Genomic DNA, 54,970 nt, shown 5'->3' with positions numbered 1-54,970 from the left:
TGGGAGAAGAAGAGAGATGTGCGACTTTTGAAGGATGGCTGATTCGGTTAGCGCATTGTTTTAGAAAGCGCTGCTTTCTCCCTGATCCTTAACTAAAGGTTGGAAACTGCCCCCTTCTGATCAGTGAGGGCCTTCTAGATAGGCCTTTGGGGCTGATCTCCCCAAACTTAAGGAGAAATAAGCAACATGTGTCTAGAGTTTGGTTACCATATTTTTTCCAATGAATCCGGGGACACTTTTTTTGGGGGGGGGGGGACTGAGTAGCAACAGGGAGTCCAGTAGTGGGGTTGGTGAGGCAAAAGACCATGGGCCCAAGCACACATGCATATTGTATAAAGGTGCAAAGCCCTTCTTTTGCCCGCTGTGAAACATAAATAGGAGTATCTGCATCAATAGGAGTATAGCATCTAGATCAAGGGAAGTAATAGTGCCACTGTATTCTGCTCTGGTCAGACCTCACCTGGAGTACTGTGTCCAGTTCTGGGCACCACAGTTCAAGAAGGACACTGACAAACTGGAACGTGTCCAGAGGAGGGCAACCAAAATGGTCAAAGGCCTGGAAACGATGCCTTATGAGGAACGGCTAAGGGAGCTGGGCATGTTTAGCCTGGAGAAGAGGAGGTTAAGGGGTGATATGATAGCCATGTTCAAATATATAAAAGGATGTCACATAGAGGAAGGAGGAAGGTTGTTTTCTGCTGCTCCAGAGAAGCGGACACGGAGCAATGGATCCAAACTACTAGAAAGAAGATTCCACCTAAACATTAGGAAGAACTTCCTGACAGTAAGAGCTGTTCGACAGTGGAATTTGCTGCCAAGGAGTGTGGTGGAGTCTCCTTATTTGGAGGTCTTTAAGCAGAGGCTTGACAACCATATGTCAGGAGTGCTCTGATGGTGTTTCCTGCTTGGCAGGGGGTTGGACTCGATGGCCCTTGTGGTCTATTCCAACTGTGATAAATGCACAGTTTTTTAAAAACTGGGCAACAGCCGCCCGTCCACGACTCCCCTGATCTGTCAAAACAAAGGGGGAAGGGGACAGGAGATCGCACAAGACACATCCTATGCGCACAATACACATCATATGGGGACTTCTGGCGAGTGTTACCGGAAAAATCCGAGGGCTCCCTTGGACAAAAACAAAGACACCAACCAGGACAACTTGGAGCAAAACAGCAGCCTGTAGGCTTGGCCTTTATTGAACTGTTGCAACAGGGTGTTCCCCTCACTTGCAGAAAGAGAGGAAAGACCCAGAAAATGGTGTGCAAGACCTTATAAAAACTTTTGAAATTCCCATCCTCTAGGTCAAGCCCACCCCCAGAAACATCATGCATACATTACAGAAAGGAGGGGTTGAGGGAGGAGTTGTGGTGGTAACCTGAGTGTCCTGTCACCTGGCTGGTTCCCTTCTACCCCTCCCCATGAGTCATTTTCTGAAGACAAAAGGTTGTCGCAGTTTCCTGCCCCCTGAGGGATGATCTGATCATTGTCCTTTGTTCCAGTCCGTGCTGAATCCACTCCCATATGCAAGTTCTTTGTGATCTTGATTGTCTTCTGTCTGGGATCATCAGGGTTGGCATAGCAACTGGGCAGGGCTCCTGTGGATGTGCTGGTGTGGCGAAGGGATTATGGCGCCCTGTATCAAACCTTCCCCATTCTGTAGTCTTTCCTTCATGGAGTAAAATAAAAGTGGAACAGTGCAAATCCGATGTATGGTTGATTTTCTATGAATTTATAACAGAAGTGTAGCGTATGTAGTATGTGAGTGTGTGTGAAGTTTGTACAAACTGAATGATTGGGGGGGGTGTTCCTGCTACACGAGGAAGAATAGCGGGCGCCAGAGCAGCGAGCAGCTCCTGAAGCCAGCCAGAGCCAACTGCGCTACCAGTCTGGCTCTGGGCTGCTGAGGCTGCCGCTGCCAAATTTCCCGGGGACAGATTTGCAAATCGGGGAACATTCTGGGGACGGAATTTGTCTGGGGACAGATTTGAAAATCTGGGGACTGTCCCCGGGGACGTCTGGTAACCCTAGTCTGGAGCCCATCTGCCTCCTTGCCACAAGACCACGAAGTTCAGAGTCTAAGATTACGGCCTCAGTGCTTGTTGTCTTCGCAGAGGAGTCAACAAGTTTGTCTGGGCTTTGCATCAGCAGCGTCTTATTTACAGCAGCCCTGGGGCTGTCGCAACCTGACCGCTTTGCTGTGTCTCTCCCCCCCCCCCCTTATCTCGCTTCTCAGATGATTTATTGCTGGTCCTACCTAAACACAGCCAAGGGCTTTGGGATTGGCAGACAAGATGTCTTGCCTCAGGGCTGGGGCCGGGGCAAACCCAAAGCAGACAGGCTCTCCTATTGACACCAAGAAAGCTAGAGGCAGATCAAGGAGATGGAGCAACTTCGCAGTGAGGAAAGGTTGCAACATTCGGGCCTTTTTAGTTTAGAGAAATGGCAAGTAAAGGGGAGGCATGGTAAGTGCCTGAAATCATGCAGTGCGGAGAAAATAGAAAGCAGGAGGGGGGCATTGTTTTGTTTTATTATGTATTTATTATGTATTTTGTCAGCTACCGCAACGGCTCGCCTCTCCAAAACAGTATGGGAGAACGTGATGCAAACATCCAGTACCAAGATGTTGAGCACACCGTTTTATGGAAGTGAGTCATGGGCAACATATAAGAATTCTGAGGTCTCAGAAATAGAATAAATATTCATAAATGCACACACTTCTAAATACCCGTATTTTTCGCTCTATAAGACGCACCAGACCACATGACACACCTAGTTTTTGGAGGAGGAAAACAAGAAAAAAAATATTCTGAATCTCAGAAGCCAGAACAGCAAGAGGGATCGCTGCGCAGTGAAAGCAGCAATCCCTCTTGCTGTTCTGGCTTCTGGGATAGCTGTGCAGCCTGCATTCGCTCCATAAGACGCGCACACATTTCCCCTTACTTTTTAGGAGGGAAAAAGTGAGTCTTATAGAGCAAAAAATACGGTAGATGAACCATGTGTCTGGAGGAGCAATCCTGAAGCCATTTTGACTCTCCCAGTGACTTCAAATATTCCTCCGCAGTAAGGGAGGCAAATGGGGAAAGCCTTCCCATTGTCTTTTTGCTTGCAAATCCTGTCTTGAGAGCATATTTGGGTACGAATAGGGTGAGCCTGTGACCTGGATTCAGGAACTAAACCATCACAAAAGAATGGCCAGGCTGCACAGGTCATGCAATCAGTGACCATTATTAGGTATCCTGGAAGGCAGGATATCTGCTGTAGACTGCGTCCTTCTGTGATGTATGTATGATTTTTTTGGGGGGGGGCGTCTTGGCTACAGGGTGGGCAATTTCAAGAGTCTATATAGGGGCTTGCGCACCATTGTTCAGGGTTCTCCTCCCTCCTGCGTGTGGTGAGTGGGGACCCTGTTACAACAGTTCCTTTAATAAAGATAAGGCTTATTAGCCACTTTGCTTCTCAGTATATTCTGGTTGGCCTGTTATTTTATCCTACCAATAGGGGACCCACTTAAGGACTCTATATGGGCTCTGGAAAACCCCATAAAGGAAAGGGAGCAGTTTTTCTTACAACAAACTCTTAGAAGTGACATCTCAACACCTTCCACATGGTGTTGCGTCAGGAGAAATTGGGGTATTACAGGGCAGGGCAGAATTTCTAACCAAGGTGTGCTCTCCCAAGCCTACATTCCCAGCATGTTTGCACTCCTGTCTCAGCGATCTCTACGCTGGCTTGGTGATGTCCGCAGAATGAAAGATGGCAGTATCCCCAAGAATGTAGGAATCCCTTGCAAAGGACCACTGTGCCTTGAGACAGACAGTCAGGTCTTGTATCCATTGCAGTGACCAGAGGACAAATGACTTGCTGGGAGGAGCACAGAGAGACGAAACGCCACGGTGCATCTGCAGCAGCACAACCGGGTGCCTTCATCTGCCCCGGATGCAACAAAACATGTCTCTCCCGCATCGGTCCCTACGGAAACAGCAGGAGCTGCAACTGGCCAAAGGTGAGGCAGACACCTGCCAACAACATTCTCCTTTTGTATTTCTCTGTTGCGAACCGTCCTGGGATGTTTGGATGAAGGGCCGTATACAGCGGTACCTCGGTTTTCGAACGTAATCCGTTCCGAAAGTCCGTTCAAGTTCCGAAACGTTCGAAAACTGAAGGCAGAAGCCTCATTTCCTGTTCGATTTCCAAGGTGCATTCGAAACCTGAGGCATTTACTTCTGGGCTTTCGGCATCCGAGTTCCGAAATGTTCAACTACGGAGGCATTCGAAAACCGAGGTACCACTGTACAAATGTAATAAATATTATTAATAGTATTTTTTCTCCTTTTCCTAATGCTCATTGGCTACATTCAAATGAAGGAAAGCTACTGCATATAGAATCATAGAGTTGGAAGAGACCACAAGGGCCATCGAGTCCAACCCCCTGCCAAGCAGGAAACACCATCAGAGCACTCCTGACATATGGTTGTCAAGCCTCTGCTTAAAGACCTCCAAAGAAGGAGACTCCACCACACTCCTTGGCAGCAAATTCCACTGTCAAACAGCTCTTACTGTCAGGAAGTTCTTCCTAATGTTTAGGTGGAATCTTCTTTCTTGTAGTTTGGATCCATTGCTCCGTGTCCGCTTCTCTGGAGCAGCAGAAAACAACCTTTCTCCCTCCTCTATGTGACATCCTTTGATATATTTGAACATGGCTATCATATCCCCCCTTGCTTATCAACCTAAGCAAGTCGTGGTTCCTTTTTCTGATTACTTGGCTATAGCTTTTGATAGAATACAGATAACTGAACAAAGCTTGTTGCATTACATTCTTCATGAAATTATCTTTCCACTGATATGTAATTTTACGGTATTACTCTCAAAAAAGTAGTGTTACGAGCCATCAAACCTCAGAAAGACACTTTTTCCCAAAAGGTTTCTGCAATTTTGACCACTAGTGTAGACCTGGCCTTGTGCAGGTTAATGGAACGGGGGGAAACTGAGTGCAAACTGCAAATGGCAGAAATCCATTTATTGGTTAACGTTCCTGTTCCGCCTTTCTACCACGAGGGAACTCGAGTCTACCTGGAAGCCACAGATGGTTTCCGTGTGTGTCCAGCCGCTGAATGGACGCAAATGTGGACACCTTCAGACCACCCCTGTGACTTGCAGGGCGTCATAATCCATTCCAACGATAATAGCAAGTGTGTGTGTGTTTCTGTCTGTTGATATGCACAGCCAGACACGTTACAGGCATTCCAGTCTGTTAGGTATTTGTATTAATTACGGGCTTAATGTCCAAGCTATGGCTGCTAAGAGGTTGCTGGAACTCTGTCATAAGGCACAGCTTGCCTGTGATTTCACAAACACGGCCTCCCTTGCCTGCAAACAGCTAATCCCATTGATACAGACGCTTCATTGTTCTCCAGCACACATTCCTATTTTTAAGTCAGCCGCCAGCAAAGCAAACTTTTAAGGAAAGGCACCCAGGAGGCTTTGTCCTGGTCGGCCAACCTAAAGCTGGTCTCTTGGCAGGGCAGGATTAAATTTGATCACGGTGACCTTCCTGATCTTAAGGCGGCTAACAAAGACAGAAGTGTTTTATTTATTTTAAGGTTTCAACAGATGCCCTCCACTGGCTTAGAAAGGGCAGATATTATAGCCCATATTATTTAGACCAAGGGTGGCCGACCAATTCCCACAGGCCATAACTACCAACTCAATTATTTTTTTTAAAAAAACATAGTATTTGCCCCTCCAAAGATTCCCTGCTGAAATGCCATGGTACCAAAAGCTTTTTAAAATGTGTGTCTCAAGGCTTCCCACTATTTCCCCTATTTTTAAATTTAAAAATATATATTCTTAATTATTATTTTTTTAAAAAAGAATGACTCCAGAAAATTCCCTCCTGGGAATCCACAAGGTTTTTTGTACAATCTCCCATGAAGTTGTCCATTATAAAATATCTACCCGACTTAAAACTTTACTATGAGGCATCCTGTTTCACCTGGCTAAAAGATTGGTCAACGTTGCAGGATCCAGACCTCCTGGACCTGGAAGGTTTTGACAACCGTTGGGGATGGCACGCCTACCTGATATATGGAAAAGTGAAAATTCATAAAAAAATTTACCAACCATATAATAACAAAATCACTCTTTGCTGTATGGGAAAAATATAAAGACCTGATGGAGCCTAAAGTCCCGTGGTGGACTTCTCCAATAGAAGCCGTAGCAGTAAAACGGAAAAATACTCAGGAAAGCTGGCCAACATATAAAACACTTCTAAAAAATGAAGATAACCAAATAAAATTTAAAAACTTTGAGGAAATAAGAGGACACATCTCAGACTGGTTCCAATACCATCAGTTATTTGAAAAATTTAAATCTGACAAACAAAAGGGGTTCTCAACAGAAATTTCCCAATTCAAATCTGATCTTGTAAATTCTAAAAGAAAAACTCTTTCCAAAACTTATCGACTCCTCCTTGACTGGACAGTCAAGTTTTTTAAGGCATTTCTCCCCCTGCTTGGTTTTATTGTACGTACAGTGGGACCTCGAGCTGCAGACATAATCCGTCCCGAAGGCACGTCCGCAACTTGAAGTGTTCGCATCCAGAAGTGCAGTGTTTGCGCATGCTCACGCCGTGATTTAGCGCTTCTGCACGCGCGGCGAAACCCGGAAGTAACCCGTTCTGGTAGTTCCGGGTTGCCACAGAACATAACGCAAAAGGACGCGACATGAGGTATGACTGTATGCGGGATTGCTTGTTTGTTTGTAAGTCACTTTGGGTTGCCCTGGGAAAGGTAAAGCGACTGACGTATTGAATAATAGTAGTGATAATAATAATAATAATAATAATAATAATAATAATGAAATCTTGCATTTCTGTTTGCAGGTAGGGAGGTAGTGACAGATGAAAGAGGCCCTGACAATCAAAAAACAGGAGAGAAATACAGATGGCTCAACTCCTTTCAGGATAACCAACCATTTGCATTTGGTATACATGTTTATTCTGTTCCCCTACACCTGACAGTCACACATAAGATTGAGAAAATTTGGAGGGGGGGAGGGAGGGAGGACCTGGCACAACCGTGAGGAATGTAAAAGTAGTCACTGCACAATGTTTTTGAGTGGGGGGAGGCACTACTCAGCCCGTTACGCCTGCCCAGCGGTCGCCGCCACCTCTTGGTAAAACCGGGAGGCCAGATCCGGCACGGCCTCCTCCAGCTGCCTGACGAATTCGTTCCGCTCGGCCTCCGACCAGCTGCGGAACCACTGGTCCCACAGCCTCATCTGGCACTCAAAGATGGAGGGGGGCTTCCCGGGTGCCACGCTGAGCCCCGCCAGCCCTTCCAGCAGGGGGAGCACCTTCCACGGCACGGCCTTGTCCACCAGGTCACGAAGGAACTGCTCTCGTTGCGCCGGGGCCCAGCCAGACAGCCAGTGCAGGAGGCAGCGCATCTCTTGCGCGGTCACGTACGACAGGGGCAGCGGTTCGGACATCCTGCGGGGCAGGGGAAGAGCGATGAAGAAACACAGGCAAGGGGAATTATGCGGCCTTGGGAGAAGCGAAGGAGACTTCAGGAGACAGGGAGAGAGAAACAGGGCTTTGGGGAAGGGTGGGATTCAAACTCAAGAGTGGGAATAATAATAATAATAATAATAATAATTTTTTATTATTTATATCCCGCCCTCCCCAGCCGAAGCCGGGCTCAGAGCGGCTAACAACAATAAAAGCAACACAGCATTGTAAATTAAATCCATTTTAAAATCAATTCAAAATCAAATTAAATTAATGGCAACCATTGGGCTAGAGTACTATGAGGATTTCCAGGGACCCAGGTGGCGCTGTGGGTAAAAGCCTAGGGCTTGCCGATCAAAAGGTCGGCGGTTTGAATCCCTGCGGCGGGGTGCGCTCCTGTCATTCGGTCCCAGCGCCTGCCAACCTAGCAGTTCGAAAGCACCCTCGGGTGCAAGTAGATAAATAGGGACCGCTTACTGGCGGGAAGGTAAACGGCGTTTCCGTGTGCTGCGCTGGCTCGCCAGATGCAGCTTTGTCACGCTGGCCACGTGACCCGGAAGTGTCTCCGGACAACGCTGGCCCTTGGCCTCTTAAGTGAGATGGGCGCACAACCCTAGAGTCTGTCAAGACTGGCCCGTACGGGCAGGGGTACCTTTACCTTTACCTTTTTACTATGAGGATTACCAAAAGAGGGGGTCAGGCTGTGGCCTGGTGGAACAGCTCTGTCTTGCAGGCCCTGTGGAAAGATGCCAAGTCCCGCAGGGTCCTAGTCTCTTGTGACAGAGCGTCCCACCAGATTGGGGCCACAGCCGAAGAGGCCCTGGCTCTGGTTGAGGCCAGCCTAGCCTCCCTGTGGCTTGGGACCTCCAAGATGCTTTTGTTTGAAGACCGTAAGGTCCTCTGTGGGATATACCAGGAGAGGTGGTCCCATTGGTACGAGGGTCCTAGGCCTCATAGCATAACTTTTGCCAAGCCCAGTAATGTCAGTCCTTGATGTTTCCAGACAAGCAAAGTACCCTCAATAGCTAACTTGCAACATGGGTGTAGTGGTTCAGGGCCTGTGGAGTGTGGAGCGTTGAAGACCCCTTATACTATGTCTGCCGCAGGGCCCTGGCCTCCAGCGTCTTAAGAGTCACCCCAGCTGCATGAAAGAGGAGCTTTTTAGCCACCGAGGATTGGCTCCTAGGGTCACTCTGGAGAAAGTGCGTGCGAAGAAAACCATTCAGAAATCACTGAAGTGTTGAGTTGAAAGGGACCCAAACCCGTTGCAAAGCAGTTGTTCTGTATGCTCCAAATCTAAGCATTTAGGGGCACATTTCCAAGAGAAATGTGTGCACGTTCTGTTACGAATAATGGAACTTCAGAGGAAACTTAGATGGTTGTAATATCTTAGAAGGGGCGTGTCTGTGACTGTGTCTCTCTTTTACTCTCCCTTTCCCTGATCCTGGTCTCTCCTCCTCCTCCTCACTCGATATCAATTCTTCTCCTTTTTAGAAATACAGCAAAATGTGGTTCCCATCAAAGGAATGGACAAAGGATACCAGCCAAAAGTATTATTTCCACTTCCACAGGAACAGTTGCCAAAATTCGTCCCCTGGAGGTGCCACGAATTGAACCTGGCGTTTTGCTCCACGTGTTCCACCTACGGCTATGAAAGCGACACAGCCTATACAAATGAGGGGACCAAGGCATGCCTTGAAGGCAGAGTATTGGCAAATGGGTGTTGATGGTGCAATAGGAACTTACAGGAAATGGTGCTGCTCCAAGTGCCTGCATGTAACAATCACTTTAGAAGGCTGCAACACCACAGTGAGCTGTGCAAAACTGTGGCAGGCTCTCGTGAAGAGCAGCAGAAGTAAACAAGAGATGGAAAAGACCCTGCGAATGCTGGAGATGAAGAACTGCACAACACAAATGACCAACTGAAAGTGAGCAGAGTGTGAATTATGTCCTGGGATCCCATATGCTGGCAGCAGGGGAGGTTATGAAGGCTGCTTCTTCAAACTACCAGGGACCTTACAAGAGAAGATTTGAAACAGAGAATTCTGGAAGAAGGCGGAGAGAGGAAGCTGAATATATGAGTGTCCAGTCAGGAATGCCCAGATGGTGCATGGGAATGAGGATAGGGGGTGGGCTAGGGATGTTTACATGTGAAACCTGGGTTCAAACTTTCTATCAGCTAAGGATGTAAAATGAGATTATTGTATATATTTTATTTCCCTTGATGGAAATCAAGGCAACTTTTAGGATCTGAGAAGAACCTGAATGTCGGATCAAACACAGGGTGACATTCTTATCATTTATTAAGCAATGAAACTAGGATCCACTAATACCCTATGAATACACCGCCAGGAAACATCCCAGTAACTAATTTAAAATGTTGCAGCAAATAGCTTGCTGGTTTTTTTACACCAGGGGGCATAATCTAAATCACCTCTTAGCTCCTGAGGGGAGGGGGGTGCCCGTTGCTGATCTGAGGACTCCCGCAATCGTCCACCCCACCCCACCTTCCGAAAACGGGAAAGATCAGCCCTAAACATAGTTCTGATTTAAGTGCTAATATAGCCCCGAGATTTCAGAAGGTGGCGGTGAAGAGGGAGGATCAAGTTTCGTCACTAACCCTCTCCCCACCACCACCCACCCATTCATTTGTGCAAATGCCACAACGGGAGGGGCTGCCATTGCAATTCCACGATTCCCTCCCCTCCTATAACATGACGGGGTGGGGGTGGGGGGGTGACGCTCCCAAGAAAGATTCCCCGGAAAGCCGGCGCCGAGTTCTCACCTGAGTCCGCTCCCTGCTCAACACGCGCCTCCTCCCGTCCCGACATCCAACGTTGTCGCTTCCATTTTTCACCTCGGGGAGGAGACTCGGGAGGAGGGACGGAAAGAGCCGAGCGCGTCCGGAAATGCCCGAACGTCAGTCCAATGATTTGCGCGGGGAGGAGGAGGAAAGAACGATCGCCTTCCTCTCGGCGGAAATTGCCGAGGGGGTTTCGCCCGACACGGCCGGGGGTTCCGGCGATCGCCGGAAGTTACCGAGGACTTTGCCGGAACTTGCTTCCGGATTGGAGCGCTCTTCGGGAGACCCGGAAACACCCGAAATAGCCCGGAAAGAATCGCCGGGCGAGGGTAGCACCCGCGCAACTCCCCCCTTTGCCCTCCCTCCCTCCCCTCATTTGGGGTTCTGGATACTGAGCGGAAGTGGCCGGAAACGCACGACTGCGAACGAAGCGCGGGCGGAGATTCGCGAGCGAAGTCGAAGGCGGTGTCGGAGGTCGCCTCAGAGCGCCGAAGCCCCCTCCGGAAGTTTCCGAACGCCCCCGAAGCTCCGGGGAGGGCAGGCAGCGGCGCCACACAAGATGGCGGACGGGGAGGAGGTTACTCTGGACGGGAGGCCGCTCCAGGCGTTGAGGGTCGCCGACCTGAAGGCGGCTCTGGAGCAGCGCGGCCTGGCGAAGAGCGGGCAGAAGAGCGCGTTGATCAAGCGCCTCCGCGGGGTGAGAGAAAGGGCCCGGCGGAAGGGGGCCCTGGGGCCCTGGGGCCCGGGCCGCTCCGCGCATGCGCAGACCCAGACAGGCAGTTTTTTGGCCTCAGCGACGGGGCTCGTGGCCCCGGGGTGCAGATCGTTAGTACGCATGTGCAGGGCAGTATCCCACTACTGCCACCAAGTGGCGGGGCGAGGCTGTGCGGGGCGCCACCGGTTGCACAAGTTGGGGGGGGGGAGGACGGTGCCCACACCACCGAAGGGAGAGGGCCCCCCACTTCTGACATCACTTTGGGGTCACCCAGCAGGAGGAGGGAGTGGAGGTCCTCCTTTAAAAAAATAGGGGGGGTAGATCTCGTGAAAACTGGATCTCTTGTTACTAAATCAAAGCGGGATTGGGATCCAGTGTTGGAGGGAAAGTGGTAGGTTTTATAACCTATTACATTACAACCATATCCCTTTTCAGTTTCACCTTTCACCCTTGCAAAATTATTTTTTGAGGGAGGATGTCCCCCTGGTTAATTCTCTGTGTTTTATACCTTCATTGAGCTTCCCTGGCAAATGTTACAGGCGGTTAGGACGAGCCAGGTGAGCTTTGCAAGAGCTGAGCTGCTTGTGTTGGAGCTCTCGCCTTGCATTTTTATTTTACGTAAAGTTTCTGCAAAATGTCAAAGTGTGCAGAGGGTTTTGCGAGTATCTCCCTTGAGCATGTTGAGAACTTTGCACAAGGTCGGCTCCAAGTCTTTCAACTTCAGAACTGTGCCCCGCTGAAAGCAGGCATTTCTCTATTCTGTCCATGTACAACGGTGCAAAGGAGTATTGTGTTTGGAATGTAATATAAGTAAATGGAAGCAGAATCTGTGAATGTATCAGAAGTATAGGGAGTCCAGAGTGAGGGATTGGGAACCTGCGCATTTTACCCTGTGTGGACTTTCATTCTTGATGCCATGGGGCAGGGAGTGAGCAATTGAAAAGGAAGACAAGTTGTGGTGCCCTGTCCTGGGCAAAAGTTCGTTATGCTCTGATTTTGGGGTCAAATGGATGTATGGGATAAATGGATATCGCTTGTTCTTATATCATGTTATTGGAACTGTTCCCAGACTGTACGTGTGTGCATGTGGGGTGTTATCCTTCCCCCCCCCTTCCTTGACTTAAATACTGTGATAGTAACACCTGCTGAGTTCATGGCAGAGGTAAGATTGGAACCCAGGGCTTTCCTGCTTCACTGTTGAATCTCTTGCGTTATACTAGCTGTCAGTCCTATAGGTGTCAGCGCTTTTCTGGCTGCTTATAGTGTAGTACTATGCCAGTTTTCCAATTTATGAATAAGCCCTGCTGTGCTTGGTGCACCTTTGTGCCACGTAAATTAATCAAAGCCTTTGGCGTGTAGCTGAAAATTTGGATTATAGAAGCATATGAAGAACCTAGCTGCTGGATCAGGGCACAGGCCCATTTAGTTTTAACGTCCTCTTCTCGCTCGTCTGGTGTCCTGTTCTCCAGCAGATGCCCAAGGGAAGCCTGCAGGCAAGACCTGGGCGCAAGAACACTCTTGAGTCATACCGCCTCTTGACAGTGGAGCTAGACCATAGCCATATCCTTCATTATAAGGCAGTGTGATGTAACACATAGAATTGTAGAGTTGGAAGGGACCACAAGGATCATATAGTCTAACCCTTTTGCCCAACCTGGGACTCAAACCCACAACCCGGAGAGTAAGAGACTCTTGCTCTCAAATGGGCCCTCAAATGCAGGTTTGAGTTGAAAGTGGGTCCAGTGTCCGGAAGGGTTGAAGACTATTGGTGTAACAGGTTACTGTGTTGTACAGTGATACCTCGGGTTACATATGCTTCAGGTTACATACGCTTCAGGTTACAGACTCCACTAACCCAGAAATATTACCTTGGGTTAAGAACTTTGCTTCAGGATGAGAACAGAAATCGTGCTCTGGCGGCACGGCAGCAGCAGGAGGCCCCATTAGCTAAAGTGGTGCTTCAGGTTAAAAACAGTTTCAGGTTAAGAGCGGACCTCTGGAACGAATTAAGTACTTAACCCGAGGTACCACTGTACTAGAACTGGGAGACTTGGGTTCTAATTGCCATGCACCCGTGAAGCACATTTGGGGTCAGTATCTCAGCCTCACCTACCTCGCAGGGTTGTTGTGAGGTTAAAACAGGTGGCGTACGAGTTCCCTGAAGGAAGGGCAAGACAGAAATGTAACAGGCAACATGGGGCTGTGTGTGGTGAGTCAGTTACGTGTTACATGAATCCTATTTGCACTTACTTCATTGCACATGCGTGATTCTTTCTGCGTTAATAGACTCTGTTTGGGCGGGAGTCAGATCTTAATTTGAGCTGCAACTTGTTAGGATTCGGGGCTGGAAGTACTGAGAGAGCCCACCCTGGAACCTGCAGGGTGCTCATAAAGAAGAGTCGCTCTTCCATCAGTGACTATAACTCAGAGAGGCTGCCAGGTGGGCTTGAGCCCCAGTAACTCTCTTTGTAAAAATTTCCCATTGGTGGAAGCACTGAATTAGGCAAGGCTTGCGCTACAGAATCGGTAACTTCTCTTGAGAATTACTTGTGCTTAGATTCAATGCCGTTGCATTTTTTGAGTGTCAGTATGTTTCTGGCTGGCACTGTAAATTCCCCCATCTGTGTAAAGAACTCGCTTCCTCCTGCATTCTGCATGTTTTCTGTTGATTTGTTCTTCTGGCTGGAGTAATTTGGCCCCCAAGAGATTTGGTCAATTGACCAAATGAAAGTATCTTTAAAGATAGTTAAAATAGTGACCAACAGGTTGTATGTGAAATTCAAAACATTAATTAGACGGCTGTCATTTGTTGAAGAATATATATATTTATTAGATGCACGTTTCCCTCAAGGAACTCAGTGTGGCGTACATGGTTATCCTGCCATTATATCTGCACAACAACCCTGTGAGGTTGTTGTGCAGATATAATGGGCATTTAATAGGCCCAGCATCACTTAGCTTCATGGCTAAGTGGGGATTTCAACCTAGATCTCCCTGGCCCTAGTCATGAGATCATACAATAGTAGAGTTGGAAGGGATCCTGAGGGTCATCTAGTCCAACCCCCTGCCAAATCTCCAAACTCTACTCACTAGGCATTAGCTTTTGTTGCCGATTACTTCTTGTGCCCCTGTTTGAAGATGCCTGCAGTTCATAGGAAGTGTTCACTATAAGAAGCATTGCTTTTTTGCAGTTGGGTTTTGCAGGCGTAACATGACAGTGTACTGAAATTTTAAAAAGTAAACACCTTTACATTGGCATTTAGAGCCTCATGGACTATTTGACCATGGTCAAATAATGAGCCAACTAACAATTGACCAGTGCACCAACGCTCCTTCTTCCCTGTTTTAGTCTGACTTGATGTTCTGAGTTTCAGGCAAGAGTGGAAATTTGTCCTTGTTTTCATCACTGAATGACACGGATACCTGATTTCAACTTTCTTATTATAGTAGACCTCATTCTGTGTGTGCAGAAGGGGTTGTCATTGCTTCTGATTAGGCAATTTTTGGGGGGTGGGGGAAGATGGCCCTTTTGCATTTAGGCTGGCTGGGTTGGAGTGTAGCCTCTTCCTAGCTGGACTCTTCTACAGTCTGGCTTTAAATCAAGTTTAGTAACCATTAGATCAACCCTAGTCGCTCCAGAGATTTTGGACTAAAACTCCCATCTACCACGGTTAGCACAGTCACGCTGGCCAAGGTGAATGGGAGATGGGGTCCAAAAAGTTGGAGGGCGCTGGGGTGGGGAAGACCACATTAGCTGCTGTAGGAAACCAGGATTTATCTGAAAAGCACACAGAATATTAAATGAGCCTCAACGTCATGACTTTGATTTTTCTTCTTTAAAAGCCAGTTATTATGACCTACCTGAATGGATTGTTGTGCAGACAGAGGATAAAATTTTGTATCGTCTTTTGCAAATGAAGAAGCGTGTTGCAAATGATTAGCTGTCGCAGAAACTTCCATGCTGCTGTGTGATGAGAGATGACTTGGATGGTGTGTGCATGTTTGGTGCTGCACTGATGTGCTGTTTCAGTGAGATGTTGACAAGTTAGTAGCTAAATATCTCACAGAGAATCGCACGTGATATCTGATGATGGTTGGATGCGTAAAAGAGTTCCGGACTGGTGGCACGGGTGGTTTCTGACTTGGGGTAATTGAACGGAAGAGTCCATTTCTGATCAAGCTGACATCTGTGGATTCAGCTGGATTCTACTAAAACCTAGTGAGATTAATTACATTTCAGTAAGAGGCGCAAAAGAAGTGGTGCAAAATTATTAAGTAATGACTTCTGATTCACCGTTGTGTGTTGGTGGAAAGGCATGCAGTGATTTGGAGGTGCCGTTGTGTTAGGACTTGGAGGACCTGGGCTTATTGGGGGGTATGAAGGAGAAGTTGTCCTTGGACAGGTCACAGGAGCTGGGATAGGTAGGGTGGTTTGGATTTCTTGAGTCAGGTTGCTGAGTGAGGGTTGGGGTGAGTTTAGGAAATGCAGGGTTGGGTTAAAGGCTAATCGAATGCTGGGTTTAACTCACGGAACTGAGAATGGATTGGGTGGTTGGTTACTGGATGTCTTGAGAAACTGGTGTAACTCTGGTTGTATCCTTTATGGCTTAGCATATGGAAGATGGTTCTTGATGGACTTTGGGGTAGGGTGTGTTTTTTTAAAAAAAGAGAGATGGTGATTAGTATGTTTGGGGCATGGGCCAGCCTTGGGTGCCACCAAAGTTCTGGGTAGTGTTGAGATTATCTGACCTGATATCTCCTTTTTTTTTTTTTCATTTCAGGCCCTGATGCTCGAAAACCTCCAGAAGCACTCAACCCCCCACACCACCTTCCAACCCAATTCCCAGGTGAGAGATGCCCTGTGTGGTTGTGCTACATGTGCAACAGGGAGCATCCCGTTCCCTTTGTCTCTCTGCAGTTGGCCCTGAAAGTCCCGCGATAATTGTGTGTGCCCAGTTCCATTCCTGCCCCCACAGCTGCAGCGTGAACTTAGGGGCTCCTCAGCTTTCCACCTAGGCTTACTTGCCTGGAGTTTGTGCCTTCCCATTCTAGCTTGCTAGATCCACCATAACTGCCTAAGGTTGGGGTCGAAACTCTTGCCTTCCTTGTAAGGCCCGGTTTCTCTATTGTGTCCTGTCAGATTGGCGAGGAGATGAGTCAAAACAGCTTCATCAAACAGTACCTGGAAAAGCAGCAGGAGTTGCTGAGGCAACGTCTGGAACGGGAAGCTCGGGAAGCTGCGGATTCGGAGAGTGAGTATAATGAGCCCCGTTCTCTCTCTCCTCTGATTCTCCACCCCAGTAGACCTGGGAGGCAGACTGCCTTTCAGAACCAAAGAATTAAGGCACATTCTTGTATTGCTGTTGTTGGCTTTTAATTCTGTAACCAAAGAGCCGGAACGGAGCCCACATCTCTGGCTAACGGGAACTCTTCAGTCTAATTGGTAGCCAGCATATCTTTTGCCTGCTGCGGATGTTTGGAATGAAACCAAAATGGATGTCTTGGAACGGTTTGTGTTCTGAGCAGCCGTATTACCCACCCTGGAGCTCCTGTGGCATTCGGAAGCTTGCGCCGCTTTTGAAAATACTGATTTCATTCATTCCCAGTTAGTGGCACTTTCCACAATATTTGTATTACACAAGAGTCTGTGGTCACTTTAGGTGGAAAAGAAGAATGGTACAAATGTTTCATCCTATTCCATAAAAAATTGGAGACTCTGACAATTTGAAACATACAAAGAGAAGTCTCTGAGGTTACAGGCAGCTTCCTTCTTTTCTTTCCTCCTCCTCCTCCTTTATATATTTATTTATACCCTGCCTTTTTACCGGGCGGGACTCAAGGCAGCTTACAGATGAAAACAAGAACCACTAAAATCATAGAAAAGGCAGTTGTTATAATACAGTGGTACCTCGACGCTTCAGGTTACAGACTCCACTAACCCAGAAATATTACCTCGGGTTAAGAACTTTTCTTCAGGATGAGAACAGAAATCATGCTCTGGTGGCACGGTGCCAGCAGGAGGCCCCATTAGCTAAAGTGATGCTTCAGATTAAGAACATTTTCAGGTTAAGAACGGACCTCAAGAACAAATTAAGTTCTTAACCTGAGGCACCACTGTACAATTAAACACTGATAGAATTAAAGCTATACAGTGGTACCTCTGGATGCGAACGGGGTCCGTTCTGAAGCCCTGTTCGCATCCTGAAGCGAACGCAACCCACGTCTGTGCAGGTCACGATTTGCCGCTTCCGCACATGTGCGTGGCGTCATTTTGAGCGCAAGCGGCGAAACCCGGACATGATGCACTCCATTACTTCTGGGTCGCCGCGGAGCGCAACCCGAAAAGGCTTAACCTGAAGCGACTTCAACCTGAGGTATGACTGTATAATCTAAAAAAATATGTTTAAAACATACCAATGATTGCAATGAAAAGAGCATGATACAAGCAGTAAATACCCAAAAGCCTGTTGGAAGAATAAAGTCTTCACCTGCCAGCAGGACAGCAAGGAAGGAACCTGTCTAACCTCTCTAGGGAGGGAGATCCAAAGTCTGGGAGCCACCACTGAGAAGGCCCTCTCCTGCGTCCCCACCAAGCATGCCTGTGAAAGTAGGATGCTCCCTCTCTTTCTCTCTTCCTTCAGTTTATATGCCACCCTTCCCTCCCAAAGGAGCTCAGGGCAGCAAGCACATCAGTAATAAAAACATTTGAAAACACATTTTAAAAATAGTTGAAAACATTATCTAAGCCTGTGACTGTCAGGAACAGTGTTTTTCAGTCATCAAACGCCTAGGTAAGCAGGGTTGTTCTCAAGTTCCTCCTGAAAGTTAATAATGATGGATCCAGGTGCAACTCACCTGCAAGGGATTGTAGGGGCCAAAGTACAGTGGTACCTCGGGTTACATACACTTCAGGTTACATACGCTTCAGGTTACAGACTCCGCTAACCCAGAAATATTACCTCGGGTTAAGAACTTTGCTTCAGGATGAGAACAGAAATCGTGCTCTGGCGGCGCGGCGGCGGCAGGAGGCCCCATTAGCTAAAGTGGTGCTTCAGGTTAAGAACAGTTTCAGGTTAAGAACGGACCTCCAGAACGAATTAGGTACTTAACCCGAGGTACCACTGTAGTTGATATTAAGGAAGGCACTCTTTTAGTTACTGACAAGGCTGCAATTCTAACCTCCAAAGAGTGACCAAAAAATTCAGAAAAATTGTGTTAAGTTCCAAATTAAGGAATTGGATAAGAACACTGAAAGATCGAGAAATATTTTGCCTGTGGAAAGAAAAATTGATAAGAGGATTGAAATGATGGGCAAAAAGGTGGAGGAAAGGATTTTTGCCTGCTGACTGTTCTGTTTTTATCCTTATGGGTGTCTCTGTCGAAAGGCAGGTTATAAATTCCGTATAGAAAACAAGTAGATATGTAACTTGGAACACAAACTTTGATGACCTGGCAAGTTAAATGGGTCCTTTGTAAAAAAGCCCCTAGTAAAAAAGCAAAGGGAATGTTAAAATGAAGTTGATGAGTTGGAAAACGTTTTGAGGAGAAACAACTTGATCTTGTGGAGTGTTTCTGATGAAACAGAACAGCTGGTACTCTCTAGTAAATGATGGGTTCATATTCTGCACATTTACTGATGGACAAGATAGCATGGAAGTTTTAGATCAGGTATCAGAATACTGTTGACCGACCATGACAGTTATTAATAAAACTTTCAAGATAGCGATATAAAACCATTAAGTAGTTTATGTTACTTAAAACCGGAGGTTGTGATTAACGAAGGTCATGTTTAAGTCTTCCTTCCTCAGGGATGCTGCAAGAAGAAACATGTTGAAATGTGTGGTTGTGCGACAGGCTAGGCATCAATAATTGGTTCGTTTCTCCCTCTAAATGAATTGCTTCTTCGTGCCCCATTAGGATCGGCAGTGTATGTTTGTTCTTGAGAAGAAGGTCAGTTATTTATTGACCGCTTTAAGAAATTTGGAAATAACATTAAGGGACAGTTTATTTTTTTACTTTTTTAAAAAACCCTTTGTTGCTATAAAAACCCAATCATCTTGTGAAGCTTAGGTGGCCATCCTATCTTGTTGAGCAGTGCAAAGAGCCCTTTTCGGCTGATGAGGTCAAAGGCCCTTGTCAGGTCTATGAAGGCGATAAAGAAGGGCGCCTCTTCTCTCGACAATACTCCTGCAGCTGGAACAGTGAGAAAATCACATTGGCTGCTGACCTCTGCGTTCTAAAGCTGTACAGTGGTGCCTCGCAAGACGAAATTAATTCGTTCTGCAAGTTCTTTCGTCTTGTGAATTTTTCGTCTTGCGAAGCACGGTTTCCCATAGGAAATGCATTGACGGTTTCCCATAGGAATGCATTGACGGTTTTAAGAAAAAGGCGCAAGACATTTTCGTCTTGCGAAGCAACTCAAAAAATGAAAAACTCTTTCGTCTTGCGAGTTTTTCGTCTTGTGAGGCATTCGTCTTGCGAGGTACCACTGTATTGTGACATGGGGTAGACTCTGTCAGTGAATGACTGTAATCTGTTGAGAACCACACGGACGAAGGTTTTCCCCACAATACTCCACAGGGAGATCAAAATATATCAATGCAGTTTACAGTAATGCCTATATGCAGTCCTTTTTTTCTTTAAAATAATGTTTAGGGGTACTCTCGTTTTGACTCAAGAAAATCACCATTTTATAGTTCAGATCGGGGGAAATAAATACAGTAAATGGACAAAAGTACAGAGATTCACAAAATGTTTAGGGGTATGCGTACCCCTGCCTCTCCTCTCTCTATATATTTATTTACTTTTCCAAATTTTGAAATTTACAAACCATCGTCAAACAACCAAAACAAAAAGAGAATTCCATAAATTCCCATGGACTTCCCTCCTCCCCTTTGTGGGTCCTAGTGTTAACCTTTTTCCTCCTGCATCTTCTCTACTAATACAATTCTATTAAATCTCCATTACAACCGTAGTCCAACGTTAACGACAAGTATCATTCCGATTCTACTACTAATTTTAATTGTTTACAATGATTTTTAAGATAAATGATATATTTTCCCCGTTTCTTGCTAAAATGTTGGTCTTCCTGATTCCTAATTTTTCCGGTCATTTTTGCCGTTTCAGCATAGCCCATCAATTTAATGTGCCATTCCAAAATAGCCAAGTTTTCAGCAGGCGTTTATAGGTTGAAACAGAAGGCACCTGCTGAATCCCTGGTGGCAAAGCATTGCTCAGGACTGGGCCAATGACACTAAAGGCTCTTTTTCATGTTGATGTCACGTGAGCCTCACCAACTCTGGGGCAACCTAGGTTTGCACATAACCCAGATTTTAGAATTCGGGGGATGAGTGCAGCAAACCTTGCCCTCACACCCTCCCTCCCTCCTTTCTCCTCCAAAATAGCCATGGGAAAATTAGAGCCTTCTGCTTCCATTTCAGACATTACATCGGAACCCTAAACCATGTTTTATCTTAACCATGGTTTGTTGAAATAAGTCACTTTCTTAAATGCCGGGTTGTATCTAACTAGGTTCTACTCATGGTAGACCTACTGGAATTACATAAGCCATCTCCACAAATTTCAACTTCCTACATGGCTGACTTTGGATGCATTTGCAGTTTCAACAAACCATGGTCAAGATCGGCTTCGGCTTCTCAGGTTTGGGTGACACAGCAAGGTGTGGTTGATCTAAAACGGAAGTGATGCTTCCAAACTCCTCCCTGCAGCCTTGATTGATTGATTGAATTTGTTGTTGTTGTTTAGTCGTTTAGTCGTGTCCGCCTCTTCGTGACCCCATGGACCAGAGCACGCCAGGCACTCCTGTCTTCCACTGCCTCTCGCAGTTTGGTCAAACTCATTTTAGCAGCTTCGAGAACACTGTCCCACCATCTCGTCCTCTGTCGTCCCCTTCTCCTTGTGCCCTCCGTATTTCCCAACATCAGGGTCTTTTCCAGGGAGTCTTCTCTTCTCATGAGGTGGCCAAAGTACTGGAGCCTCAGCTTCACGATCTGTCCTTCCAGTGAGCACTCAGGGCTGATTTCCTTCAGAATGGATGTGTTTGATCTTCTCGCAGTCCATGGGACTCTCAAGAGTCTCCTCCAGCACCATAATTCAAAAGCATCCATTCTTCGGCGATCAGCCTTCTTTATGGTCCAGCTCTCACTTCCATACATCACTACTGGGAAAACCATAGCTTTAACTATACGAACCTTTGTTGGCAAGGTGATGTCTCTACTTCTCATAGTGTACATAGTGTACATATATATTGAATTTATATACCGCTATATACCCGGAGGGCTCATAGTTGCGGGAGGGGAACACGTGGACCCAAGATCCTCTGTTTCTCATTCTGATAATGCTGAACTGCTATTTAGCATCACATCTGAATCGACCCTGCAGCTCTAGGTCAGTGGTGGGGGAATTTGGGTCCAGGTGCTAAACGTGGCCTGCCGCCCCTCTGCATTTAGCCCTGAGAATCCTCCCCAGGCCATGTTCCTTGCTGACCTTGCTTCTCACTCTGAGCATTTTTGCCTGCCTGGAATGTGTCCTTGAGCTCTGATAATGCCTCTCGCTTGTTTGGGTGGAGGATAGAGAGGTATGTGTGTGGAAGCTAAACTCCTGTGCAAAGGAAAATTTTCCACTCCTTGCTGCACCAGTTTTTTGTCTCTGGTATGTTGTCCTCAAAAGGTTGCTTAGAAGGGAATGGGGCCACCCCTGCTGTAGACAATTCTGCTTTAACACCAGATATAACCATGTAAAAGGTCTGATGGAATGATTTTAAGCCAGATTTTCATAGCTCTGAAATACAGACATCTTAGTAGACGGTCAGATTCGGACATGATGCAGCAAGATTGCATTAGTTAATTATGGAAATGGATGGACTATGACAAATGGCATTTGGAAAACATGAACCGCTCGGAGCTGGTTACAATATTCTGATGCCATTATTGAGAGTCTGGGTTGTTACGGGCGTGATAGATTTTACAGTACTTGTTCTGTAGGGTCGGCTGCAATTTTGAAAAGTCTTTAAGTAAAGAAAAAGGGGGAAAAGATGTACACTATGTATGCTCCATGTTGTTTTCCTTGTTATAGCACAGCTATGCAACTGCAGGGTTAATGTGCTTTTGCCTCACCTCTAAATTGCTAAGAAACATACTCATGCAGTTGATTCCAGAGTGTGGATTTGAGTGTCTAGCTCAGGGGTAGGCAAACTAAGGCCCGGGGGCTGGATCCGGCCCAATCGCCTTCTAAATCCGGCCCGCAGACGGTCCAGGAATCAGCGTGTTTTTACATGAGTAGAATGTGTTCTTTTATTTAAAATGCATCTCTGGGTTATTTGTGGGGCATAGGGATTTGTTCATTCCCCCCCCCCCAAAAAAATTATAGTCCAGCCCCCCACAAGGTCTGAGGGACAGTGGACCGGCCCCCTGCTGAAAAATTTTGCTGACCCCTGGTCTAGCTTTTTAAAAGGTGTGTGCTCTTGACCCGCTCAGAACATGACTCCTGTGTACCTGGCTTCCAGAGAAAAAGAGGCATTTGCAAACCTCTTGGCACTCATCCAGTTTCTCTGTTTGGAAGATGTGTTTGCACCCGCTTCTGCTGCAGAGGGATTTGGGTGACCAGGGGGACGAGGTGGTGGTGTTGCTCCCTCAAAACAGCTGGGCAACATTCCACACCTTGAGGCTTAAGGCGATGCCCTGTTAGATGCCCTGTTAGCACATCCGTTTCTTCCATGCCTGCTGATCGTCAAGGTTGATCAAAGCTTTTGTTCAGAATGTGGATTATCAGCAACTATTGTTCCACTAGATGTACATAGATCAGAGGCAAGCCAGTGTAAGAGTGTTTATACACCCACCAGGGAGAAGAGCGACTTCTGGCTATGCTTCCACATCTGCTCTCACATCAGCCAAAATGGAGAGGCATGGCAGAGGGGAATGTTTGCTCCTTGCCCTGTGTGTGTGTGTGTGTACACACACACACTGCTTGTGTATGTCATTGCTTGAGTATTATGAGAGGCTTCTGGTAGTACTCATGTTGACAGTAATCAGGAGGAAGACCCATGTCTTGGGGGTGGGCAGACTTATCCGCTTACCATGAAGAAGGTTCAGTCCCCAGTGAAATCTCTAGGTAGGGCTAGTCTGTGTACTATTATAATTACTTCTTCTACTGTTATTGGTAGTGTAGCATCATCATTGTTCAATTTATTGCCCACCCTTCGTCAGCAGATCTCTGGGCTGGTTACAGCAACTGAAAACTCAGCCATCACAACCAATTAGAATTCAATTTTTAAAGCAGATAAAACCAGCGACGGTCACAGGCATAGGGTAGGTCATACTGAGATTGATGGACCAATGTTCTGAGATGTTACCAGGCAGCCTCCTCTGCTCCTACTGTCAAAAATGAAGGTACTGGGGTGGGGTTGGAGCCCTTTGGGGGGCAAACGGATCGGCAGCCGATCTGTTTGCTTTGTGAAGATGCAATCGAGCCGGCTAAACGAAAGAATGTCCTTCCTCACGGAACTCCCCCCCCCCACACACACACACAGGAGGCGTGATGGCTTGAAGGGAAGAGGAAATCACGGCATGCCTCCAGCATGGCCGTCCACTTGGATGGCTTTATAAGAGGAGTGGACAAATTCATGAAGAATAAGATGGCTACTAGCCATTATGGCTGTGCTTTGACTCCATGGTCAGGGAGAGCAATGCTTCTGAGTACCATTTGCTGGAAACCAGAGGAGGAGAGAGGAATCTTGTGTTCGAATCCCGCTGGCAGGTTTCCAACATGCCTCTGGTTGGCCACTGCGAGAACACAATGCTGGACCTTGTGCCTCTCCCAGCTGCCACCCGAGCTTCCCTTGGGGTGGCCTACCTTGTGTGAGAAGCCATTTCTGGCCTGACCAGCTGACGGTTCTCCCCTTCCTTTGCTAGGCAAAAGCTGCATTGTGTCACGGGAGAGGGAAGAGTCTGATGAAGAAGGGCCAAGAAGACTGGAGCAGCACCCGACCCGGGTCAGGCAGGTAAGTGGCTGTGATACGGGTTGAGGGGGTCAGCGTGGGGAGGTGCCTGCGAGGCATTTGCCCCCGGAGGGGCTGGTGCAAAGCTGCTGGAGGCATGCTGTGATTTCCTCTTCCCTTCAGGCCAGAGCTGTAAAGACCCCGGGAGCCGCCCACGCCCCAAGCAGCGAAGAGCGAGAGACGCCTCTCAGGAGTCGGAGGGCAGCCCAGAGGGCTCCTGTGAAAGAGGAGGAGGAAGAGGAGGAGGAGGACGACGAAGAGGACGACGACGAGGATGACGACGAGGAGGAAGAAGAAGCTGCCGCGTTGCCGGCCAAACAGACGCCGAAGGGGCAGGCTGAGCCCGGCGCCCCAGCTCCCCAGGAGAAGGGCGCATGCCAGTCTTCCCTGCCCATTGCCCCACAGGCCCAGCCAAAAGAGGCCACGGCCCAAACCCCGGACGCCCCAGTTTGCGGAGCGGCCATGCCACTTCTCCCACCCTCAACGGGCCTCGCAGAGGCTGAACCCGCAGCCCCAGAGTGCAGGGAAGAGCAGCCAGCAACTGTGACGCAGGAGGGGCCCCGGGAGGAAGAGAGGGGCCCCGAGATGCCAGGGCCTCCAGAAGAGGCAGAGCCCGTCGAGGCCGCAGCCCAGCTACCCGAAGCCTTAAAGGCGGAGGTGGCCAAAGAAGCAGGGCCTTGCCCAGAGGAAAGAGGGGCGACTGCCCCCCGCGAGGCACAAGGGGAGCAGGGGGTGGGCCTGCTGGGCTGGGGGGCCCCTGTGGCCCCTCTGCAGCCCCAGCAGGTGGGGGCAGAGGAGATCCAGAGAGATGAGGATCAGGAGGAAGCAGCCGAGGCCCTGAAGACTCTGGAGGAAGAGACAGCAGCTGCCGCCGCCGCCCTGGTCCAGGACTCCCCTTCCCCTCCGCAGCTGACAGAAGCACAACACGCCCAGCAGGATGACGGGGGCGAGGAGCCCCCTCCCCCTCTCTTGACCAAGGAGGCCCCCGGGCCCAGCCCTGCAGAAGACGAAGAGGCCCCCCCTCAGCTCTCTCAGCCATCTCCCCCTGCTCAGGAAGTCCCAGCCGCTGCCAGCCCCGGCCCCCCGGAGGAACGGCCCGGCCACCCGCCATCTCCCCCGCAGCGCCCGCGGGAAAGGCCCGCAGGCTCCAGCTCCTCCCGCTCTTCCTCCTCCGCGTCCAGCTCCTCCAGGTCCCGCTCTCGCGGCAGCTCGCAGCCTCGCTCCCGCGCCAGGAGGCCCCGCTCCGGCTCCTCCGAGTCGCCCGCCAGGAAGCGGCGGGCCTCGGGGTCCCCGTCCCGCTCCGGCTCCGAGCGGCACAGCAGCTCCTGCTCCAGGTCTCGCTCCAGGTCCCGGTCCCGGTCGCCTTCCAGCAGCGGCAGCAGCAGAAAGGTGAGTGCCGGGTTTCATCCTTGAAGGCGGAGGCAAAAAAGCTGGGCTTCCCACACTGGATTATTGTGTCTGTTCAGGATCACAGGTTCAGTCCTGGTTGGATAGTCCCATTGTGTAAATTTTCCAGAGAGTCAGAGTGGTTTCTTGAACACCTGCCGCCCCCTCTTCCTCTGCCTAGTACTTTCCCCTTTTCCTGTAGGATTTGCGTCTTACTTTATTACCACTTCAACCTGTTGAGGGCACCTTTCCCAGCAGGAAGGATTTGAATCCAGCTCTTCTCCACCTCAGCCCAGTCTTTTTATCCATGGGGGCCACCAGGGTTTTCGTGTGTGGTTCCCCGCCCCCTTCTTCTTCTTGTTGTTGTTTTAATTAGGGAAATGTGAATCAATACATTTGGCAGGTGTTTCAAAGCACCTTGCAATTAGCCAGCCCTTTGGTCATCAGTGGTGCGTATAAGTGCCCTTTCTCTGTTATGGCGGCTTCCCCTAGGCCAGTGACCCCAGGTGTTGTTGGACTACAACTCCCATCCTACCCCCCAGCTCTGCCTTATGGGAGTTGTAGTTCAACAACATCTGGGCACCCCAAGTTGAAGAACGCTGCTCACTTACCAGGCTACAAGCAGCGTTCCCGTACTTGAGATTATCCACTGTCTGCTGCTGCTGCTGCTTAGCAGCCTTTGGGTTTCAAACAGTAGCTGAAGTTTCCAGAGCAGCAGGGCAATGTTTTTCTCCCCTGGAAACGTGCTCAATTCTGGTCCTTCCCCGACTTCTGGGCAACGAATGTGCTCCGGCGGGGTGAAAAAGGCCCATGGCTAGCAGCTCAACATTTGATCTCTGTGTCTAGATGCTGCCCCCTGCTTGAATCACCAGAGCCTTGTTTGAAGCTGCTGTGAGACTGGGCATTTGGAGAGTGTCTGGCTCAAAGCAAGATGCTGCTTAAGAACAAACAGGCATTCCTAGCTCAGGGCAAGCTAATCCATGGGAGATCATGGGCGGAGCTTGGCCAACTAGAAGCTGCCAAGCTTCAGACGCCTAACACTTGCCTCTGGCCAAATTTTTCAGTCCCTGGTGTAAGGCAGAGCTTGCCTTGAACAACTTAAAAATATGCATTGTAAGTCTTGCATGAAAACTGAATTTGCACCGGGCGTTTGAAACCCAGGGGGTGTGTGGAAGAGGGATTTCTTTTTCTTCCAAAAAGGAAAGCAACAGTCCTGTCTCAGTGCATTATTTGTTTTCTTGTCCATATTTAAGGATTCATAACTTTAGATGCTAGGCTATTTTGTCTACACAACCATTCTCAGTAGCTGTTAGCTATAAAGCATATTCAAGGGCGCTGAGAGCTATGAGCCTCTTGTGAGCACTGCCGTATTGATAGTCGTTTTATTTGGAGCGATCTAAAACTTGCTTTGTGCTAGTAAAAATAAATAAATAAACCCACCTTGCTGGCAAGCAGCTTTAAAAATCAAATAAAATACATGTGCAAATGGCAAACATCTTAAGAGGTGTTCCCTCTTTAATGGGAGAGCCAGGGCTTTTCTGAAATTATACCGGCTGTGACACATTGGTGAATCATCATCTAAAAGCAAAGAAAGCATGTTCCCCCAAACTATTATGCTTTCTCAGGTTGCGGATTTAATCAATTAATTGACTGGCTCAGTTTACTTTCCTTTAATCCAGTCACAAGCTTGCTTCATGATTGTGTCTTCCCCTGCTTGTGAGCAGCAGGGGAGATGTGTCTGTGGATTATGTCTCATTTCAATGCAGCCTTCCTCAGGTGGGCAGGCTGGAGCCGGCCATCTAAAAAAACCAAACCACCTGTTTTTCTGCTTTCAGTCCCGTAGCCCTGAAGCCTCAAGGGACGGCAGCAGCTACCCCCACACCAAAGAGACCTCCCCGACAGGGGAGAGCCCCCCACGCCACAGCCCCCAGACCCAGCAAGATGGGTCATCAAGCCCAAGGGAAAAGCGAAGAAACACCCTTCCCCTGCCTTCGGAGCCCCAGAGACACCCCAGCCATGGCCAGGAGCAGGAGCAGCAGGAAGAGGAGGAGGAGATGGAGATGACAGTTCCAGAGCGAGTACGGAATGGGGGAGAGGAAGGGTTGCAGGGCGGGGTGTGCATCATTTTTGGAGGGGGAGGCACATACAGGGCGGGGGAGGTCTTGAGACCCTCACCGTGTGGCCTCTTCCTGCTAAACTCAGCCTTTCCCCACAGGGCAGCCCAGAGCCCCCCACTCCAATGGAGGCCAGTGGCCTCGACAGCGGGGTCCCTGCCTCGGAGCCACACCGCCCGTCCGAACAGCGGCACAGCGAAAAGTAAGTATCTGAGGCCGAGCGACCCGGGCAGCGGAGGGCGGAGGCTGAGCAGGCCCCACATGCACCGCTGGGGAAGGGGGCGCGTAGGGAAGGGAGCCTCCAGGGGCGGCGGCAGGCCCAGGAGTTCAGGTTTGGCTTGAGGCCACGACGCAGCAGTGCCACACAACACAATATGTGACACAGGGCTTTGTTTGGCCCACCTTTGAGCCCCAGAACACGTGGGTGGTCAGAGGCATCCGCAGAGCGGGCTGTGGGAGGGTTCCTGGGGGAAGAGGTGATTTCATAGAATCATAGAGTTGCAGTGGCGTAGCGTGGGTTGTCAGCACCCGGGGCAAGGCAAGTAATTTGCCCCCCCCCCCCCGCTGCACTGTCCCTCCCCCAGATAGTCCCTCGCTCTCTCTCCGCACCGCACGCCTGGCACCCTCCCCTCCACAGTGGGCGGCGACCCGGCGGCTCAGATCGGATTCGCACAGCCAGCACTGCAGTGAGAGAGAGTGAGTGAGCCAGGTAGGGGCAGAGAGCTGCGAGTGTGAGCATGCCCCCCCCCAGATGTTGCGCCCGGTGCGGCCAGCCCCCCCTGCACCCCCCACGCTATGCCACTGTAGAGTTGGCCATCTGTCTCAACCCCCTGCAATGCAGGAATTTCCAGACGAATTTACTTGTTTTAGAAATTCAGGACTGATACACTACATATTTCTAGCTGAACTTGGTTATTTCCCTGGCAGTACTTGTTAAGCTCAGCATGATCAGGGGGTCTCTGTCTAAACCAGCCCCTGTGCGCTCCTAAGGGACATCTACCTTGCTCAGTGCTGTCAGAGGGGAGCCTCTCAGCCCTGCACAAAATGCCATCAGGGAATTAACCTGGGACCTTCTAAAGACCGCTCAGTTCTTCTCTCCCCTTCCACATGCACCTCACTTCTGCACATACAAGGATACTTGATTTCTGGTAGAGGGATTGTGCTGTTACAGGTTTTATGTTGATTCAAAAGTTTTGATTTTGTTAAAGTGGTCTGTATGGTCCAAGGCTGAGGGGTGGACGGAAACAGCTGGCATGCCTTGTTAGTGTCAAGGTGTCCTGGCTTCTGGATCTTGCTGGTGCAGATCAACCATGGTCAGGTAGATGCTTCTGGTATCAGCAGAGCTGCTCCTCATCACCCTGGGCTGCTTGGCTAGGCCGGTAGTGTACACATGTACAGCGTTTAAGCAGTTCCCATTCTGTGCTAGGTGCTGTGCTCTATCTAAAGGCTCTCCAACCCCCCCAAAAAGCAGCTGCAGCCTCTGCAGCAACATGCTCCAACGAATCTCACTTCTGCTTGGGACTGGACCCGTCCACTGGGGCCAAACGGATGGTGATGGAGTTGCTTTTCAAGGGATGGCGAGGAGGAGAACCTCCTTTGACTGATATTGCACCATTGGGGTGGTGCCAGTTAATGTCTCACTGGAACAAACACAGGAAACGAATTAACCTGGGGTGGGGGGGACGACAATGCAACTGGTTTGTAGGGCTCAGGTGGTCCAAAAGCCAGTGCTGCCGCCCAGTTTTGTTACCTGATAGTGGCCAGGATTGGGATCTGGGGAGTCCCCCTGACGTTGCTGGACTAGGTCACAGTAAGCAGAGCTGGCTGGATAAGGTCATTGGATCATTTCTTCACCACCCTGTTCTCACAGTGGCCAACCAGACACCCCTAAGAAGCCCAGGAACCTCCCATCATTATCCCTGAATAGTGGCCATTGCTGGCAGCGCACAGTTCCCTGTTCCTGCTGTAGTGGGCAGCTCATGACCCACTGCTGTGCTGCAGACAGGGCAGTGGAAGCTGTTCCTGTTGAACTCGTGCCTGTTGACCCCGCTGTCAAAGGCACAGACTCTTTCCCAGGCAGTGAGGAGGTGGCCCAAGATGCCAAGGACCAGACCTGGCTGGGCTGCATCCTTGACAGCCAAGAAGTGTGGAAGGCTTTGCCCGTTCCCCAAATGTTGCCATTCCTCCCTTCGTCAAGAGAGCAGCCCACATCCCAAAAAAGTCTCTGCAGACTGGTGGTGTTCACCCCCTTTGGGGGTGACATGGAAGTGGGGTGTTGTGCAGGGATTGGGGGAAGAAGCTGCGATGCCGAGGCCAAAGCGTGGGTCGGGCGTGTGTGTGTCAAGGGGTGCGCGCCTTGCTTTGCTGCTTGCGCTCCCCTGCAGCCTCCCCTCGCCTCTCCTCCGGTCTCCTCGCGTCTCCTCCGGCGCCCACCCCCACCCCTGCCCTTTCCTCCTCCGCTACTTCTCCCCTCTCCGTCTCCTCCTCCTCCTCCTCCCCCCTCCTCCCCAAACCCTCCCGGGGGCTGCTGGGAAAGACGGCGGCGGCAAGATGGCTCCGCCGCCTGTCCGCGGCCCCGGTGCGCTCCTGACGCTGCTTGCGCCGCTCCTGCCGCCGCCCCCGCCCGGCCCCGCGTCGCTGCGGCGCCTGCTGGACTAGAGGCGGAGCGGAGGAAGCGCCGGCCGGGCCATGCTGCTCTCCGAGAGCAAGGGAGGGTGAGACGGGGCGCCCGGCCTGGCGCAGCGCGGCCGCTGCCTCCATCCATCCATCCTTCCCATCCACCCATTCATTCATTCATTCGCCCGTCCCCTCCTCTGGCCGCCCGCTCCCCGCAGTCCCGCCCGGGCCCCGCCGCGTCCTTCCCGGCCGGGTCGCCCCGCTCTCGCTTTCCCGTTCCTCGCCTCCTTCCCCCGCCCCGCGCGCCTTGCTCTCCCTGCGCCATTCCCATCTCGCTCGCCTCCCCTTCCCTCCCCGCTCCCAGATCTGTCCCCATCTCCTTCCCGAGCCCTCTCCTCTCTCTCCCTTCGCCGGCCGCATCCTGCTCCAAGCTCGCTGCAAGCCCACCCCACCCCGCGCGCAAATCCCTTTTTCTCCCCTCCATTCATTCTCCCCCCATTCATTCACTCGCCTCCTGCCCCTCCCCCTCTTCCTTTCTCTGCCTCGCTGCTCCCTTCCCCCTCTCCTCCTCCTCCTCCTCCGGGCCCCTCTGCCATCCATTTTCTCTTCCATTCCCTTCTTGGCTTTAGTCCCCCTCCTTCCCTCCGTCCCTCTGCTTTGTCATGCCCCCACCCTTTCCCCAATTCTTCCCTTTATTTGACAGGGTCACTCTCCTCCTCCAGCAATCCCTTGCTTCTCCCCTTTCTGAAGGGCCCTCATTTTGCTGCATATCTCTCTTCATCTCTCTCTCTCCTCTCATTTTCTCCTTTCCCTGGACTCTGCCTCTACTCCCTTCCAGCTGGTCTCATCAACACCTCCCCACCACTCCCTTTGCTGTTTCTGCAAATATTTCTCCCGCCTGCCCTCCTCTTTCTTCCATTTCTTTCCTCCTCCTCTTTGCCTTCCAACTGCACACTGGCTCTTTCCCTCCATCCCCTTCAAACTGCACATGTCTTTCTTCCCCAGACTTCCTATTTCCCATCTCCTTTCCCTCTCTTGTCTGTCCCTCTCTCCCTGGTCCATTCTCCCCCCTCCCCTTCCTCCCCACAGGCCTCAGTGGGGCAGGCGGTTCCCTGGTCTCTTATTAAGAACAGGCCTCTGAGGACCCATGGGGATGTTGTGATACTTTGGGGGAGGCTTTGCATGAGAGCAGTTTGGGGGAGGGAGAGATTTGCTTGTGGGATTCTGTGGCCTGGAAGACGGACGAAGCAGCCTTTGGTGACATTCCAGGGGTGAAGTGTGTCTATAAGAGCGTTAGAAGGGAGGGCTCATAATTTTGGAAAGTGTTTGTTATTTTAGGCCTCTGTGGTTGATCTCTGAAAGGGAAGGGGCTGGGGCTCAGGGACTATCTTCTGATCCCTAACACCAGATGTGGGGGGCAGGGGTGGCTGTGCTTTCTGCATTGGATATGAGGAAGGTACTCCTCATGTGCTCAGGCAGATTCACAGGTTCTGGGGCTGAGATTAAGCCTGGTGGGGGGGGCAGTGGGGGGAGGTTCCTTGAAGGCCCAAATGACCTCTAGGAAGGTTACTGAGTGGGGGGGAGAAGCTAGGCTGGTTGGAGCATATTTCTTCACAAAGGTGTTTTTTGGGGGGTTGGGGTGGCCAGGATGGAAGAAATGGGGGCTAATGATAGCTAGATGGAAAGAGACCCCCAAGGAGCAGGTTCCATAGGGCTGTAACGAGTAGTATTTTCCTGGGCCTCAGCCTTTTCCCCAAGGTGCTTTCTGTCTCTCAAGAAGAGATGGCCGTGTTCTTTGTACCTGGAAGTCATCATTCCCCCCCACCCTCAACCACACCATAAGTGACTACTTCTCCCTCTCTCCGCACAGTGAGGAGAAGCAAGAGGTGCCCATGGAGCCGTCCGAGCCCCGACCAGAGAGCGAGGCCCCTGAGCCTGGCCCTGACGAACACCCCTCCGTGGAGCCCCCCGGACCCGACCCGGGCCCCGAAGACGAGGAGAAGAAAGAGGTAGTGTGTTGGGGCTCCGCTCGGCAGACGGGCAAGGGACCCCAGGGTGCAAAGGGGCAGGCAGTCCTCAGGTCCTGTGGAAAGATGCCTAGGGGGGACTTTGGCAGGGAGACGTGCTTTAGAGAGGTCAGCCATGTACCCAGCTACCGCCGCAGGGCTAGTGGGTGTCAGACTTCCTGCAATAAGGGCTGGGTGTTTGTTCAGTTGTTAGTTCCACCCCTTAACCTTGGTGGGCAGGTGCTTCTAATTTAATCCCCTCCCCAATCCAGAGCCTCCTCTCGTCCCTTGTGTCCTGAAGTGCCAGGGTGCTGGGAACTTCTGGGAACACTTACTAGCTTTTGGGTTTAAATTATTATTATTCATCACGTTTCTAGCTTGGATGCTTACGTAATAAGAGTTGCATGGATGTCTCTGAGGAAGGTGTCCAGCGCTTTGGGGGAAGGGAGAGATGTCTCCAGCGCTCTGCAGAACTCCTTGACCTCCCTATGCACAGCTAGGAAAACCAGAATAAATTTTGTGAAAGTGGTGTGGAATAAATTATGCAAAACAAGAGGAAATTATGCAAAGATGCCCGGTTTGCATAATTTAGATGGGACTCAAGAGTTCCGCTTTCCCTGCTGCAGAATTTGGGTTTTCCGGGGGCAAAGAGTTCTGAATCCTGAGCGTGGTGCACCACACTTCACCCTGCCTTAAATGTGGTGTAAATGTTTAATGCAAAATACCGTCTGCATGGATTTACTAGACAGTGACACACGCATACCTCTTTCTCCCCATAAACTGGGCCTCCTACTGCCAGCTAGCAGCCAAACTTGGATTTTGGGAGGGTTAACTATGGATGTGTTTGCTGAATGTCATGTTATCGAAAGGTTCGTTTTGCCCACGTTCCTCCCTGCCCTGCATTTCCCAGATCTGACTCTTCCCACCCCTGAGCCGGGGCATGAACCTGGCTTCTTCCATCTCCTCTGTTCCAAAGCGGGGTGGGGGTGGGGTGGGGGCTCTCGGCCGGGGTGAGGCAGGGCTGTTTTGAGGACACACCCATGCACACGCACGTAAGGCGAGCACACACATGCGAGACTGCTTTCTGTGCTGCTGAGAAGAGGGGCGGGTGGGGACAGGCCTTGCTTCCCCCTCACCCTAAAGAGAGTTTCCCCCCACAACCCCGTTGACATTCTCCTCTGGACTCGTTTGTTCTGATCCCCGTTTTAAAGAGGCTCCAATCCACCGGGAGTGCGAAAGAGAGAGTGAGAGAGAGAGAACCGGAGAGAGAGAGCACAGACGTACTTGAGCAGGCCGCACAGACAGGTACCCGTGGAGGCGGATGAGAGATTGGGAGGGGCCGCAACATACTAGGCCTCTCCTGGGACCGTTTCCGCCACCGCTCTCCACTTTGTGGAAAGCCCTCTGGCTCCCTAACCGCAGAGCTTCTCGTCTGGGAGCCCCACATGCGCCGGGGCTCTTCCTGATTCCGTGGGCCTCTCCTCCTGTCCGTCAAAGAGAGCGCCATCTTGTCCTTGGGACCTGTTCTGACTTCGGCTGATATATAGTCAGTCTCCAGAATCTTAAAGAGTACTGCTGTTGGAATCCTGCCTGGTTGACACTCTCAGCAAAAAGGTTCCAGGAATGTCAGGACTTTGCTGGGCACTCAGTCTCATGTGGCCCGCCTGGTGCTGTTTGGTGTCTTTTGCCGCCCGTTGTCTACGCCTCCTTCCACCGCTCAAGGTGCTTCTGCTTCGTATGAGGTTGCCTTTAAGGACTCCGTTTATTCTGCGGTAGAATTGTCTGCCTCTGTGAACCAGACGTTCTTTTGAAGTCTTCACTGCCGACGAAATGGTTATCCTGAGTTTCAGGGGCCTCCCCTCGAGAGGAGACAACTCGAGAGAGCTTCCTTCGTCACCTGGGAAGCAAAAGACCGCTTTCAGAGACTCCCAGCAAATTCTCCGTCACGCTTGGCCATCTGCGGGAAGGCCCCAGCCTGATGATACTCAGCTCCTGAGAAGCTGCAGCAGTCCGGCAGCTCCTCTGTTGAATCTGGGACTCAGCGTCTTGAGAGGCTTTCCCCGAAATTTGAAGGTGGCCTCCCCTTCCAGTCCCGCTGGTGTGCAGAGCTAACCCGTTTCCACAGCTCTCGCTGCTCGGCACGGGTTTTTCCTCGCGCAAGACCGCGCTTTCTCCGCCATGCCTCAAGGACTTCCACCTCCACAGAGTTCTCTGGAGTTGCCAAGAGTTGCCTAAGAGGACTTGGTTTTCGTAGGGTTCTCTGGAGGTCTCCCCCATCAAGGACTAGGCCTTTGCTGCCGTCGAGTCGCCCTGCTGCCTGCCGCATGGGCGCCTCTTCCGGAAAAGGACTGTCGATGTCAGCCGTCCTCTTTCCGCACGTGGTCCGGACGGTTGCCCTGTCACGAATTCCGTTCTCCGTTGCACATGCTGACGCTTTCCGCCCGGTGTCGCAGAGCCCCTCGCCCGTCACGGGACTCTTGCTGCCATGCATCACCGGTGGTGCTCAGCTCTCCATCGGCCCAGTCTCTGCCTGCCAAGAACTGATGCCTTAACCCTCCCCCCCGCCGCACCTTGCCAGTGGGGGAGGCGCTTCTGTCTCGCCCTCTCTCCTCTGGGACACTTGGCTCCGACCACCTACCAATCAAGCGCTAGGTTCCTACCTACCACCAACCAACCACCACCTCTCTTGTCACCCAACCCAACCAAGCACGCACCTTTCAGGCCAGGGAGGGCTCGTTCCGATTGGACCAGCCGTTGCCTAGATACAGCGCACACACTGAGGTGCGATTGGCTGAACAGAAGACCCTGCCCCAGGTGTGAGAGGGTACCTGGAGCACTTGTCCTAATTTCGTTGATTTTATTGTTTGGTTTAATTTTTTTTGTTTAATTAATTTTTAAAGGAAAAAAAAAAGTATCGCTTGCACCTTTCCCCGGGGTAGGCGGGTGGGTCATGTTTCAGTTTAAATGGAGGGTTCCCTCCCCTGCCTTTATTTATTTTTTTAACGGTGAGGGAGCAGGGGATCTCTGGGAAACTGAGGCTAGTTCCTGCTTCAACCTGGTTTGGTCCAGCCCCCATCCTTGCTCAGACTGCGGGGTACGCTATCAACAGGGTGGTACTTGACTCCCAACCACCTGCTCCCTCCATTTCCTTGGGGACCTGCTGTTTGAGGAATAAAGTGGACGTAGAAAGGGGATGCTAGCAAGCTGGCCGTTTCTGCTCACCTGCGATGAGGAGCTCGAGGGTCTTCCGGTGTCGCTGGACTACAACTCCCATCAGCCCTGGCTATTGGCCCTGGGATGGCTGAGGCTGATGGGAGCTCGAATCTCTCAACATTTGGAAGCTCCCAGGTTCCCCTATCGCTGCTTTTGCACCAGCCTCTCAGGAACAGGATTTAACGATATTGCTTTAATTGGCACCAGCTCCTCCTTTATCCCTGCTGAAGCCCAATTAATTAACATGGGGCTAAAGCCACGTGTGAGCTTCCGCAAAGGTTCCCTGCGGCTTGGTCCCAGGTCACCCCCATGAGATGTGAAGCTCTCCTCTCATGGAGGGCCCACGAATGATGCGGTTCCTTCCTGTGCCAGTGGCTGTGGTTAAGTGGGAGGGCCAGTCGTGGCCTTGCTGTCGCCCGGGCACTCGGCTGCTGAGCTGCAGGGAAGCCGAGGGAGGCATTTTGGTGGCTTCCAGACTCCCTTGCATACAATGCAGGCCGTAAGGGGAGCAGAATTGTGGTTGAGGATGAGAATCCTCCCCTTCCCAGCTCAGTTCTGTTGACCAGGGACAGGAAGGCCATTTCCCCAACCCCTAGAAAGCCAAGCGGTGGAACTTTGGAAAGGCCTCTTCTTTAACAAAGAGAATCTGTGTGAGAGACAATGCAGAATCATAAGAGTTGGAAGGGACCCCCAGGGGCCATCTAGTCCAACCCCCTGCAATACAGGAATCCCAAGTGTTGAGACGTAGTTATATGTTCTGGGCAGATGGTCAGTCTCTGAATAATTGCCTGTTGCATCTGAGAACCTAAATGCACATTGCATCCAACAACCTTGGTGTCACTGCTGTGCCTAAGCCAAATGGACTCTATGAGGACTACAAGCATTGTAGGTACTGTGGTGGCTAAAATTCATTGCCGACACCTGGAATGTTCTTTGTCCTTTGTTCCAAAGCAGCAGCAGCAGCAGTGGAAGCCTCTCTTATCCTGGACTTAACTTGGGCTGCCCATTTCGCCTTGCAGAAATAATGCCCGTTGAAGTTGATCCTTTTTAGGATCTGCTTGTGCGTATATTACCTGCATTGCCCATTAATGTGGCACAACTGGCTTAAGAAAAGGAGAGAAGAGCCATCCATTTCTCTGCAAGGCGGTGAGCAGCTAATCACAAGCCTGCCTTAAATTCTCACTGTAGCCTAGAAAAGAGTCAACAGCCCTTTGGGTTGTAGTATTCTGCGTGTGTGAAAAATTGGCAAGGTCTCAAGTACAGTAGGCCCTTCATTGGGCAGGATGGAAAGCTGAAGAGTTTTGTGTTAACCTGTAAGCTTGCACATTTTCTCACCAGAAGGGGCATGGTTTAAAAGCAAAATAATAAAGGCTGCCAAGCCTGGTTCAGTAACTATCGTGTATTGATGCAAAAGCAGCTTCCCCTATCTGAACCATTTAAAATTAAAGTAATTAGAATAATATCGGATCCAGATTTGTCCTAAGAGTTAGGGATTCTTTGTACCTGTGTTCTAGTACAGTGGTACCTCGGTTTAGGAACAGTCCTGTTGACGAACGCTGCGGACAACGACCTCCGCAAAACCGGAAGTAGGTGTTCCGGTTAGCACACTTTGCCACGGAAGCCAAACACAGCGGTGGGAGGCCTCATTAGGGAAAGGGTGCACCTCCGTTCAAGAAAGCTTTGGTGTAAGAACGGACCTCTGGAATGGATTAAGTACGTAACCCGAGGTACCACTGGAATAGAATCCTTAGCCCTTGGATTAGAGTGTATGTTGTCTCAATGCTACAGCTATTTATTATTATCTACCTGTTTTTCAATAAAAACTTACATAGTGTCAGGAAAAAATCATATAGATAGCCAGATATCCAACCCCCTACGTTAAAACAACAAAAAAGCAGCAGTAAAATAACGCCAGTCTTACATTTCTAAGATTTAAAAATAGCAGACCAGACCAAATTTATAAAAGTCAGATTGCATCTTCAGAACAAAGCGAGAAAGCTGAAGTTATGGTGCTCTCACCAAGAAGTCCTGTCTCTCGTACCCACCCATCGAGACTTCACTTACATTAGCTGGGCTTCCGGCATTGCAGGGGGTTGGACTGGATGACCCTCAGGGTTCCTTCTGTGATTCTAGGACAGAGAACAGGGCCTCCAGTGTCAATTGTGAGAGTCTGAGTAGGCTCATGTAGGAGCGTAGTGTTGGTCCTCCTTTGCTCGTGAGGACTCAAAACGTGTTGAGTCCAAATAACACGTTTTGAGTCCAAATAAACTTCTGAGAGGCAAAAGAGCTCCGGGTTCGTAATCTGCGTCCCTTTGGCAGGGACAGGATGCTTCCCACGGACAGGCTGCACTTGCCATGCAGCCACCAAGGGGGGCAGAGTGAGGTGTAGAGGTTCTGCCGTCTCAACTTTATTCCTGAATCAGCAGAGGACCCTTGCCCAGCTCCCCAACTCCTCATCTGGGCCCCTGTTTCATTACTTATGCCCTCGTCTCTCCCCCCCCCCTCCCCCAGGTGTGGCGGCCACTTTCCAAACCCCTGACGCTGACCTGACTACCCCCTCTATGCGGGGCTTTTTCTCTCTCTCTTTCTCTCTCCTTCCCCTTCCTCCCTTTTCTCTCTCTCTCTCTCTTTCCATTCCCCCCTTCCCTTTTCCTCTGCAGGGTTCAGCTCAGCCCAAGGCCTTCAAGAGGAAGATATCTGTTGTCTGTAAGTAAAGGAGCCCTGGTCCAGCGACCGCACGGGGCATCCGGGCATGTTGGAGAAGGGTGGGAGTTATCCTGGGGTCTCCCCCTGCCGCCACTCCAATGCAGTTCTGAGGGGAAGGGAAACCAGGAGCGATGAGTAGCCTTTGCTACCTTTTCTGGGGTCACAGTGGATGGGTTTAGCCAGGTGAAAGTCTGGAGAGGCATAATTCAGGCACAGCTTGTCGGGCTTTACCCAGGTTCTTGGTCTTAGTGAGGCCAGAGGGAATTTTCCCATGCTGTTTTAATAGAGGAAGAAATGCGTTGGCGTGTCTTTCTCCCCCCCGGCCCAATTTTCCCCCACTTTCCAAAGAGAAGACCCAAGCTTCTGGTCCTCAAGGTAGATGGCCACAAATTGGGCTGCGTATGAGCAGTTCTTGGGAAAGTCTGCCTCCCTTGGAACTCAAGAAAGCCGATCTCTTTCTCTTTTTAGTGCGATATTAAGGATCGGTTGGCTGGTCACTCTTATGAATGTAATTTTTACAGGGTTTTAAACATTTACAAAGCTCCTTATCCTTCCCCTCCCCTGTCATCACTGCATGGCTTAGGCCGGACTTTGGAATGAAGGGAGGGGAGCTGGCCATATCTTCCCTAACTCTGAGCATGTGCAGAGTGCGTTCCTGCCCAAGCCGCCTGGATTTACAGAAGCATTCGAGACTACGCATTAGGCCTTGTAGCTGTCTCGAGAGATGAACCCCTTGAGAGACGGACCTGAGGGCGGCAGGGAAGGGAAGTACCCTCTCTGCCTCCGAGGTACCATTTCCCTGAAAAAGAGAGCAGGCTTCGTCCCTGCGAGGGGAGGGGTCTTAGCGTTGGGTCTGCCCTCTTGATTTCAGCGTCATCGGTGGCCAAGGGCACAGCGGCAGCGACAAACAGTGACACAGAAGGAGGCCAGCCGGGAGGCCGGAAGCGGCGCTGGGGGGCCAGCACGGCCGCCACGCAGAAGAAACCTTCCATCAGCATCACCACAGAGTCCCTCAAGGTACCCTGGGCTCACGGCTGTCCTCTTGAGGCTTGGCGCGGCTCCTTAAATCCTGGCCTGACGCACCCCTCTCCTTTGGCCCTATTCCCCCCCCCCAACAGAGCCTGATCCCTGAGATCAAGCCCCCGACGGGAGGGCAGGAGGCAGTGGTGGACCTGCACGCCGACGACTCGCGCATCTCCGAAGATGAGGCCGAGCGGCACCCGGAGGAGCCCCCCCACGAGAAAGCCCTCAAGATCTGCCGCACCGTCACGCAGGTTTGTCCATCGCCGGTGGGCTCTGGGTGGGTGGGCATTTTGGCTCAGAAGCAGCTGCAGGAATGTGGGGTGGAGCGTCTTCTGGGTGGGAAACCTCTGGGGCCTCCCCCTCCAGGCCACCGTAGGCCAGGCAACCTCTGCATTGTCTTGCCTGCTGAAGGTAGCCGCTGAGCTGCCTGCCTAATTGGCACAAGGGGTAGAACAATGTCCCCTTGAAAATGCATATTATTATTTTTTTATTAACTTATAAAACACATACATAAACATTTACACAATACACATACACAATACACTACCTATTTTTCCATGACATAAAACATACCTACATTACTCTATGTAATACCAATCTATATTATACGTATCAACATACCTACACACTTACCCCATACGGACACCCACCAAGTGACTTGACTTCCAGCCATTCTTGTTCCGCTACTTTATAGCGTAACAAAAAAAAGTAGTGAAAATGCACATTTTTAAGACAACTGGGTTTTTCTTTTCTTTCTTTTTTGTGCTTCACATCGGTGCTTTTTTAAATGTTGTAATTCATATTTTTCATAGTATAAGCAAGTAAGCACTACCCGGGAAAAGCTAAACCAAAGGGAGGTATACAGAGATAACCAACGGAGTCTCTCTTTCGATAGATCCATTTCCGTCAGTTGAGAACGAGCCGTGAGGTGTAGGCAGCCTTGGAGTCTGGTCCGAGGTGTTTACATATGAGATGAAGCTGCGCCAAGTTGCTCTCTAGGCCCATTGCCCTCACTAAGCCCGTCCACATGTTTTTCTGGCAACCCCATTGGGCACCTTGCATGTGCCGCTGCTACTTCTGGGGGAAGCCCTCTCTTGCCTCTCCTGAAAAACACAACTTGTTTTTTCTCTCTCCCCCAGGTGGTGCCGGCTGAAGGCCAAGAGAACGGCCAAGGAGAGGAGGAGGAAGAGGAGGAGAAGGCGCACGAGGAAGAGCCGCCCGAGGCACCTCCCGCCGTCGCCGTAGAGGCAGTCTTGCTGCCGCCACCCGTGGAGCACGAAGTGAAGAAAGGTGCGGGGCGAGGGACAAGGGGAGGCTGCAGGGGTGGGATGGCAAGCGGGGGCCGGAAAGTTGAGTTCTTGCTCTTTGAGCCCCAACTTCCCTTCGCCCCGCCCCTTAGTTACGCTGAGCGACACTCTGACGCGGCGCTCCATCAGCCAGCAGCGCTCCGGCGTCTCCATCACCATCGACGACCCTGTCCGCACAGCCCAGGTCCCCTCTCCGCCCCGCGGCAAGGTCAGCAGCATCGTCCACATCTGCAACCTGGTGAGTACGTGGCCAGGGCGGGGTGGGGAGGGCGGCCCTCCAGCAGCCACTGATAAGAAGCTAGACCTGCCTTAACACCCCGGTGGCATCCTTTTGCGCAGGTGAGACCCTTCACTCTCGGGCAGCTGAAGGAGCTGCTGGGCCGGACAGGCACCCTCGTAGAGGAAGCCTTCTGGATCGACAAGATCAAGTCCCACTGCTACGTCACGGTGAGTTTTCCGCCTTTCCTCTCCCAGCTCAGAGGAGCAAATCCTTGTTTTGAACGCAACTGCCCTGCAACGGATTGGCGGGTGGCCCGGAAACGTTTGTGACAGAGCCAAGGGCCACATTCCCTTCTGGGGAGCCTTCCGGGGGCCAGGGGCAAAGGTGGGCAGGGCAACCAAGGTCATCTTTGTCCTTTATACAGTGGGCTGTATACGCGGTGGCACTGTGGGTTAAACCACAGAGCCTAGAGCTTGCCGATCAGAAGGTCGGCGGTTCGAATCCCCGTGACGGGGTGAGCTCCCGTTGCTCGGTCCCAGCTCCTGCCAACCTAGCAATTCGAAAGCACGTCAAGTGCAAGTAGATAAATAGGTACCACTCTTGTGGGAAGGTAAACGGCGTTTCCATGTGCTGCTCTGGTTCGCCAGAAGCGGCTTAGTCATGCTGGCCACATGACCCGGAAGCTGTACGTCGGCTCCCTTGGCCAATAAAGCGAGATGAGTGCCGCAACTCCAGAGTCAGCCACGACTGGACCTAATGGTCAGGGGTCCCTTTACCTTACAGTGGGCTTGCCTCTCCACGCACTTGCAGGCCCCTCTCTGTCTTCCATCCAGGCAAGCAGGAGGCATTTGTGACACATTCCAGCCAGGCAAAGCACTCTTGGAGGGGCTAAGCGAGGCCGGCTGTGGGGCATGGCTTGGGGAGAGTTCTGAGGGCCAGGCAGAGATCTGTTATGGAGGGCCGCATTTGGACCCCAGGCCTTCATTTCCCCACTCCTGCTCCTAGAGGTTCTGCCCCCCCCCCTCCGAACTGTTTTCAACGAAGTTCAGTTCCTTGTCATTTTGAATGTCTTTAATTGTTAATTTTTCTCACTGATAACTTCATCAAGCAAGCAAGCAAGCGGTGTGTAAGTTTTGTACACTGAATAAAGCCAGGATTAGAGCACCTTTTCCCATCAGGGAAATCCTGTTCACTCTTTCTCCAGGAAAGGGTAGTAGCAGCCTTGAAGGTGAAAGACTTGCTTTTGGAAGAACTAAAACATAAATTTGAGAGAGAGCCATATGCAAGACCGGAGTGTAATGCAACAGCCACCTGCGAACCTCGTCGACCGAACATTTTATTGGACTTGTGCTCACTTAGTGACAATCCCCTGCTCTAAAGCATGAAAGGAAACCAAACTCTGCCTTTTAAAAAAAAATATCTTCCTACCTTTTCACCTCCCTTTTTCTTTTCAGTATTCAACAGTGGAAGAAGCGGTAGCAACTCGCAACGCCCTCCATGGCGTCAAGTGGCCACAATCAAACCCCAAATTCTTATCGGCAGACTTTGCAGAGCAAGATGAGGTATGAACTGTGAGAGATAAGGCAGGATAGAGGCTGGGATTTGTTGCTCTCCATCCCCTCGATGTCTCAGGAGAGGCCTCATGCAGTAAACTGGGGAGATGGGGAGAAGGAGCCCCATTTTTTAAAAAAAAGTCTTTTCAGTTTACCTCCCCTTCTGAGAGGTACAGTGCTGGGCCCGGGGCACTTGGGGCCTTCCAGACAAGAGTGTTGCTGGATCAGTCCAGCGGCTTTCGAGTCGGCATCCTGGTCTTGCTTTGGCCGACCAGATGCCCTCTGGGAAGCCCAGGAGCAGGACCTGAGCACAGCAGCCCTCTCTGCCTCCTGTGATTTCCAGCAACTGGTATTCACAAGCATTGCTACCTCCAACTGCGGGGGGCAGAACAGAGCCATCACGGCAAGTAGCCACTGATAGCCTTTCCCCCCATGAATGGGACCCATTCTCTTGTGAAGCCCATCCAAGTTGGTGCCCATCACTGTCTCCTGGGGATGCAAGCGCCACAGTTCAGGAAGAAGTACTTTCTTCCAAACCCGTCAACTTCGTTGGATGCCCATGCCTTCTGGTGTTATGAGAGAAAGGGGGAAACTTTTCTTTACCCACTTTCTCTACGCCGCACATCATTTTATAACCTTCTATCATATTGCTTCGTCCTCACCTTTTCTTTTAAACCCCAAACCGCTAAATGCTGTGAGCTTTCTTCACCCCCTCGATCGTTTTGCTTGCCCTTCTCCAAATCTTTTCCAATTTTGCAATATCCTTTTTGAAGCGGGGCGGGCGGATGTCTGGCTGCGTTGCCCAGTGGTCAGCAGTGTTTGGATTTGTGGATTTTAGGAGACGAAGGCTCCTAAAAGTAGAACACAGGAGGAGTGTAGCATCTGAAGAGGTCGGGGCTTCTCGTGGAGAGAAAACTGAACCAAAACAGAACTCCTAAAAAACCTGGTGGAGAATTCAGACTGGACGAAACAGAAATGAATGTCTTGCTTCAAGGCATTTCCCTGTGAAACTCATTGATGTTGAAGGTTGTGGTGGCGGCCAGTGGGGGTTTTAGAGGATGGGGCCAATGTATGGAGGTTTAAGCCTGCCCAGGGATAATAGGCCTGTTGATGTGGAGTGAAAATTGAGGGTAAAGGCCTACAATTTGCGAGACAGGCATTGCCTGGCCGGTGCATTTCTCAGAGCAAGACTGCTCTATAGGGGCAGTTTATCTTTCTATTTCCATTTGTATCTTGCCCTTTGGCTCACAAGGAGCCTCCATGGCATATCTGAAGAGCCTGGTTGCTGGATCTGCCCATAGGCCCATATAGTCCGGTGTCCTGTTCTCAAGGTGGCCAAGCAGCTGCCCCAATGGGAACCTAAGTGCAACAGCCCTTCCGTTTACGTTCCCCAGTATAATGCCTCTGACAGTGGGTGAATATCCTCTGCTGATGGCCTTACCCTCCACAAATTTGTCTCCATTCTCTCTGAAAGCCACCCAGATCTGTGGCCATCCCATGGATCAAATTCCTGTGCACTGACTAAAGAAGTCCTTTCCCTGGCCTGTCTCGAATCTTCCGACACAAAACTGCTAAGTGAAACGCAATGGAATAAGTTGGGAAATGCTTCTTGTATGGTCGGAGGGCTGGGCGTTTTAAGGAAAAGCTGCCATGTGTGTCTGATCTTCTTCCTCCTCCTCCTTCTCCCCAGCTGGATTTCCACCGGGGTCTGCTGGCCGAGCGCCCCGCAGAAGCCAAGGCGGACGAGGCCCTCGCTCTCCCCGGGGTGGGCCTGGGCATGCGTGGGGAGCGCGAGCTGTCGCGGCGCTCGGAGGCACGAGAGCGGGAGGCGGCGGTCCGGGAGCAGTGGGCCGAGAGGGAGAGAGAGATGGAGCGCCGGGAGAGGACGAGGGCCGAACGGGAGTGGGACCGGGACAAGGTGCGCGAGGGCCCCCGCTCTCGGTCCCGATCCCGGGAGAGACGCCGCAAGGAGCGCCCCAAGTCTAAGGAGAAGAAAGCCGAGAAGAAGGGTGAGATATATGGGCCCACAGGGTGTGTGTGTGTAAAAATTCTTCCTTCCGTGATGGATCCAGGGCTGTGTGGGAAGGTGCAGGCAGAACACAGCCCCTTCCTTCCAACTCCACGGTGCTGTGATTCAGCCTTCCCTCTGGCATTATCAGGCTGACACATGAGTGTGACCGTGTGAATTTTTGAAATCTCTGCCTCGCCTTTCGGCAGTCGCCATTTTGAGTGGCTGAGAGCATCTGGTTGGGCCGAGGTCTTTAGGAAGCCGAGGGAAGACGGTCTGGGAAGCATCCCTTAAGAGACTGCTCTGGCGTGCAAAGTATTTAATCAATAACAACAACTATAAGAATAAAAGTGTGAGGCTGCCTTCGCCCCTCTGAGGCCTCTGCTTCCTCCTCTCTCTCTGCCAACAGAAAAGGCCCAGGAAGAGCCCCCTGCGAAACTGCTGGACGACCTTTTCCGCAAAACCAAGGCAGCCCCCTGCATTTACTGGCTTCCTTTGACAGACACTCAGGTAAGAGATGCTGTCTTTCAGGAGCGCTCGGGAAAGACAGTAATATAATTTTTTGGTGTCTGGGCTGGCAGGGAGATGGGCTGGCTTCCCCTGTCGGGTTATCCTTGTATATTATTAAGGGTGAACAAGCCAAGGAATCCAGAACGTCGGTCAAAATCTGCCCTCGCGCTCAGATCCTTTGGGACACTGGGTCAAATGGACAGCAGGAGGGTGCATACATTTCCACCTTCTCTGTGACCCTGAGGACTAGAAACTTTTATTTCTAAAGGGGAAGAGATTCCCGGGACGCAGACCAAGCAGATGCTTTATGCATCCTTTGTTTATTTGCCCAACTTCTGCTAGCCGTCGTAAAGAGCTCCTGGTCCATGGGGCTATTTCCAACCTCCCTTTTCTCGCCCGTTGTCTTCCCCTTAGTACGTTCAGAAACAGGCTGAGCGGGCAGCCAGGGCCCGGGAGCGAGAGCGCCGGCGCAAGGAGCAGGAGGCGGAGGAGGCCCGCCAGCGGGAGCGCAGCCGCCAAGCCGAGCGGGAGAAGAGGCGGGAGCACAGCCGGGAGCGCGAACGGGAGCGCCCCAACGCCACAGGAGGCGGGGCCAGCAGGGGGGGCGAGCGGAGTGGCCGGGACCGCGAGCGGCGCGAGGCAAAGGCCCGCCATAGTCGGAGCCGGAGTCGCAGCACACCTGTACAGGACAGGGGGGGGCGCCGCTGACCTATTCCAACTTCTTTACTTTGACCTTCTGCGGGGAGGGAGGGGGAGCGGTGGCGGCACTTCCTTCCCCCACCCCCTACCCCAAATCTAGCCCTGGTTTTTTGGGAGAGGACTGGGACAGCCAGGGATTGGGCTCCCCCTTTTCCAGCAGCTCTCGCGAGGAGGGAGGGGCGTGCTCGGCGGATGTCATGGCTGCGGCAGGCAGGAGGGGCCTTCCTCCTCCGAAAGTGGGGCGGTTTTTATCCCCAGCCCTCCCGCTCCCCTCTTCTCCCGGGGCCAGTTCCCTCCCCGTTCATTTGTATTTTATTTTGGGAAAATCTTTTTTTTTTATTCTGATGAATACAGGAAAAGAGAACATAATAAAGAGATGGCGTTAGTTTTATACCCGCTGTGCGTCTTTCTTGTCGGGTTGGGGAGTCGAGTTCCAGAACCTGCTCAGAGCGGGGTGCTTCTTAGCTGCCGACACACCTGTGCAAAACACACACACACACACACCTTGCTAGCAGCACACCAACAGAGCTCGGCGATTCCTGCCTCTTGTGCTAAAATAGGAAAGGGCAATTTCAGAAACGGGGGGTCAAACATCTTTTCCCCCCTCCTGGGACTACACTGCTCCCTCCTGGGGCCACGTGTCTTCCGCCTGCGCAGCCGTTAGGCAGCAGATGGTGTCTGAGAACAGAAGGCAGAGGCGCCACCACTCCTCCCAGGACCCAGATGGGCTTCACTGGTGCCTTTGAACTGTCAAGAAGCCTTGCTGGTCTCCGAACAGCTTGGGCAAGGCCCAAGAAGTGACCTCAAGCAGCCAGGGGACACCTGGATCCACCCAAAAAGAAACCGGAAGATGAGAACTCAAGTTCTTTGCTTGCTTGGATTGATTTTGGAAGTGCCTCACAAAATCTTAGGGGAAGCAAGTTCCCCCTAAGCTTATGCATGCAAATACAATAAAACTGCACATTTCAAGTTGCGTTAACCAGCTGTCCGTGGTCCACATCTTGGGTGTTTGGGTACGTAAAGCTCCAGCAAGAGAGACCTTAGTAGAGTGCAAAAATGGGAGGCAAAAGTCAATGGCTAGAACTCCCATATGCAGCATGGGAGGGGACTACAGGGGGCATCTAGCCTGACCCCATTTTGGCTGGCCGTCTTTTTGCTCCTCTCTTGGAATTGAATTTTAAAACAAGTTCCAGATATGGGATGATACGTGTTGCGAAAGATAAACTATCCCAAAAGCCTTATGTTATGAAAAGTAGTTTTGCAAGGGTTCCCTTCTGCCTTGTGGATAACTTTGCTAGATGTTTGCATTTTTTACTTGTCTGAAGAATTGCACAGTACTGGACGTCTCTGCTCCTCGTTATTTCTCAAATCAACACTTTGAGGCAAGTTAGACTTCAAAGAGACTAGTCCAAAATGTTATCTCATGAGCTTCATAAGCTCGAGTTGTGTATCTGAAGCTCCTCCACACTGTTTTGGACTAGATTACCCTCACTGGAAAAGACCCTGATGTTGGGAAAGATGGAGGGCACAAGGAGAAGGGGACGGCAGAGGACGAGATGGTTAGACAGTGTTCTTGAATCTACAAGCATGAATCTGACCAAACTGCGGGTGGCAGTGGAAGACAGAAGTGCCTGGCGTGCTCTGGTCCAGGGGGTCACGAAGAGTCGGACACGACTAAATGACTAAACAACAACAAACCCTCAACTACAGTTCTAGGAATTTGTCTGTGGGGCAGGGGTCAGCAAGGTTTACCTCACCTGGGCCGGTTCAGTCCAGCAGAAATCCCTTCATGGGCCAGATTGCACGTGCGCCCACAATTTCCGGTGTCTGCATCTGTGCAGACGCAATTTCTAGCACCGTGGATGTGATTCCTTGTGCCGCGCTGCGCCAGTTTAGCACAGCGGGCAGGTACTCGCTGAGTGGGTGGCTCAGTTCGGGGGCCGGTTTAACTACCCCCGTGGGCTGCTTGTGGCCCCTGGGCCTTACGTTGTCTACCCCTGGTCTGGGATATAAAGGCCTAAAAAGCATTTGTTAGGCATGCAATTCCCTTTGTGGCTGATAGGTGGCACCAGTGTTCCACAGCTAATTACTTAGATGGGGGAAAAGGAGAATGCAAGAACCCTCTGAAAATGTACTGCTTCCAGCAGTACAAAAACCAGAGGTGAGTTTCTATGCCTGGAAGAAACACTGTGAAGTTTTAAAAGGCTTTCTGCAGCAGTTCCTTTCGTTTAGCCGCCCCTCTGCCTTTTTCATCCCTACTTGAACCAGAATTGTAGGATTGCAAGGGGCCCCGAGGGTCATCTAGCCGAACCCCCTGCAACGCAGGAATCTCGGCTACATCATACGGGGCAGAATAGAATTTTCCCTTTGCCATTTTGGTGCACCTCCAGGGATGCTGCGGAAGATGCTCCCAGAATGCAGCAAAAGGGCCATAACATCCCGCAGCAGTAGGACATCTGCTCTGAGTGCAGAAGGCCTCCGGTTTCAGTCCCTGATGGCATCTTCGGGTAGGGCTGGGAATGTCTTATCTAAAATCCTGAAGAGCCTGTCCATCACTCTAAGGTCCCAGGGTAGGTTGGAACAATCAAAACACAATATTGCAGACAGTTTAAAACTTAATCACAGACACTGGATCCTAAAAATGTACACCTCAAGGGTGCAAATGACTATATTATAGAGATGCATCTTCACAGCGTCCTGTGGGGAGGGGCTCCACAGCTTAGGGGCTGCTGCAGAGAATAGCCTCTCCTGGGATGCCACCCCTGAGCTGCTGAGCATGGCGAAACAACAGGGCCCCCACTGCCCTGTGGGGATAGGGAAGGAGGTGATCTTTCAGGTATGGGTGGGGGCTTGAATTGGGCCTGGAAATGAATGGGTGGCAAATGTGCTAGATGAATGGTAGGCTCAAAGAATTAGAGCTGGAAGGGAGCCTGAGGGTCATCCAGACCAACCCCCTGCAACGCAGGAATCTTTTGCCCAACGTGGGGCTCAAACCCGCGACCCTGAGATTTAAGAGTGGCACAAACCAGCTTCCTATGTACAGTGGTACCTCGGGTTAAGAACTTAATTTGTTCTTCCGTTCTTCACCTGAAACTGTTCTTAACCTGAGGTACCACTTTAGCTAATGGGGCCTCCTGCTGCCGCCGCACAATTTCTGTTCTCATCCTGAGTTAAAGTTCTTAACCTGAGGTACTATTTCTGGGTTAGCGAAGTCTGTAACCTGAAGTGTATGTAACCCGAGGTACCACTGTACGCGGCTGAGCCTATTCTCCCTTCTCTCCCCCATTTACTCCACCTGTTTGCAGCAGGTGAGTGTGTGCTCTGCTTGTGGCGATGTTCAGTGTGCCAAAACTGAGCCCTTTTGACAAGGTGGGGGGGCGGGCGGCTTACAGATAGGTGGTGCCCTTTCTACGTGCTTCTCTGCCAGGTGACTAGCAGCAGTCCTGTCTCTGTGGAAAGTTGGGCGCAGTAGAGCGGCTGTGCGTGTGTGTGCCTGTGGGGCGGGCAGGGTGTGTGTGTGTGTGTGGAAGCCGGGTGGGTAGAGAGACGAGGGCTTTAGACCTTGCAGATGATTAAAGCTTTGCACACATTCCCACACCCACACGGCCGCGGTTCCTGCCTCATTCTCCATAGCAGATTGCTTGATCCACCAGATTTCCTCTTTCGATCCTCCTAACTCCGGCTCAAGCTTGGGAGGATTACATCACCTAACGGGATTTGGGGGTGGGGGTGGCCAGCAAAGAGAGGCCTAGCTGGAGAAGGAGCTAATCCCCACCCGGGGACCCTCTGCTGTTTCCCCTAGGTGCCGGTCGCAGTGGGTCCCCTGCAAATTCTCCATTAAGAGCACACAGAGGGATGCTCAGCCAACTTATAGGCTGCGGAGGAGCTTTGAAGATTTCTGCCGTCCCTCGTGTATGTATGCTACTGCGGTGGTGATAGCCTTTATTTTCTGCCTATCTGCCAGCCAGCCCCACAGCTGAAGCCCCCAAGACACACAGTGAGCGTAAGAGATCGAATTAAAAGCACAAATTTTGTCACAGAAAAGCCCGCCAATCCAGAATTTGCCCCCTTCTCTGCCAGTGGTGGTCTCTGGACTTCTTTGGCGATCACTCGCAGCCGATTAAGATTGTCTTCCATAAACACAGTCTTAACAATGAGTCCGTAAGTGACTGTGGAGGCCAATTCTGGATCCACACGTCCTTCCACAGTGGGGAAATTGGTTTCCGGGCAGGATTTGATCACGGTGTGGATTTGCCAAGCGTGCCTTCCTCTTAGCACGTCCTGAGTTTGAGTGCCTTCAAAGCCCATGACACCTTTGGTAAAGGCTGTTCTCCAACTGGAGCGCTCGCAGGCCAGTGTTTCCCAATTGTCAGCGTTCATACTACATTTTTTTTAGATTTGCCTTGAGACAGTCTTTAAACCTCTTTTCTTGACCACCAGCATTACGCTTTCCATTTTTAAGTTCGGAATAGAGTAGTTGCTTTGAAAGACGATAATCAGGCACTTGAACATCTGATGTTGAAGAATCATTGCTTCAACACTGGCGATCTTTGCTTCTTCCAGTACACTGATATTAGTTCGCCTGTCTTCCCAAGTGATGTGTAAAATTTTTCTTTTTTTAATATAATTTTTATTAAAATATTTCATTATATCAATTCCAACATCAAACAAATTTTCACAAATTTCAGTTTTTGGACTTCCACCAGCTTCTCTGTCAAACATCCATATTTTCCCATTTTTACACATTTTCTAAGTTTAATATTGCATTTTAATATTACTTTTTCAATCCTCTTTCTGTTTAACAAATATTCCTCTACCTTTCACAAAGCCTCTTTAAACCCCACCAGCGTTGTGTGTTCATCACATGTACTTTTCAGATATTCAGTAAATTTTTCCCAGTCCTCGATGAACTTGTGTTCCCGTTGATATCTAATCTTCTCAGTTAGTTTATCCAGTTCAGCATAGTCCATAAGTTTCATTCTCCATTCTTCAAGTGTCGGTATTTCTTCCTGTTTCCATTTTTGGGCCATTAATATTCTTGCTGCTGTTACTGCGTATTGAAAGAGTTTATTGTCCCTTCTATTTATTTCACTTCCTATTATTCCTAACAGAAATGCTTCTGGTTTTTTTACAAATGTATATTTCAACATTTTCTTCAATTCATTATATATCATTTCCCAGAAACATTTCACTTTCTTACACTCCCACCACATATGAAAAAAGGTTCCTTCTTTTTCTTTACATTTCCAACACTTATTACATGTCTTATACATTTTTGCTAGTTTAACCGGTGTGATATACTATCTATATACCATTTTCATAATGTTCTCTTTTAACGCAGTACATGCTGTAAATTTTATATTTACATTCCATACTTTCCCCCACTCATTCAATTGTATATTGTATCCCAAATCTTTGGCCCAATGTATCGTGATGTGTAAAATTTTTCAGAGACATTGTCGACGGAATCTTTCAAGGAGTTGGAGATGGTGTTTATAAGTGGTCCATGTTTCACAAGCATATAGTAAGGTTGGTAGTATAATAGCTTTGTAAACAAGCATTTTGGTTTCTCTACGAATGTCCCAGCCCTCAAACACTCTGCACTTCAAGCGGGAGAAAGCCGCACTCGCAGAGTTCACTTCCTGCTGTTTATCCACAGAAGATTATATTCACAGATATATTGCACCTGAACATGGAGGTTCTAATGGGATATTGATGTTAACAGGCCATAAACTGATCCCACCTTGTCTTTAAATTTGTTGATGCTGGCAGTCACAATCATATATTTCGACAGGGCCAGAAGTGATCACGGTAGCCTCTCCTTGTTATCCATTATATACCCCCTCATTTATTTATTTTATTTCATAGCTTGCCCACAGGCCTGTGTGGATTGCTTGGCCTACTGCAAAACGCAAGCGCCGAAATTGGTACGAGAAGCAGAATCCAGCCATGGGAACCATAGCTTTTGTTTTGCATAAGGTTCTGGTCCTCGTGGTGGCAGAGTTAAACATGAGTTGAGGTGACAAAAAAAAAAACCCGACGAAAGGAAGGAATGCAGGAGCAGATCTGAGCAAAGGTTTAAGAGTTTTAGGGTGGCAAATTCAGATATTTTTAGCCTGCGTTTTCTCCTCTGCCCCAGGAGCCTTGTAACTATAAAAAAACACCTCCATAAAGCAAACTAACGGTATAAAAATACTATTACAAATCAATAAACGTCTTGTTAAAAAACAGCTTATACAACACTTCAGCTCGGGCTAGGCTGCCCATTTGTTTCTGCTTTTGTTTTTCTGCTATTCTCCACACAGCGGAAACTTGTGCTGAGTGGGGCCTGTCCACTTTCTGAGTCCTCGAAGTCCTTGGGAGGCAACTGCCTCGGTGCGCATCGCGAGGCCACGGGGATTGGATGTGATAGCTGCCCTAGCCAGGGTTGGGGGTCAGGGCTTTGCTATGGGGCAAGCAGAGGCAGAGAGAGACTCCCTTATGATCCTGCCTCAGCGGAGGGGTGTGGGAACGGTTAGGCGTTGAGTGACAGCCAGCGATGGATGTGGGGGGGAAGATTCCTCTTTTCCCACGCGATTCCCCCGGGTCCTCTTTCTCCTCGCGGGTCTATTTTTATCTCTCCTCTGCTATCGCCTTTCTCCTTCACCTCTTTCTCTGGTTGTGCTGTTGTGCGTTGCGAGGCGGCTCTCGGCTCAGAGGAAGCCAGGATTGGCCAAAAAAATCCCCGCCTTGCATCTCTTGCAGATCTTGGACTCCTGACCCCGTGGCCACTTCCAAGGACCTGCCTGTCCACCCTTTCCTTGACCCCTTGCCCAATTTCCAGCCTATGCCAAAGCCTAGATCCCCTGCCCCACCCATGGCCCCCTTTATATGGGAGACTGGTCTAGTCATATCTACCAAAACTGCCCTTTGACCTTTTCTGGCTTCGGCCTAACCTATAGACACTGACCCCCTACCATGATCCACCCTCACCACCAGTGGTGTAGCGTGGGGGGTGCAGGGGGGCCGGCCGCACCGGGCGCAACATTTGGGGGTTAGGGTTAGGGGGCGCAAATCCACGGGTTAGGGGGCGCAAATTACTTGCCTTGCCCCGGGTGCTGACAACCCATGCTACGCCAGTGCTCACCACCTAAACACCCCTGGAAAGACCCACACCCCAAAATCGCCTTTCTACTCTGACCAGTGCAACTCCTCAAACTTGTCCCCGGCCCTCCATATAAGTCGCTCACCAGCCCCACACTTCTGGGGGGCGATGGCTTTTAGCCCCAGCCTGGTGTGTGCTGACAATGGTTTTTAAAAGTCTTCTCCATTTTTTAAACTTTAGGGCTTTTGCTTAATATATTTAATCTCTCTCTCTCGCACACATACCCTTCTTCTAAGTCCACTTATGGGGAAGTAGAGCTTGACCACAAGACCCCCACAAAAAACCGTGGTGAGGAAGGAACCGAAATGACCCCCATTTTTCCCAGACTGCAAACACTGGCAGGAAATGGGTTGATTCAGCTCTGAACACCCCCCCCCAAATGGATTTGCCCTCTCCAAATATTTGGGGTTTGCCCCTCTTTCCCCCCATCCCTCAGTCCACACCGCCCCCATCCAGAAGCCTCTTCCTCAGCCTTCCTCAACAGCAGAGAGCCCAGTTTCCCCCGCCGGGTTAATTACGCTATTTAAATTCCCTCAAATAATCGCAGCCAGTTAATTAAACCTCAATCGATCGTTAAAAGCAGACCAATAATGAATACGCCAGCAGCCTCGCTGGGCCTCCACGAGCGTGACTCGCAGAGCCCCCCAGCCCCCACCCCACTCCCTGCCGTTGTGACCCCCCCAAATCACCCGATGCCTTTCAGGCCTGGGCCACGCAGCACCCCAAAGTTCAAGCCCCCCCAGATCCCAATGACATCTCTCAAGCCCCATCTCTGCACCACAAACCCCAATCCTGACCCACAAAAAGCCCAATCTTCCACCTCAACCATCCTGCACACCCCCAGTCTCCCTTCTCCCCCACTTTTGTTGGGGGCCCCCAATTCCCTCATTCCTTCTTCTGAGCTGTGTTGATGGTTGACCTGCAACATTCCCACACCGATCCCGTTCTCTGATTCCCCCTCTTCTGGATTTGGGCAAGGGGGGGCGGTGGCAAGGGACCCCCCTCTTTCGTTCTGCCTGGCAGTCCGCGGGAGCGCAAGCCCCACTATCAATTTTTTAAAATGAGCCCTCATTAGGAATTCACAAAGTTTCCTTCTCGTGAATAATTCAGGGAACAAGAGAATGGGTTGAGGAGGTGGGGGGAGAAATGTGGGGTGGGGAGGTTTCTGGGAGCCCCACTTTCCAAGATCCCGGCTGCAAGAGAGGGTGGGGGTCGGGTGGGGTCTTCACAAGCATCACGGGTGCCCACCCCCTTCCCAACGCCCCGCCATTTTTCCTTGGCTCTCGCTCCCTCCCAAATAGGCCAAATTTCTGCCTCCCTCACCTCTCCTAGTCCCTTAAAATATTCAAGAGCTCATTAAAATGCAATTGCAGCCAAACAATTCATTTCGGGTGGGGTGGGGGGGTTCACACGCAGCAGGTGGGGTATTCTGGCTGAGGGAAGAGGCTGGGGCCAGAGCTGGGAGGCAGAGCTAAAGACTTGGGCGCAGGGCTCGGGTTCAAGACACCTTGTCCTCTATTCGATTGATCTCCAAATGGAGAGGTGCTGGGGCTCAAGGCCACCTGGGGTCTTGCGTCTTGCCACGGAAGCCCCCTCTCCGCTTACCTCTCCACATGTTATGTCTGGGGGTTGTTACCTAGTGAGGAAAGCCGAAACACACTCTGCACATGCTCAGAGGCACTCTTGTCCAGCTTGTTCCCATTTTCCTGGACGTTGAAAACCGATTTTGAGGCTAAGCCTGGCTCAAGAGAAGCACACGTTGGAGGTCTGTGGTGTCAAGTCAGGGGAACATTATATTTGGCCCCTCAGTATGTAAAAAATGGGGTTTGTGTGGCATGGGATTTTGATCTGGTTTTCAGCAGATCTGGCTTGTAGATGCTGGTTGCGGGGGGCTCAGCAGGCATTGCGGGCAGATTTAGGGCAGAATTGAAAAATGTCTTGTAAAGAATGCTGGATTAAGTCCCAAATGATGGGTCTGGACTAAGGTTAGGTTAATTGATGTGGGGATTAGCGGTCTCCATGGGTCAGGTGAACCTAGTCCTGTAGAGTGAGATATTGGGGTGGGGGGCAAAGTTGAAGGTTGGATATAAACTATGGACCAGGCACTCTGTTTGTGGGGCTCTTTGGGGGGGGGGGTTCTGAGAGTCAATTGGGGGGGCAGCAGAGTTTAAGAGTGGGGTGGAGGGTAGCAAGAATTGACAAGTAGCCAGTGGGGGAATGTAATAAATAATTAGATTTGTGCCGGGACAGAAAAGGAGATTTTTTTTCGGGGGGGGGGGAGGGTAAGTAGAGTGGAAGGATACCAGCAATTCTGAGGAGGGGTCTTCAAGTCAGGACTGAGGACCCCCAATTCTTGTGTGTGGGGGGGAGAGAGAGAGACACCTTTTAGACCAGGAGGGACTACTCTATTGGGGTGGGGGTTGAA

The 54,970-nt window shown here is 50.6% G+C and overlaps 2 protein-coding genes and 1 long non-coding RNA gene across 4 annotated transcripts; 2 read left to right on the top strand and 1 right to left on the bottom strand.

Annotated features, from left to right (window-relative positions):
* Window positions 1-1,961: 1,961 nt before the first annotated feature.
* On the top strand, window positions 1,962-6,135 carry LOC310663230. Its single transcript, XR_014504409.1, has 4 exons — window positions 1,962-2,406; window positions 2,556-2,645; window positions 3,840-4,003; window positions 5,056-6,135. It is a non-coding gene; the product is annotated as an uncharacterized lncRNA (long non-coding RNA).
* An 837-nt stretch (window positions 6,136-6,972) lies between these two features.
* On the bottom strand, window positions 6,973-10,429 carry LOC310663205 (uncharacterized protein C14orf119 homolog). The gene is made up of 2 exons (XM_083410899.1): window positions 10,293-10,429; window positions 6,973-7,489 (listed from the first exon to the last, which is right to left on the bottom strand). The coding sequence occupies exon 2, from the start codon at window positions 7,486-7,488 to the stop codon at window positions 7,141-7,143; it is 348 nt and encodes a 115-aa protein (XP_083267025.1). The 5' UTR covers window position 7,489; window positions 10,293-10,429; the 3' UTR covers window positions 6,973-7,140.
* Window positions 10,417-45,792, top strand: ACIN1 (apoptotic chromatin condensation inducer 1; the record flags this gene model as incomplete). Of its 2 annotated transcripts, none has more annotated exons than XM_083410039.1 (18): window positions 10,417-11,007; window positions 15,807-15,872; window positions 16,166-16,277; window positions 23,955-24,043; window positions 24,164-25,429; window positions 27,262-27,504; window positions 27,642-27,742; window positions 32,027-32,165; window positions 38,036-38,081; window positions 38,953-39,098; window positions 39,200-39,355; window positions 40,244-40,394; window positions 40,504-40,649; window positions 40,751-40,858; window positions 42,086-42,193; window positions 43,875-44,193; window positions 44,602-44,702; window positions 45,117-45,792. In XM_083410039.1, 18 exons carry the CDS (start codon window positions 10,417-10,419, stop codon window positions 45,408-45,410), a joined length of 4,182 nt encoding a protein of 1,393 aa, XP_083266165.1. In that variant the 3' UTR covers window positions 45,411-45,792. The 2 variants fall into 2 exon arrangements, with proteins under 2 accessions (XP_083266165.1, XP_083266164.1); XM_083410038.1 differs by having other exon boundaries at window positions 24,164-25,440; window positions 27,270-27,504.
* Between the last annotated feature and the right edge of the window lie 9,178 nt (window positions 45,793-54,970).

The sequence above is a fragment of the Podarcis tiliguerta genome (genome assembly GCF_965153285.1).
Source record: "Podarcis tiliguerta genome assembly, chromosome: 13".
Taxonomy (NCBI): domain Eukaryota; kingdom Metazoa; phylum Chordata; class Lepidosauria; order Squamata; family Lacertidae; genus Podarcis; species Podarcis tiliguerta.
The sequence above is the reverse complement of the archived record's forward strand: the minus strand, read 5'-3'. Positions and strand labels throughout refer to the sequence as shown.

What these genes read in the sequence shown, in the direction of transcription:
- LOC310663205 (XM_083410899.1), bottom strand. Translation starts at nt 7,488, where the DNA reads ATGTCCGAACCGCTGCCCCTGTCGTACGTGACCGCGCAAGAGATGCGC.